The 72,089-nt window shown below is 35.6% G+C and overlaps 6 protein-coding genes and 1 long non-coding RNA gene across 9 annotated transcripts in view; 3 read left to right on the top strand and 4 right to left on the bottom strand.

Annotated features, from left to right (window-relative positions):
• LOC133781348 (ribosome-inactivating protein cucurmosin-like) overlaps positions 1-677 on the top strand; it is a 1,254-nt gene extending 577 nt beyond the window's left edge. For both annotated transcript variants that reach the window (XM_062220307.1, XM_062220306.1), the window contains exon 2: positions 1-677. This exon is cut by the window's left edge and continues 396 nt beyond it. In XM_062220307.1, coding sequence (XP_062076291.1) covers positions 1-502 — 502 coding nt within the window. In that variant the 3' untranslated portion in view covers positions 503-677.
• Positions 678-7,854: 7,177 nt separating this feature from the next.
• Positions 7,855-9,248, top strand: LOC133781344 (beta-galactoside-specific lectin 1-like). Of its 2 annotated transcripts, none has more exons than XM_062220301.1 (2): positions 7,855-7,966; positions 8,164-9,248. In XM_062220301.1, exon 2 carries the CDS (start codon positions 8,180-8,182, stop codon positions 9,068-9,070), a length of 891 nt encoding a protein of 296 aa, XP_062076285.1. In that variant the 5' UTR covers positions 7,855-7,966; positions 8,164-8,179; the 3' UTR covers positions 9,071-9,248. The 2 variants fall into 2 exon arrangements, with proteins under 2 accessions (XP_062076285.1, XP_062076284.1); XM_062220300.1 differs by having other exon boundaries at positions 7,893-8,036.
• Positions 9,249-13,883: 4,635 nt separating this feature from the next.
• On the bottom strand, positions 13,884-15,738 carry LOC133781346 (mannose/glucose-specific lectin-like). The gene is made up of 6 exons (XM_062220303.1): positions 15,678-15,738; positions 15,370-15,582; positions 15,030-15,272; positions 14,584-14,799; positions 14,259-14,492; positions 13,884-14,170 (listed from the first exon to the last, which is right to left on the bottom strand). Exons 1-6 carry the CDS (start codon positions 15,678-15,680, stop codon positions 14,156-14,158), a joined length of 924 nt encoding a protein of 307 aa, XP_062076287.1. The 5' UTR covers positions 15,681-15,738; the 3' UTR covers positions 13,884-14,155.
• A 21,495-nt stretch (positions 15,739-37,233) lies between these two features.
• LOC133783680 (uncharacterized) lies at positions 37,234-39,497 on the top strand. The gene is made up of 3 exons (XR_009870917.1): positions 37,234-38,371; positions 38,483-38,574; positions 39,276-39,497. It is a non-coding gene; the product is annotated as an uncharacterized LOC133783680 (long non-coding RNA).
• Positions 39,498-40,725: 1,228 nt separating this feature from the next.
• Positions 40,726-43,298, bottom strand: LOC133783593 (uncharacterized). Its single transcript, XM_062223245.1, has 4 exons — positions 42,938-43,298; positions 42,572-42,715; positions 42,386-42,456; positions 40,726-42,195 (listed from the first exon to the last, which is right to left on the bottom strand). The coding sequence occupies exons 1-4, from the start codon at positions 43,296-43,298 to the stop codon at positions 40,726-40,728; spliced, it is 2,046 nt and encodes a 681-aa protein (XP_062079229.1).
• Positions 43,299-44,968: 1,670 nt separating this feature from the next.
• LOC133781345 (jacalin-related lectin 34-like) lies at positions 44,969-58,903 on the bottom strand. The gene is made up of 14 exons (XM_062220302.1): positions 58,847-58,903; positions 58,544-58,756; positions 58,221-58,466; positions 58,013-58,141; positions 57,613-57,840; positions 57,242-57,532; positions 56,944-57,159; positions 56,613-56,849; positions 46,669-46,887; positions 46,385-46,597; positions 46,044-46,292; positions 45,698-45,913; positions 45,370-45,603; positions 44,969-45,281 (listed from the first exon to the last, which is right to left on the bottom strand). The coding sequence occupies exons 1-14, from the start codon at positions 58,847-58,849 to the stop codon at positions 45,267-45,269; spliced, it is 2,709 nt and encodes a 902-aa protein (XP_062076286.1). The 5' UTR covers positions 58,850-58,903; the 3' UTR covers positions 44,969-45,266.
• Positions 58,904-68,573: 9,670 nt separating this feature from the next.
• Positions 68,574-70,720, bottom strand: LOC133783592 (uncharacterized). Its single transcript, XM_062223244.1, has 4 exons — positions 70,045-70,720; positions 69,344-69,966; positions 69,101-69,193; positions 68,574-68,582 (listed from the first exon to the last, which is right to left on the bottom strand). The coding sequence occupies exons 1-4, from the start codon at positions 70,718-70,720 to the stop codon at positions 68,574-68,576; spliced, it is 1,401 nt and encodes a 466-aa protein (XP_062079228.1).
• Between the last annotated feature and the right edge of the window lie 1,369 nt (positions 70,721-72,089).

Below are 72,089 nucleotides of genomic sequence, written 5' to 3'. Positions count from 1 at the left end.
AGCTCCTGCCAATTCCAAGTCCTTGCTTTTCCGTTCTTGTACTAGTAAGGTCGATGTTAATCTTGCAACGAATTATGTCAACTTAGGAGACAGAGAGAAAACCAAGTTGGGATTCAAGCCATTGGACCAATCCCTAGAAGAGTTTCAAAGTTTTGATAGCAAGGATTCTACAACCTCGCTTCGTCAGAATCTTCTAGTTGTTATCCAAATGGTTGCAGAGGCTGCGAGGTTCAAATACATTCAGAAAAAAATAGAGTCGAACGGGTTCGAGTCAGGATTTCTCCCAAAAGGTGATGTTATCAGCTTTGAGAATAATTGGGAAGTTCTTTCCAAAGCAATCCAGAAATCTAAAGATGGAAAATTTGCTACACCAATTAAATTGCTGAATGAGAACTATACTCCACGCTCTGTGTCCACGGTTGCAGAAGTGGAAAACGACATGGGACTCTTGCTGAATGCAGCCACAACAAGCTTTGATGATGACCAAAGAGCTGCTATGTAGTTTAAAATCTAAGTGGGTGTTTCGTTTCCCTTTTAGTCATCGTACGGCTCAGGATGATGATGCTTTTAATAATGTTTCCCTTTTCATCATCTTCCTTCGTACTATATGGTGATGAAGTTTTGTATAATGATGTTTTGATATGATGAATAAAATCACCCTACTACGTACTAATTAAGGACCTGTTTTGAATCTGAAATTTACAAGGGAAAAAAAGAAAGAAAACAGTTGAGGGAATTCATTTTCCGCAGTTTGGAGTTTCAGAAAACATGTATAGGTAAATTTTTTACAAAGTAAAATGTTAGGGAAAAAGTTTAAAAGAACATTTTTTGCTAAGGATAACTGAGCAAGACAGGGAAAACTACAGACCTCTTGGCTAGCCCTAGCCTTCTTCTCTTCCTTTAGTTAATGTTACTCTTAATTTCTCTTCTGTATTATTCTTGAAGAAGAATTGATTTTGTTTGGATTTTATTGATTATTATTATCAAATATAGTGTTTCAGTTTTAGGTCATTGGTCATGTATTCAAGTGGGTTCACTGCATCAAATATAGTGTTACTATTTGGGATCTTAAAGTGCCTATTACCACATGAGGTGACACCCTATGATTGGTTAGCGATACCCCATTATACTTATTAAATTCAAATAAGTGAAATCCGATATTGAATTACACCAATAACAATATGCCATCTATTTGTGATGTAGTTGGACGGTGGTGCCTCTTAGCAATTCTCTGTATATAGAGTCATGTTTCTTAACAGGTTTTGCTCTCACTAGTATTATTCATGAATGTTCTTAAATTTTTGTATATTTTACTTTGTTAATGTGCTTCACTTGTACGGAAATTGACATTCTGGAAAGTTTGGAACATCAAGATGGATGATATCTTCATTTCCCTTTTACTGTAACATCGACTAATATATTCGTACAATAAAATAATTAAAAGAAAAATAACTCCAACAGGTAATCTATAATAAATAATTTCACATGAAAAAGAAAAAATAACGGAGCTCTTTTTTAGTACTGAGAAAATAATTCAAACATTGGAAGAGGGTATATTGGATCCAATGAACATATTATTTTTTAATTGAAAGAAGGATGTAATGGAAACAAAATTTTGAAATAAAATTACAATCCACCAACCTTTTACCATTGTTTATTTATATGTCTCAATTTTTGCCTCTTTTTTTTTGTAGTAATGAAATTTTTTGCCAAATAAGTTCATCGTCCACCCGAAGAGCATGTACGTTCAATTCTGCTAGAGATTACACGTAGATTTGTTTATTAGGTGTTATTACTAGTTTCAGTTACTTTTAGTTCTTGTCTTCTCAGGGGCTTTCTTGTCATTCTGTTTTAGTTCCTCTAGTATAAATATCAATTTACAGCTCTGATCATTTTTCATGATGTGATCAAGAGTATTCTCTAAAAACTTGTCTCAATTCTCCACACGTTTACATGGTATCAGGCCAGTCCTCTTGACTCATCTTCCAACTTTCTTCTCATCTTCTTCTTGAACTTTCTTTCTCTTCCATCTTTCTTGAACTTCAATGGCGAACGATCCACCGACTGGTGAACAAGCAAGACTCGATCAGAACAACCAGTCCGTTCCGACTGCTTCTGCAACTATCTCAGCCCTCACTCCTCACCAACAACAATTTCTTGCTCTGTCTCAAGCTTTGAATTCTCTTGTACCTCCTCGAACATACAAGAATGCTCTTCAATTTGCTCCCTAGCGTGATGCTATGGAAGCTGAGATTGCTGCCTTAAATAGAAATGGCACTTGGAATCTAGTTGCACCTCCTGCACATGCTAATATCATCGATTGTAAGTGGCTATTCAAGCTAAAATACAACCCTAATGGCTCTGTTGATAGACACAAAGCAAGGTTAGTAGCACGGGGATTTAGTCAAACTCAGGGTGTTGATTATTTTGACATTTTCTCTCCAGTTGTCAAGCCAGCTACTGTTAGAGTTCTTCTCACTTTGGCTCTTTTAAAAGGTTGGAAACTCAGACAAGTAGACATCCATAATGCCTTCCTAAATGGAGAATTAACTGAACATGTCTATATGTCTTAGCCTCCAAGCTTTATCAATCAAGAGACTCCCTCCTATGTGTGTAAACTACGGAAAGCCCTCTATGGCCTTTAGCAGGCACTGCGGGCCTGGTTCTCAAAGATTAGTTCCGCACTTCTCTCATGGGGATTCTCCAACTCCAAGTCAGATTCCTCTCTGTTTACTCTGCATACCTCGGCTGTTCACATGTTTCTCATTGTCTATGTTGACGATATTATCATAACAGGCAACTCCTCCCTCCATATTGATCAATTGGTTGCCAAGTTACACCAAGCATTTGCTATTCGTGACCTTGGACAACTGCACTACTTCCTCGGCATAGAAGTAACTCATACTCCAAATCAGATTCACTTGTGTCAGCAGAAGTACATAACTGATATCTTAAATTCAACTGAGATGCTGGATTCCAAACCTGCTCCTACACCTGGTTCAGTAGGCAAACCTCTCTCCAAAAATGATGGCAAACCTCTTAACGATCCCACTGAGTATAGACGCACCATTGACTCACTTCAGTATGTCACTATGACTTGGCCAGACGTAGCCTTTGCTGTCAACCGAGCCTATCAATTTATGCAGCACCCTACAAATTCTCACATGTTGGCTGTCAAAAGGATCCTTAGATATCTAAATGGCACCAAGTCTCATGGCATTACACTTACTGCTGCTTCTTTTCTTCCCCTTGCTGCGTTTAGTGATGCTGACTGGGCCTCCAATCCGGATTATAGGTGCATCACTAGTGGATATTGTGTTTTCTTAGGTGACAGTCTTGTCTCCTGGTCATCTTCTAAACAGAAAGTCGTCTCCTGGAGTAGCACAGAGTCAGAATACCGTGCTCTTGCAAATGCCGCAGCTGAACTCACCTGGTTCCAGCAGTTATTTTCTGAACTTCAGCTTACAGTACCTTCTACTCCAATACTATGGTGTGATAACATGTCTACTGCTCATCTAGCTTCAAACCCAGTATTTCATACCCGAATGAAGCACATCGAGATAGAATTCCATTTTATTAGGGACATGGTCACTCGCAAACTCCTCATCATTCACTATGTTTCTTCTTCAGATCAGATTGCAGATATACTAACAAAACATCTCCTTGTAACTCAATTTTCTATTCTTTGTACCAAGTTAACGGTTCTTCACAGACCCATTAACTTGAGGGGGGCTGTTAGAGATTACACGTAGATTCGTTTGTTAGGTGTTATTACTTGTTTCAGTTACTTTTAGTTCTTGTCTTCTCAGGGGCTTTCTTGTCATTCTGTTTCAGTTCCTCTACTATAAATATCAATTCACAGCCCTGATCATTTTCATGATGTGATCAAGAGTATTCTCTAAAAACTTGTCTCAATTCTCTACACGTTTACAAATTCAAGAGCAACCTTATTGGATATACGACGAATCATGGAAGCTCTCGGAAAACTAGACAACAAACTTACTATATTCTCTTAAAAAATTTGTTGTTGTGACTTGTTTTTTTTTTTAAGAGATTATCATTTTTCAATCACTTAAGCTCTTTAAAAATGTTCAAATTAACTAAACTTGTAATATAATTTAGTATGCTAAAATATTATGAATTTATAAAATAATGGTAGTCTCCAATATAGTATTGTCTTTCTCATATGTAAATTTTTCATGGTAAATTAGGCACAAGGTAATTTTCACTTTTGATTCTTATTGGTTATTGTCTAATGTAACTATTGCAACTTTTTAATTTTAATTTATTTAAATATTAAAAGTAGACTAAAATATGTCCCAAATGAAATGCTTCCACCTGGATTTACCTGCAACCAAAAACCAATAATAGTTATACTATGAGTGTTGTTATTTGACATTTTAAGGTGCCCAACACTACATGAGATGTCACATCATGATTGGTTAGCGATACCCCATAATACTTATTAAATTCAAATAAGTGGGACCCGATATTAGATTGCACCAATAACAGTATGCCACCTACTTGTGTTGTTAGGCAACTATATGTCTATGCATTTATGTCATTGTTTTAACGATCAAGTTGTTATCTCAATCCATAAAAATTTGAGCAGCAAAATTATTGATCAAAGTGGCTACGCTGGGTGACTTACTGGTTTGACATAAATACCAAGAGTATCAAGGTAAAAGCCAGAGCGTCCATGAAATCCAACTACGACACTGTCTGTCATGGGGATGGTGAAAGGCTTTGCAGAAGCAGTACTGGTTCCGAAAGGTCCATATGTGGTGATATTTGTGTGAAAAGACAGTGAAATGATAACATCAGATACACCATTGTAGTCACCATACGTTCCACTTATGGATGTCAGACACTCCAGCCAATTGATAGTGACCTTGTACACAACACAACACAACACATATATTGAGGTGAGAAAAAATGAGTAACCAATTAAGTAGTGCATATCATACAATTATAGAAGAAGAAGTTACCTTTTTCACTACACCCCTTTCCGAAGCATCAGGGCTCCCGCCACCGAATGTCGAGAAATGGACTTGATATTACCACCATCATGGATGATTATCTCATATATTCCAGAGCTGGTTTTGTAGCTCCAGGGCTCACCACCTGAACGACTCCCCCATGGTCCCAACGAAATGGCTCCTCCTGAGGAGGACGCCTGATCGATTAGCATAAATGATGAGATCATTGCTTTGTTTTACATGCATGTTGGGAGCCCTGTTGATTATTCGCATCAAAAGCTACCAAAAGGTAGATTTTCTAAAACCCTTGAAAAATAAGATTTCCTAATTTTTTCCAATTTTGATAGTGATTATTTTAGATTTTGGTATATGGTGCTGACGTGACACCATTAAATAATTTGGTGTAAGGTATTTTGGTAAATATTTTGGATTCTAGAAATATAAATGTAAAACACAAAAAAAAAAAAAAAAAGAACAGAAATGAAAAGAGAAAGTGACAAGGAAATGGAAATGTATATGATATAGAAAGGTGTGTGAGGAGTAACAGTCAATTATTGAAGGGTTAAAAAGAGTCAGAAAACTGAGATGAAAGAGGTGAAAAGAGTAATAAAGTTGGAATTGGATGTAATGTTTGGACAAAAGAAAGTAATGAAGAGAGGGCCAAATATAAAGTTGTATGTGTTCAGTAATGGAATAATGTTAGGTTTTCAGGAAAGCAATCAAACATAGAATATTATACAGCTGTTAACTCAACAATAAGACAACAGCAACAAATTCAACAATAATGCGTTCAATTTGCACCATTTGGCCTAGCATCCACCAATTCACAATAATGCGTTCAATTTTGCACAATAATGCGTTCAATTTGCACCACTAGCATCCACCAATTCACATTGATGGGAAAATATTAAGTTGATTTATTAAATTTGTTCATGATGTTGATACGAGTCATATATGAAGCTCTATATATCAAACTCCAACTGGCCTATATCTGATATTTTAAATAAGTTATTGTGAGGCTTTTGTTTTAACACTTCCATTAATCTATTCTAGGCCCTCAGATCTACAATAAATATGACAAATATTTAAAGTTTTTATGGGAAATTACATACGTTGTCACATAGAAGATAGTAATGAGGTTTTGTTTTAGAAGCATATATACTACTAATCTAATCAACATATATACAATAATGATACACAATTCAATTTATATTATTAATGCAAAATGAAAAAAAAAATTCTTATCATATTAATAATATTCTTTTAATAATCATACATTAATGATAATAATGACAATATTATTTATATATAAAAAATAGTCATTACGCACAAAACATACGGTGACGGTTGGTAATCAAAATACATTTGATAAAATCTAAAAAATTTAATTTTGGTAAATGTTAAATATAAACTACCATAAAACAAACTAACATTCTTATAATATTTGGTTTGTTAAATCAACATTTGTTGTAAGAGATTTCTTTCATTAGTAAAATATTTTAATTTAGGATTTATACTTTTTTGGACCCTGTGTTTTTTTCTATTATCTGTTTGGACCCTGTGTTTTGACAAATTACTTTTTGGACCCTATGTTTTGTAAAATGATTAAAATTGAATCCTAAACCTGATTTTGATCAATATTTTTTCAACTAAAATCACAAATAATTTACCAAACTAACAATTCAGAACAAAAATAAAATCATTCTGCTTAAAAACTGTATTGTTATATTCAATTTTTTCTTCATCAAAATTGAGTTTAGGGTTCTATTTTAACTATTTTATAAAGCACAGGATTCAAAAAGTAATTTGACAAAATACAGGATCCAAACAGATAATAAAAAAAACACAGGATCCAAAAAGATATAGACCCTTTAATTTAAAATTCATAGTAAGAGTAGGACCCACACACTGATAAATTTAATTTTAAAAATAAAATGTTTATTATTTATTAGATATAACTCAATCCTTAGCATTTTTCTTTATTTAATTAGTGATAGCTAGTGGCTGGCCCATATCTTCTATAAGTTTTTTTTTTACTTTAAATTCCTTACGTCCAATTCTCATCTATATCGTACATTTTGTTTTATTATTACGAGAGGAGTCTCTCCGTACAAATCATTTCACTATGCATTCCACTCTTTTATATATATATATAATAAATACAAATCTACTTTTGTATAATATATATCAATTATAATTATTAAATTTGTATTTTTGTGTATAAAATTGAAATAAATAAACTATATTATATATAAAATAATGACATACACATATTAAAAATTAAACCAAAATATTATTTATAATATTTTAAAAAATATATATAATATGATTATATATAAAAGGTTTTATTATTTTGAACATTGTGTTTTATTTTATTAAATGCTTCGACTATATATTTTAATAAATTATTTTTTGGATTCTATGTTTTGAAAAATAATTCAAATAGACTCTTGTACTCAATTTAGATCAAAATATTTTGAACTAAACTCACAAATAATTCACCAAACTAAGAACTCAGAACAAATGCACAATCATTTGGCCTCGCATTTGTGTTGTTATATCAAATTTTTTTGTTCATCAAAATTAAATTTAAATGTCTATTTGAACAATTTATGAAATATATGGTCCAAAAAGTAATTTATTAAAATAAATGATCCAAATAATAATAGGTAATATGAAAAAACATATGGTAAAATTTGGTATAATATTATCCCTTATTACAATGATATTTTATAATATTTAAATTTATATTAATATAAGTATTAAATATCTATTTTTAGTTAATTTTAAATATACATTCTGTTAAATATTTAGAATATTCCATTAAAGTTAACAAAACAAACCATTAAAATAAAACATTCAACAAAGCTCAAATATCGGACTTTCACCATAAATCCAGTTCTTTAACTGCCAGCCATGCATTCCATGAATGTTATAAAAGGAGCTTTGCTCCTCTTGGTTTGACACACCAACAAGCACACAAAAAGGTACTTCTTCTACTTCTCAAGTTGTTTTCTCTCTCTTTAGATGTCCATTTAATTTGGTGATAGTGTGAAGGTATTCTTCTATAATTCTTCTAACACTAACTCTCTCGAGATATATACATGTGCTGTGAGTTAATACTTCTAACACTACATATTTTGATTGATATTCATGAATTTGTAATAAAGCTAAGTTTTGACAGGAAGTGGATTTTCAAAATGAAAGGAGGATCAAAGATGACGATGATGGTGCAGATTGTGGTGGCCACATGGATATGGTGGTCGAGTATGAATGCATTTGGATGGGCAAGTGAGCTCCCTCTAACAGCAACCTACAGCACTGTGAGGTTCAACACTACATTCCAAGATGCGAGTGGGGGGTTTTACCGAATTTTCATGCAATCTCTACGAAGCTATTTGTCTAGTGGAACCGACAGCTATGACATTCCAGTGTTGCGATCGACAACCGCAGCGGTTGGAAACAACCAATTTGTGTATGTGCAGCTTTTCAATCCAAGTATCTCCATCACATTCGCAGTGTATGCTCTCAACTCATACGTGGTGGCCTATCAAGAAGATTCAGCAATGCGTTGCTACTTCTTTAAAGAAGTTCCTGCCAAGTCCCAATCCTTACTTTTCAATCAATGTAAAACAAGGGTTGATGTTAATCTCGAAACTAACTATGTCAAGTTAGGAGGCAGAGAGAAAACCAGGTTGGGATTCAAGGCATTAGACAATTCCCTAGACGTATTTAAAAAATTTAATAGCAAGCAACCTACAGACGAGCTTCGTCAAAATCTTCTAGTTGTTATCCAAATGGTTGCAGAGGCTGCAAGATTCAAAAATATTCAGCAATATATGGAGTGGAACGGCTTTGATTCCGGATTTCTCCCAGGAGGTTATATTATTAGCTATGAGAATAAATGGGAAGATCTTTCCAAAGCAATCCAGCAATCTAAAAATGGAAAATTTGCTACACCAATTCAATTGCTAAATGAAGACTACACTCCACGCAATGTGTCCACGGTTGCAGAAGTGCAAAAAGACATGGGACTCTTGCTGAATGTAGCCACAAAAAGCTTTGATGGTGACCAAAGAGCTGCTATGTAGTTTAAAAACTAAGTGGGTGTTTCCTTTCCCTTTCCCTTTTAATCATCATACGGCTGATGATGATGCTTTTAATAATGTTTCCCTTTTCATCATCTTCCTTCGTACTATATGATGATGGTATTTTGTATAATGATGTTTTGCTATGATGAATAAAAACACCCTACTACGTACTAATTAAGGACCTGTTTTGAATCCGAGATTTACAAGGGATAAAAAAGAAAGAAAACAGTTGAGGGAATTCATTTTCCGCAGTTTGGAGTTTCAGAAAACATAGGGAAATTTTTTACAAAGTAATAAAATGTTAGGGAAAAAGTTTAAATGAACATTTTTTGCTAAGGAAAACTGAGCAAGACAGGGAAAACTACAGACCTCTTGGCTAGCCCTAGCCTTCTTCTCTTCCTTTACTTAATGTTACTCCTAATTTCTCTTTTGTATCATTCATTGATTGAAGAAGAATTGATTTTCTATGGATTTTATTGATTAATATTATCAAATATAGTGTTTCAGTTGAAAAAAAAGGGGTGTGTTTTTTCCAGTTTGAGGTCATTGGTCATGTATTCAAGTGGGTTCACTGCATTATACGAAAAACCTTGTGGGTTTATTCTCACCATATATAGAGCATGTCTCTTTACAGGTTTTGCTCTCAGTAGCTAGTATTATTCATGAATGTTCTTAAATTTTTGTATATTTTTCTTTGTTATAGTGTGCTTCACTTGTACGGAAATTGACATGGGAAATTTGACTTTTAATGCATTAAGTGACACTACATTTAAAAAATACCCTATCACTATATGACTCTTATTTTTGTGCTACTAATGACCTTACTACCCAAAATAACCTTGGCATTTTTTCTCACAAACTCTCCGTATTCTTTCCCAAAGTCCCGAAGCAAGCAAACTTTGTAACACTTAAACCCGATTGAATCCATAAAACCCAACCATTGTCTTCCACGACCACGAACAAGGGATCCCAAAGGGTCGGAGTTGACGATCGGAGAAGGAGAAGGAGAAAATGTCGAGCAAGCCAAGCAAACTTTTAGGAAACAACCCAAAAGAAAGCGAATGTGAGGGATTTCATTTTTAATCTGCAATATGTGTATGTGCCTGTTTTTTTGTTGTTGATTTTTGTACATAGGATAGATCGGGGCTGGGGAATGAAGAAATCTGGGTTTTTTTCGATATATTTTATGCACCTCGATAGAAATCGATAAGACTCAATAGTATATGCTAGGGTCTGGATTTGACTGTGCCTCGATAGGCCTCGATGGGACTCGATGAAATTTTAGGCTTATAGAAATTTTAGCATATACCTCGATAGGCCTCCATGCTATTGGCCATATGGCTTATGTATCCTTTGCCTCAATAGGAATCGATAGGCCTCGATAAGACTCGATGATACAGGGCTTCGGGATTTTTAGCACCTACCTCGATAGGCCTCGATAGTAACCAGATGATATCTTGATTTGGGATTTTAGGACCTACCTCGATAGGCCTCGATAAGACTTGATAGTAACTCGATGATATGATTCTTTGGGATTTTAGAACCCACATCGATAGGCCTCGATAGGACTCGATAGTAACCCGATGATATCATGCTTTGGGATTTTAGCACCTACCCCGATAGACTTCGATAGGTTTCGATAGGCCTCGATAGTAGCTGCCTCGATGGGACTTGATAGGCCTCGATAGTGACCAGATTGTTTTACATTTTTAACATTTTTTTAACATTTTTTTTTGTTATTTTTTCTTCAGATGCCTGACCTTATTGTGCCGTTGGAGAAGTACTTTCCCGGCCGTGTCACTTATAGGGGTAGTGCCTATTTGGATACCCTTATAGAGCAGTTTCAGAGGCATGGTCTTATCGAAAGGGCACAGGCATGCCCGTTGGGACAGTTCTTTAAGGCGAAGCCGTTTAGTTTTTCTGGGGTTCTGCTGCATCAGCTAATGTTGCGTAAGGTAGAGAGCAAGAAGTGTGAAGAGGGTCGGTTCTACATGGGCAACACTTTGTGTAGATTTGGTATTGCAGAGTTTGCCCTAGTTACCGGGCTAAATTTTGGGAAATCACCGTCCCTAGATGAGTTGAAAGAGCATCTTTCAAGTGATTGGATCATACAGGAATATTTTAATGGTGATTTGAAGGTTAGTTTTGGTCAGTTGGAAGATGTTTTGAAGGCGTCCACAAACCCAAAAGATGCATTTAAGACGGGTTTGTGCTATTTGATAGAATGGGTACTGAATGCCCCAGAGAAGACAACGATGATATGGGGAGATTCCCTGAGGATGGCTGAGGATCTTGATTACTTTTTCAAGTTACCATGGGGGAAGTTGTCATTTAAGAAGGTTAGAAAAGGAGTTCAGAAGGATATGAAGAAGCAATTGAAACAATACGAGGAGAAGAAGAAAGAAGGGTCAAGCAAAAAAGAGAAGGAGACGAAGTATAGTTTCTATGGCTATTCACCCGCGCTTCTTTACTGGGATTTTGAGGCCATGCCATCTCTCGGGAGTAAGTTCGGTGAGAACAGTGGGAACCAGATACCGAGGATGCTTAGCTGGGTTACGAAGACTGATATCACTATTTCGACAGTTTAGTTGGTTCCTATATTTGCCAACTGTCGAGTAAGTTCCATTTTATCTTGTTAAATGTCACAAATTAATTGATTAACGATTTATTTTATTAAAGTTTTCCTGACACATGTTATTCAACCATGCAGTTAGTGGTATTTTCCGTGCTGAAGCCACGTCCCGGTGAGGTAGTCTACTACAATAGCCTCCCAGAAGTTGATTCTAGGTTATTCCCTGAGTTGGAATCAACAGTGGGGGAGGCTGGGACTGCAGCGGAGGAAGTAGTAGTACCTGAGAAGGAGGCAGAGAAGCTGGCAAAAGTTGCAAAGGAAGCCTCCATTTTTTACGAGGATGTCTCGAGGATTGAGGAGGGCACTTCATAGGCCTGTGTAGCTTCACCTAGTCAGGTGGCCCAGCCTGATTATGAGAAATTGATGCAGAGGCTCAAGAGGGTTGAGGAGGGTCCGGCAACCTTACTACAGAATCAGGCTACGATCATGGCTCAGTTGGCACTGCTGCTTTCAGTGGTCTCAGGTCGATCCACCGACATAAAATCAGATACAGAGTCTGATATCTGGCCTGCAGACTACGAGCGCGGTGATCAACCCTCCACTCCACAGGCCCAGACATCTGTAGTTGCCAGTGATGCTGACAGTCCCAGTGTACGAGTACTGCAGCCCGAGGAGGCAGCTGGCCTTGAAGTTGTCAGGAAGAAATGCAGGCCCAAGCATTTTGATGACTTCACCGACCCAACGAAGAAGATCAGACAAGATAAACAGGGTCTAGTTTCTCAACAATGATCATAATAATCATTCAAGACTTTCAGTCCAAAATAGAGGAGTGAAAATTGGAAAAGTCACTAAGGTGGATTTCGTTCCCATTAGCCATGTGACGATAGGGTCACCTGGGCTTTACAAATAAGTGATCCTTTCACTAGCTTATCAAGATAGGTGTTCGATGAACTAGTCACCAATATAACCTACCGCATGACCATAGAGTCACAACCATGGGATTCCGCTCCCTAGCCACGTGACAAACAATAACCTAGGCCTTAGGCCCTGACTCTAAGTAACTAGTCTTAGACTAGTCAAGCGCTTATAATTTTCATCGACCTTAGGGTCGGTCTAGCATTAATGCTCCTAGAGTCATTCAACGCTGATATCGATTAGATCTAATCTTTTATCGGCTCTGCGTTCATGACGCTTTTGCCGTTCCTAACTCCCAGGTCAGTAATACGCGACTAGTGCCGATTCTGAATAATCGGTGCCATACACAAGTAAGCAAGATTTGCTAAGCATTTAATATGAAATCAATGTCCACATTTAATAACCAACATACCTCAACAATAACCACGCATGTCATATACACATGGTGTAGTTTTCTTACCTCTGATTCGAGCGAGAATGAATAAAAGAACAACCCTTGAGAACGACCTGACTTTTAGTCCTTTAGCGGTCACCTAGTCATAACCAAATATGAGATTCCATCAATTATATGAACAACAAAGGTTCCCGAACCAAAACCTAGCCTCCGGGACATCGAATCCCACTAAACCGGGTAGTAGGAACGATCCTGAGGCCTAAAATTGAGTTCCCATGATCAAAACACCCATTTGGCCTCAAAAACCCTCATGAGCCGCGGCCCCCACCCAAAGCAGGAGCAAGCGCCGCAGCTCCCCTTACCTAGTGCCGCGGCCCCCAACACGCACAACTTCCACCGCCCTCAGCACCCAACTTAGTAATGAAATTTACTCATTGAAAAAAAATATCATAATTTCATACAACTTATAAATCTAAATGGCAAGATAAAAAACATGGAGTTTTTTTAGCCAAACAAGTTCATCGTCGACTCGAAGAGCAATTCAAGAGAAACCTTATCGGATATATGACGAATCATAGATGGTCTTGGAAAATTAGACAACAAATTTACTATATTCTCTTGAAAAATTGGTTGACGTAACTTAATTTTTCTAAGAGATCATCATTTTTCAATGACTTGGGCTATTAAAAAATGTTCAAATTAACTAAACTTGTAATATAATTTAGTTTGCTGAAATATTATGAATTTATAAAATGGTAGTCTCCAATATAGTATTGTCTTTCTCACATGTTTAATTTGACATATGATAAACTTCATGGTAAATTAGGCACAAGGTAAATTTCACTTTTCATTCTTATTGGTTATTGCCTCATGTAACTATTGCAACTTTTTAGTTTTAAATTATTTAAATATTAAAAGTAGACTTTTACAACTAGAGCACACAAGGTAATCTATTATTCAGACTAAACAAAACTTAATATATTACAACTGGTTGGCTGACCGAGTGAGCTAAAGCTCAGAGTCATCAACTTATTTGTTCATATAATTAAACTCAAAACACATAATAAAGGTAAAGACTTTTGACTTGGGATATAATCATATAAACCATATCCCATCTTATTACAAATATGTAAGTAAGGATCCAAATCCAACGAAGAATGCACATTAAAATGTGCAATTCTACTCTTTTCCTCAGCCAGGTCCATTATTCAGCCTTTCCCTATCATACAATAGCCAACAAATTTATTCAGATCGAAAACGTCCAAATCAAACAACATTGGCATAAATAAATTAATTAGAGAGTTTACCGGTTTGACATAGATGCCAATTGAGTCAATGTAGTAGCCTGATTTTCCATGGAATCCAACAACGACGCCATCTTGAATTGGGTTTGAGAAAGCAGTGCCTGTTGCTTTTCCGAATGGTCCATATGTATTAAGATTTGTTATAAACGATAATGATGTGATCACAGTTAATCCACGATAAATTCCATATGTCCCACTTATAGATGTCAAAAACTCCGAACGCCCATCAAACTCAATCTACAATAACACAAATTAAGTAATGAATAACTTCATTTCGTTGTTGTATCTGATCAGTATTCAACCCATAGATATTGCCATATATGCTTACTATTTTCTCTACGCCAACATTGTTAGGGCTCTTGCCACCAAATTTTCCATAGACGCGGCCATTCTCGTCCTTGAAGGAGAGAGACTTGATATTGGAATCATCATGGTGGACTGATATCTGTTTTATCCAACTGCTACTTCCCACTGTGAAATTAATGGGGTCATCTCCTCCCATACCTCCCCATTTCCCAAATGAAATGCTTCCATCTGGATTTACCTGCAACCAAAAACCAATAATAGATGTACTATGAGTGTTGTTATTTGCCATTTTAAGGTATCCAACACTACATGAGGTCTCACATCATAATTGTTAGCGATACCCCATAATACTTATTAAATTCAAATAAGTGGGACCCGATATTGGATTGCACCAAGTTGTTATCTCAATCCATTAAAATTTGAGCAGCAAAATTATTGATCAAAGTGGCTCTCCGCCGGGTGACTTACTGGTTTGACATAAATACCAAGAGCATCAAGGTAGTGGCCAGAGCGTCCATGAAATCCAACTACGACACTGTCTGTCATGGGGATGCTGAAAGCCTTAGCAGAAGCAGTAGTGGTTCCGAAAGGTCCATATGTCTTGAGATTTGTGTGAAAAGATAGTGAAATGATAACATCAGGTACATCATTGTAGACACCATACGTTCCACTTATGGATTTGAAATACTCCGAAGGGAAATTGATAGTGACCTTGTACACAGCACAACACAACACATATATTGAGGTGAGAAAAAAAAAAAAGAGTAACCAATTAAGTAGTGCATGCATATATATAAAAAGAAGTTACTTGTATTTTTTTTCCCCTGTCCGAAGCATCAGGGCTCCCGCCACCGAATGTGCCAGAGATAAAGCCATCTGCGTCTTTGAAGGAAATGGACTTGATATTACCACCTTCATGGAGGGTTATCTCAGTTATTCCAGAGCTGGGTTTGAATCTCCAAGGGTCGCCGCCTGAACTACTCCCCCATGCTCCCAACGAAATGGCTCCTCCTAAGGACCCCTGATGATCGATCAGAATAAACATATGATGAGACAGTACTAGTAGTCATTCGTATCATATAATAATAATGCGTAGCCAAAACTACAATGCCATACCATTTGCTTGGATAGATTTGTTGAATGTTGTTGATGACAGAAATCTCCGTTATACAATTGGCTGTGTGATTTGAAAATGGCAAAGGTACGTGTTAATTTATAGAGAATTGCTCGGGTGCTAACACCACAAGTATGTGACATATCGCTATTGGTGTAATCTAATATCGGGTACTACTTATTTGAATTTAATAAGTATTATGAGGTATAGATAACTAGAGTGACACTTCATGTGGTGTTGAGCTCCTTAAAGTACCAAATAACAATACTCTTATTTATAAAGAGAAGAATTTGAGGGTGAAAGAACATTAAATGTTCGGTGTAAAATTTCAATCATGAACATTCAAATATGATGTCATCATTGCTTTCTCATTCTTTATTTTTCATTAATTTTTTATTTCATATTATTTTATCTCATTATTTGTTACAAACTTTTAAAAGAATTTTCTATTTATAAATATTTTTATTAGTTTTTAATTTCAGATTTAAAATAAAAAACACTAAAAAAAATTGTTTTTAGAAAATATTAACCAAATAGCTCATTTTTTTAAGATTACAAAAACTGTCTTCTGTTCTCATTTATGAAAACAAAACTTTAAAAACAAAAAACAGAAAATAATACCAAACAAACCCTTAATTTGTTGTTTCTCATGTTAGAGAGACTTTGAGAGTAAAATCAAGATGTGAGAGTTCATTTTTATTTTCAAATGTTAGAGATAGAGCACTCCCAATGGATGCTCTACTCCATCATTTAAAATATCTCCCAAAAATATACATTTTTCTATTTTACTTCTAATTTTTATATTATACCATACATCAGCTTCTCTATATATTTCTCTACATCATTTAAATATTGTATCTTTGAACATATTTTATTAATTAAAGTAAAATAAAATAATTGAAAAAGAAAAAAAAAATATACTACATGGGAGAGAGAAAGCTTATAAAGAAAAATAATAATGTTAAAATATTATATAAATTATATGTAAATGTTATGTAAATGTAGATATTGATTAATTGAAGTTTGTGCATAACTATTATAAATATATGTATAAATGAGCTGATGGAAGATGTTTTTGTGAGTTTTAGTTAAATATTATAGGGAAATTGTATTACAAAATACATCACCAAAATATATTTTTTTATAATTTACCTCAAACTTTTACATAATACCATACATTAATTTCTTTATTTTTTCTCTACATCATTTAAATATTATATTTAAAAAAAATATTTTATTCATTTTAAGAAATAAAATAATTAAATATAATAGTACCATACTCATATATATACAAAAGTTTATAAAAAAATAATAAAATATTTATAACTTGATAAGTAGTATTTCACTACATATAGAGAAATACTATTTATTTACGTTAAAAAAAATATAAGTTTACATCACCCATTGGAAGACTATTTAACTATTTTTTCTCTATATTATAAAGAATAAGACATTTTATCTCCTCCACTAGGAGTGCTCTAATATTGTTATTTAAAAAAAATGTTTATTATTTTTTAATATGTTTTGAGTATTTTTTTTTTTTGTTAATGGCTCCTTATTAGTTTCTATTAGAGAATTACAGCAATACATTCTATAAGAATAAATAAATAAAATTCTTAAAACAAATCAAATCATTTATTAATAAGAGATAATATCAACTTTAACATTGTGCTAAGGACACCCTCTTATACACTCTCTTTTGCAATTTCCTATTAATTAAGTTACAAGGGTTACAATTATACCCTTATATCACTACACTACCTATTTTACTTTTACACATTTAAGTTGCAGTTTGAAAAATATAAATATATATAATAAATTTATCTCAATGTTTCATTATGATGTTGCATCTTATCACAAAACGTTAATTTAAATATACTCTTATTTTAAATATGTATATATATATATATTCATTTTACTCATTTTATAGATTAATATTATAATAATATACTTAAATGAAGATATTTTTTGGTATGTATCAACTGAGTTTTACTTTAATTTACGCATACTAAAAGTCATATATGTTACTAAGAGTTTATTAAAATTAATTACATTTATATGAAACTATTAATAATATTACTTTAATTAAAATTTAAATAAATTTGGCGTAACGAAAAAAATTCATTAACAATATATAGAAGAGATATTTTAAAATTAAAAATTCAAGACACTTCCCCAATTCCAATTCCAAACTCTTTAATATTTTTTACCTAGAATTAATATCATTTTATTTACTAAAATAAAATATATATTTTCTAAAGAAAAAGTAGTCATATTTTAAATATTAATTTGTATTTTTTTCTGAATAAAAACAAAGAAATATACTTTTTTTTTATACATTTGTATTATGGAGCACAACTTGATACATTCATACTGTGCCTATAGTAATAAAATAATGGAAAATTATTTGGTACATTTCCAAAAAAAAAAAGCACACCCGTACATTCCACGTATTTTTGTCCTCCAAATAATTTTTTGACATAATTATTTTTAATAATGACAGTATACATTATAATTATATAAAATATTTTAAAAATTTATAAAAATAATTCTGATTCAAATATTTATTTAAAAATAAAATAAATATCATAATAAAATTATCATTACCATTCTCGTCACTACTTATTCTATTACTATTCTCATTACTATTTCTATTAATTCTATCCCGCTAAAACGAACGCCACACTATATATGTACTATAGTATAATTATCCCACTATATATATATATATACTATAAAATAATTATCATTAACTATATACTTTTGCATTTTACACAAAAGGACTCACTTTTTGATGATTACAAATGGCTGTGTGATTTGAAAATGGCACATGAGCGTATTTATAAAGAGAATAATATATGATTATGAGGGTGAAAGAACATTAAATGTTACGTAGGAAAATTGCATAATGGACAAAAAGAAAGAGAAAAAACAAATTATATCACAGCATAAAAAGAAGAAAAAACAAAACAAAGCACGTGATTTTGGATATTTGCATATATATATATATATAAATATATAAGCAGCGAAAACAACGCATTTACATTTTTGTAATACTGGTACATTTTTTATTTTCGGTATCTAGGTTTATTTTCAAATTTTTTTTATATAATGGTGTACATTATAGCTATCTAGAATATTCTACAAATTTTCAAAAAATTCTGAATAAATTATAGTATCAAAAACTTAGTTTAAACTGTTTGTTGCACAAGTGTCTGTTTTTTTGTATGCACGTGTAAAATTTGACAGTTTGAACCATGTTTTGGGCTTCGCAAACTATTCAGAATTTCTTGAAAATTTGTGGGATGTTTTAAATAACTACAATGCATATTGTCATATAAAAAAATTGAGATTATATTTATTCAGGTGCCGAAAATAAAAAAGGACTGGACTGATGTTGTTAAAAAAATAGATGCGCTATAGTCGTTCTTTATATATATATATAGGATAATTCTATGGTGTGCATACATTTTGTGTTTCTCAGCTCGTTAACAGTTTTCGATTCATACCTATATATATACATATATATAGGATACTTCTATGGTAAGGTATGTACCGGTGCATATCTTTTGTGTTTTCGACTCGTGAATATTTTTCAACACGATTTTTTTATGACTGTGTTTATTGTAGTTCTTTAGAACATTTTGCAAATTTTTAGAAAATTTTGAATAATTTACAGTGTCAAAAATTAGGTTCAAACAGGTTGTTGCATGAGTGAATAATTTTTTTTATGCATATGAAAAACAGTTTGTTTGAAACTACTTTTCGGTACTGTAAATTGTTCAAATTTTTTTGAAAATTTACAGAATGCTCTAAATAACTATAATATACACTGTCATTAAAAAATTGCGCAAAAAACTATTCACAAGTTGGGAAATACAAAAAATATTTACCATAGAATTATATATATTTATATAAATTCAACCACTTGCACACTCCAACTCTATATGGCCCTGTTTTAAAAAAAATTAATTCATCTATGGTATTAAAAAATAATGATAAAGAAATTAATAGATGTACGTTAGTAGATAAAAGTATATCCTCTATATATATATATATATATATATGTATTTAGGGGTTTCATTTTAAGCCCTACCGATAGGACTTTCAGTGTTCACGACCTTTGAACAGTTTTTGACGCGATTTTTTTTATGACCGTGTACATTGTCGCTATTTAAAGTATTAACGCGATTTTCAGAAAATTCCAAATAGTTTACAGTACCGAAAACTTTGTTCAAACATGTTGTTGCACACGTGACTAATTTTTTTTATGCGCGTGGAAAGCAACATATTTGAACTTAGTTTTCGGTACTGTAAACTATTCGAAATTTTCTAAAAATTTGCAGGATGCTCTAAATAACTACAATATATAAGATCATAAAAAAAAATCATGCCAAAAATTATTTACAGGTCAAGAAATACTAAAAGTCCCACCAATAAAACTTAAGGCGAAACTATTGTAAAAATAAAAAATTATCCTATATTTTTATATAATTTCTCTTTTTGGTGCTGAAGATATACGTCGTCGATTTTTAAAGTTTTTTTAAAACTACAATGCACGTGTTTGTTTTTAATATAGTTTATTTTATCCGAATAATTAATGTTTCTTTTAGTTAAAGAAAAAGCCAAAGACATGTGGCCAACCTAGCAATTCTATTTTTTTTTTTAAAAAAAAAAGGGTTTTCAGCAGAAAAAGGGAAAGTATACTATAGATGATATTTATATATATATATATATATTTTTAGAATATCCATTAATTTTTTATCATTATTTTTTAATAGATGAATTTGTTTTTTTTTAAAAGGGCGATAGAGTTGAAGTGACCCATGTCTCTTCTATAATAAGTACAAAATCGAACTGTATTTGTTTTAGATTCCTTGTCTCCAACTCTCATCTATATTTGCTGCATATGTACCGTCCATTGATTTAAATATTATATTACTTTCTTTGTGTTTATTATTAGGTGTAATATTTATCAATAATTTATTAATATAGGTGAATTCTGTCGTGTACTGGTCAATTTCTTTAAACTAACCATGCAAAAAACGAAGTGCACAATAGAAACTCCTATTAATATATCTACGTATGTAATAGAAACGTAAATATGTGATGATTCTTAAAAATAAGGGTAAATCACAATTGAGATGTATTTGTTACTTAACGAGAAAAAGTAATAATTATAATAAAAAATTAGCGTTTTATAACGTTATAAAAATAAATTAGGTTTTTAAGTGCAACACATAAATAAAATTAAGGGTGTATATTTTTTTAGACCTTATGTTTTGTCTCATTACCTGTTTGGACCATGTGTTTTGATAAATTACTTTTTGGACTCTATGTTTTGTAAAATTGTTAAAATAGAACCATAAACCTGATTTTAGTCAATGTTTTCTCAACTAAAATCACAAAAAATTTACCAAACTAACAATCCAGAACAAAAATAAAATCATTCTGCTTAAAAACTGTGTTGTTATATTCAATTTTTTTCTTCATCAAAATTGAGTTTAATGTTCTATTTTAACCATTTTACAAAACACAGGGTCCAAAAAGTAATTTGACAAAACACAGGGTCCAAATATGTAATTAGACAAAGCACAGGGTCCAAAAAAGTATAAACCCTAAAATTAAATATTAATGTTACCAATATGTAATTATTGAGTCGATTTTCGTTCATCTTTTGTTTGTCATACTTATCATTAATTTATTAATATAGGAGAATTCTTTTTTCCCACTTTTATCCTTCTACTATTTTGCTACTTACTTTTGATGTTTTAACAGAAAATTATAATTTTAAATTTCATTAGGGTTAATTCAGTCATTTCAAGAACTTTATTTTTTTGTCAACTTTGTGCTCACATTTCACTCTCTTATTTTTAGGGTAAATGTATATGCATCATTAATATTATTACCGGCGGGAGGCTAATTCCGCCGGTAATAACGGCTTTTCCCGACCGGTTTTTACCGGCGGATTTTTGCCGGCGGAGACCGCCGGTAAAAGTATTACCGGCGGTTTTTCTGACTATTGCCGGCGGTTTTCTCCGCTGGTAATAGTTTGTTTTCCTGTAGTGCTTGATCAAATAATTTTGTTTAGCATAAAATACTATTTTATTCAATTGTACTCACATTAATTAGCCATTCTAATTTATGTGTACATTTTATTTTTATTTTGTTGTTAAAATTTTTGCCAACTAAGTGCTAATTAAATAATTAACATCTCTTCTATATAATAAGTGTGTAGATAAAGAATTTTTTTTATTTTAATAGTTTTTATTTTATTTTTCGTTAACTTTAACATAATATTCTTATATATATAACATAATATTTTTATATTTAACGATAAATTGGAAATATGATTTAAACTTAAATAAATAAATAATTAAACAAGTTAAAATAACATATTTTTTGAAATATTTTACAATAACAATATTTAAAAATAATAAAACGTACGTTTTATAACTTAAATAAAATTTAATTAAATTTAAACTTAAAATTCATGTATTAGAATAATATAATAACATATAACATAATATAATATACTATCAAATAGAAACAAATTTATTTAAAAAAAAAAAAAACTAGCAACACACTTAAATTTAAAATCCATCTATAATATTATATATTATATGTTTTATATGTAATCTCTTGTTCATACTCTTAAATTCAAAAACTATAACAAACATAAACTTTAACAAAAATAAATAAATAAATAAATTAAAATATGATATTTTAAAGATATTTTATAATAATTTAAATAATTAAATCATATTTATTTAAAACTAATAAAGCCATACATATCATTTTTTTATCTTATAAATTTGTGTGATAGTTTAATTTTTATCAAGTGATTAGAGCTCTTTATCTTCATCAAATTCACCAAAGGACATTGCGAGATACATTAGAAACTAAAAATAATTGATGCATGTATACTACTCTACACCAAGACTTTTTATATTCTTATTTTATTCTATTATTAATTTATTTTTAAATATTATTGTAATTTATATATATATATCATGTAAATATATATATCTATGTCAATGTTGTGTTTATATGTCATATATGTAGACATTATTGATATAAATATTTATATATAATATAAACTATAATTCATTCTATTAAATATTTTTAATACATTTATGTCATACATTATATTAAACATATTTTATTTATTTTTATGATATTGTTTATTTATTTAAAATTTATATGATAATTAAAAAATAATAAAAATAAATACATATTTGAATAAGCATGTTTATAAATTTAAAACTAAATAAACGTGTATTGTGTATTGTACGTTATTTTTACACAATAATAAATAATGTCTTTACTTCACATGATACACCATAAATTATTAAATACAAATTTATATGGTCCTACTTAATTTTTTTTTTTCGACCGTCAAATTTTTAAGTGGGTGGATTTCTTCTTCGCTAAAGGTTATGGAGACTTTGTTTATCTTTACATTTCTCCCACTTTCTCAGGTTCTAATTACTATATTTTTTTGTCTTATTTACAAAATAGAAGTCCACTCCGCGAGCTTGAGAAGGGTTACTCTTGAGACAGAAGAGATACAATATCTTTTGTGCTGAAGGCCCGTCCCATTTCATTTCATGGTAAAGCGACCTAAGGGCTGACAAGACCCTGAAAGAATTAGTCTGGAGTTGGAAGGGGGCAACACCGACGTAATCCAAAAAATTCTTGAAGTAACTCTTCAAGGGTAGCAGAGCCCCAACCCTCATGTGCTCGCGACTCCAGGCGGCGGGTTTGACTTTATGGTTAGGATTGCCATCTCCCGGGGCATAGGAACTCCTTTCATTTGAGGTCACAGAATGACACTGTAACGCCCTGGTTACCCCAGAACAGTTACGGTGAACAGTGAACCAGAAATTTGACTCGCTACCCGAGTTCTTTGGTTAAAAACGTGATCTAGGTACCATTAACAGGTTAATGTGAAAAACCAATAAAAAGGAAAGGGTACATTTCATTAAGTAAATAAACTGCTCATGAGCCTTTTAAAATGTTTACAAGTAGTTTGTAATACAAAAGAGTTGCTACAGTTCCAAATTTACAATCCCCGCCGGCCTAAGTGGCAAAAATAGGGTAAACCCCTAGTCCCTCTGAGAACTCCTTGACCGTGGCGGTCAAGCGGCCCTGTATGTACATCACCTCGCCCAAGCTCTCCACTCAAGGCTGGCCAAGCTTTTCCTTTCCTTTACCTGCACCACATAGCACCCATGAGCCAAGGCCCAGTAAGAAAACACAATAAAGCATGATATAATATCAACAACGATCATAATAACCATTCAGGACTATGAGTCCAACAAATAGGTGACAATAGCCAAAAGTCACAGTAATGAGCATCGCTCCCTCTAGCCATGTGACGATAGGGTCACCAGGGCTTAACTGATAGGTGATTCTTTCATAAGCTTGTTCAGGACAGGTGCATGGTGATTGGTCACCAACATAACCTTCCTCACGACTCTAGAGTCGAAACTATGGACAACGTCCCTTAGCCACGTGACAAACGGTCACCGGGGTCATATACCTTGGCTATAGTCATCTGGTCGTAGACCAGGCAAGCGCTTATAAGTTCTTCGACCTTAGGGTCGGTCCCGCATTAATGCCATAGGGCCATTCAATGCGTGATCATCGAATTTAGAGTCGGTCCCTGACTAGTCAGTGTCTCAAGCAGGTAATCATCATTCACTAGCATTTAACATGCAATCCATGTCCACATATATCAACCAACATGCCTCAAATATCCAACCATGCATGTCATATACCTGTACAGGGTGCAACTGCATTCATATACTGTTTTCTTACCTCTGGTTCGAGTGAGGATTATAATATGAACGACCCTTGAGAACGATCAACCTTTAAAATCCTTGACGGTCACCTGGTCATAACCAAATTATAGAATTTATCAATAAAAATGATAACCGAGGGTTCCCAGACCAAAACCCAGCCCCCGAGACCTCAAACATTACCCAAACGGGTACTAGATCCAACCCCAGGGCCTCTGGTTTGAATCCCCGAGCTAAAAACCACATTTTAGCAAAATTGGCCCTAAGGGTCGCGGCCCTCCCCTGATGCGCCGCGGCGCGCCCTTCAGACAGAAGGGCTCCCTCCTGACAGACACCAAGGGCCGCGGCGCACCCCTGTAAACAAACGTGGACTCACATGCATGCATCTAACATCATATCATAATATAATTCTCACAAACATGCATAAACACATTTAATGGCATAATTAAACAGTTATGGCCCTCCCGGCCTACTAATCCAGCCATTAACCATAATAGGGAATCCAGGGCATTACAGACACATCAGCGTACCATAAAGTTTTAGGCCATGATATACTAGCAACTCTGATATATGGCTGGTGAAAGTGACTTAACTCCAGTAGTGCTCAGCCTTGAAAAATTCCTATTTGGGAGGTGGATGGACGAGTTGAAGAGTCCTCCATTAGGGTAAATGACAGTGCACTGGGTGGAAAGGCGACGATGACTTTAAGCTCGGGATCTAAGGGAATAGGTCTGATCTCAGGGTCTGGGTCAGGATAAGCCGCCACTCACAGTCTCTTCCTCTTTCTTTCTTCAACCTCGTCTATTTGATGACAAAATCTTTCTCGTATGTCTTCTTGCTCACACCTCTCTTTGTGCTCGTGGATCAATCATTGATTTTGAGTGAATGGCAATTCAGGACGGGGAGTTGATGTGTGATAAGTGTAACACCCTACTTCCTTAGAGCTGTTACTAAGTGAGTTTACAACATGATAATCACTCGCTAATTGAGGTTTTAGGTTAAAAGTGTAGCTAAACTGAGATAAAACCCGTTACTAGTCATTAAATATAAAACATTTGGTTATTCATTGAAATCTCAGAAAGTTTTACAATTGGGATCCCAAAATACAGTTTAGAAAATATTAACAACTCAAAATACATTTTGGGGTGACTAAACGACAAATTTAAGGTTAATACATAACATTTCCCAAAAATACCCCTGGCCGTGGCAGCCAGGTAGGCCAAGCATGTACCATCGCTCCAGGCTCTCTGTACTCATGGTTGTTCGGCCTTTCCTTTGCCCTTACCTGCACCATAGAGCACCTGTAAGCCAAAGCCCAGCAAGAAAACTCAACACAAACAATGAACATATGCATATCTATCAATCAACATATAACAAAACAACCAACAGACTAAACACATATCGGCCATGCCGTCCCAGGCGCTTTACCAGGCCCTCGGTTTGCGGTCTTCCCCGTGAGGATGACTCTAGCATCCGAGAGGGGTCTCGCCCTAACGGTTCGTACTCCGTGTGCTCAACGTCGTTCCCGGCCCCTTGCCGTACTCGATTTCGTACTCCGCGTGCTAGTGCCATCCTCGACCCTTGTCGTACTCAGCTTTGCACTCCACGTGCTTAATACCATTCTCAGTCCCTTACCGTACTCAGCTTCCTGCCGTTCCCGGACTTCGCCATTCATTTACAAATATGCAATACATAGCATAATATCAACAAACATTTAAACATATACTAAACATAAACAATAGGGCTACGCCTTGCAATTCAATCACAAAGGGCCATGCCCTGCAATACAAACAATAGGGCCACGCCCTGCTCTACGGGTACAATAGTTTTCTTACCTGTGTCCCAAGTTTCCTGAGCATCGCAATCTCGCGCACGGTCCTCTAACCTAAGCCTCGCTGAAAACCTCAGTGATATCTTAAGCCCTGAGCTGACTTCCTGAATGTTCAAGCTTCTAGCCACCCAAATTCCAGCCTTGGATCCTTAGTCTCTAGTTAATTTTCACCAAAACCTCAAAGCTTCATGGGAGGAAAGAGTGAGCCGTGAGTGAGGAAGAAAGTTAAGAGTTATTGTTGTCCTTCCTTTTGTTCCAGTGGTATCTCAAGATTATTCTGAGCTATGTAATACCTTTGGTTAAGGTATTGTGCATGAACAGCAAGGTCGAGGAAGCGACCTGGGAGCTGGAGTCAGATATCCAGAGTCAGTATCTCGAGCTGTTCAGGTAAATTTCGAGGACGAAATTTCTGTAAGGAGGGGATAGTTGTAATGCCCCAAATCCCTAATGCGGTTTAATGGCTGGATTAGTAGGCCGGGAGGGCCATAACTGTTTAATTATGCCATTAAATGAATATATGCATGTTTATGTGAATTATAATATAATAAGATGTTATATGCATGCATGTGGGTCCACATTTAATTAATAAGTTGTTTTGATAATTTGGCCCGTTTAAGGCATATTAGTGTATTTGGGTGCATATTGTGATTTATGAATGTGATTCCATTATTATGGAGATATATTCGAGCTATTCGGCATGAGACGGTCCTATATAATGGATTAGCAATTTTGTCATAACAAGGTCAATTGTTGGGTAATAAGAATGTTTATTTGAGGATAAATTGGGAGTATTTGAGATAAGGAGGAAATTCTGGAAGTTTTGACTATAATATCCTCGGGGGTGTTTTCGGGACCCCAAGCACTAGGTTTTATTTGAGGTTACTTAAGCTTTAAGTAGCTTGTTAGATAGAACGTACGTTAGAAATTACTTTCTCTCTCCTTCGTTAGTTCATTTTACCGTTCGAAGCTTTTTCAAAGAAATCTTGAGTTCTAGGAGTCGGAATCAAGTGAGGATCGAGGCATATCGATCCTAGGAAAGATTAGAAGCTTCTTGACCGAAGGATTTAACGGAAAACAACCCAATCGAAGGTAATCTAAGTTTTAAGTTTTTAGAGTTTCTAAGCTTCGAATTGAATTTTGTGAATCATCGAGTTTTTGGTTCGTTTGAGCCTCGAGTTTTGGTGGTTTTGGACCATTGGGAAGCTTGGGAACTTTGATTTTTGGAATTGGAAATGTTTAGGCATGTTTTTGGAGGGTTTGGAATGTTGAAAACCGAGTTTGGGCATGTTCTGGGTTGGGGGCCGCGACCCTGTTCTTGGAGTGCCGCGGCCCTAGCTCGAAGAAGCAGGTGGCAGATTTTGTATTGGCTGGGCGCTGTGGCCCTTGCTTCAGAAATGGCTGGGGGCCGCGGCACAAGGTGCCAGGGCTGCGGCTCTTGACCAGTTTTGAGCCCGTTTGTCTGTTTTGACCCTGGGAACATAGTTTTAAGCCTCAGGATTGTTCCTACTACTTGGATTAGTTTGGATTGATGTCCGGAGGCTAGATTTTGGTTTGGGAACCTGTGTTGCTCATTTTTATTGATGATGTCCCGTATTTTTTTATGACTAGGTGACCGCTAAAGGACTAAAAGTTGATCGTTCTCAAGGGCCATTCTCTTATTCATTTTAGCTCGAATCTGAGGTAAGAAAACTGCACCCTGTGTATAGATGACATGCATGATTGTTGTTGAGGCATGTTGGTTGATAAATGTGGACATTGATTGCATATTAAATGCTAGCGGAGTTTATTTACTTGTATATGGCACTGATTAGTTAGGGACGGCACTGGCCGCATATTATTGATCTGAGAGTCAGAAACGGCATAAGCATCCTGAATGCAGGGCCGATTAAAGATTAGATCTAATCGATATCAGTATTGAATGACTCTAAAGCATTAATGCTGGACCGACCCTAAGGTCGATGAAACTTATAAGCGCTTGACTAGTCTATGCTAGTTACTCAGAGCCAGGGCCTAAGGCCTAGGTGACTGCTTGTCACATGGCTAGGGAGCGGAATTCCCATGGTTATGACTCTATGTTCATGAGGTAGGTTATGTTGGTGACTAGTCATCATGCACTTATCCTGTTTAAGCTAGTGACATGATCACTTAATTGTAAAGCCCTGGTGACCCTATCGTCACATGGCTAGAGGGAACGGATCCCACCTTAGTGACTTTTGTAACTGTCACTCATCTGTTTTGAACTGAAAGTCCTGAATGATTATTATGATCATTGTTGATGTTATATTCAAGCTATATTATGTTTTCTTGCTGGGCTTTGGCTCATGGGTGCTATGTGGTGCAGGTAAAGGGAAAGAAAAGCTCACCCAGCCTTGAGTGGAGAGCTTAGGTGGTGCTGTGTACATATGCGGCCGCTTGACCACCACGGCCAAGGAGTTCTTAGAGGAACTAGGGGGTTTACCCTAATTTTTGTCGCTTAGGTTGGCGAATTGTAAATTTCAGACAGTAATGACCATTTTGAGTTGTAAATAACTTGTAAACGTTCTAGTGGGCCCATGAACAGTTTTTAATAAAATATATCCTTCCTTTTTGATTGATTTTCACCTTAACCTGTTAATGACATTTAGAAGCACGTTTTTAACCAAAGAACTTGGGTAACGAGTTAAATTTTCGGTTCACTGTTGACCGTCGCTGTCCCGGGGTAACCGGGGTGTGACACCCTACTTCCTTAGAGCCATTACTAATTGAGTTTAAAATGTGCTAATCACTCGCTAATTGAGGTTTTAGGTTAAAAGTGTAGCTAAACTGAGCTAAAACCCGTTACTAGTCATTAAATATAAAACATTTGGTTATTCAATGAAATCTCATAAAGTTTTACAGTTGGGATCCCAAAATACAGTTTAGAAAATATTAACAACTTAAAAAACATTTAGGGTTGACTAAGCGAAAAAATTCAGGCTAATACATAACATTTCCCAAAAATACCTCTGGTCGTGGCAGCCTGGTAGGCCGAAAATGTACCATCGCTCCAGGCTCTCTGTCCTTTGCCCTTACCTGCATCATAGATCACCTGTGAGCCGAAGCCCAGCAAAAAAACTCAACAAAAACAATCAACATATGCATATCTATCAATCAACATATAACAAAACAACCAATAGGATAAACACATAGCTGCCATATCGTTCCAGGCGCTTTACTAGGCCCTGGGTTTGTGGTCTTCCCCGTGAGGATGACTTTAGCATCCGAGAGGGGTCTCGCCCTAACGGCTCGCACTTCGCGTGGTCAAAGCTGCTCCCGGCCCCTTGCCGTACTCGACTTCTTACTTCGCGTGCTAGCGCCATTCCTGGTGTTGCAAAATTTTTGCTACACAAGTATACACAATCAAACAAACAAGTAATAATAGTGGAAGTACAATATTGTTCCGTCAGAGAATTGGTCTACTAATTACCAAAAGAAAACTTTTATTTCTATTTGACTAATGAAAGTTTAGTGACAAATTAACAACTAACAATAAGCTATAAAGGCAAAGTTTAATTAACAAAATTTAATAGAAAAGAAATGTTAGAGCATTTTAATTTCATCAACCTTCAATTCTATTCAAACAATAATACCACTAATATGATTCTTATATCTATGATCATAGCAGGTTTACTATTGACAATTCTATTATTTCTCAAGATATAAAATATTCAGTTTATGTGTGAATTCTCTACATGTCTGTGATAAATTCTACATATAAACTGCATTAAGAACAAAAACCTAATTGCTACACAAACCAATTTGCTACTTTCGTTCTAAATTAAAATCTATGTCTATTGCCTAAAGCTATTCTGATTCTTACTTTTTAGATATTGAATTAAAACCAATAATCATGCAAAAGATGGTCAATCAATTACAAGCATTAAATATAAGAACAATAGATAAATATAAATTAAAAAAATCATAGAAATTGCATTAAAGATGAAAAGAATATCTAGTGAGTACATTAAAATACTATAAATAAGAATTTAATTCATCATATTAAACATCATTGCATAATCTAAAATTCAAAAACATAAATTTTATAGGGTCCTATTGAATATATTTCAGTTAACAGTTAAAAGAGCAGAGAAAATGATGTCCTGGTGGATATGAAAATTGAGAATCCATACAAATTTCTTTACTTGGCTGTGGGATTCATCAATATTTCTTTACATTATAGTCCAATCCCTACATATTCAAACCCAGCCAGGTTGTCTGCAATTTCAATTATTAAATAATAATAATAACTCAATTATTAATATTATTATAGTTGAAAAAAAAACACACTATTACATGAGTATAATCTAAGTTAAGGTGTTGTTATCTTATTATCAAGTGTTGTCATGCTCTCAAAATGAATTAGAAGGAAACAAAAGTAGCAACTCATACTTTTCCCAGAGTGTTCGATTAAAACCTTCCATTTAATTTTACAGATCTAGAGCTACAACAACAATAATAGGAATGATAGTAAATAAGCTTAGGATTTAAGTATATATGTTATAGTGAAAATGCAACTTGCCAGCTAATATGACCAACTAAGAAGAATTCCTACCACTCCACAAGAGTAACAAAATATACCATGCAGAAGTAAACCAGTAATATGTCCACTATCCATTTCAAAAGACCACCAATCCTTCTAGCTTATTCTTTAAGAAATTGTCATTATATAATAGCTTATTCTAGTTATTTTCATGGGTTTTGTTGGCTACAACAGTACTAGAAGACCCTTCATGGAAGAAACAAGTGTCCTCAACCATGTATTTAAACATCATTTTTTAACAAAAATAAGTGTCGTATATCTCACAATTTAATGCCAAATTAAGAAGCATACAAAGTCAAATTAAGAAAGGATTCAAGGCCAAGAATCCCATTTACTCATTTACAAGCAATTACTCATATATTTCATTGAAGCTTTCTGTCAAACACCTTTAATGCATTATTTAAAGTTTAGTAATATATACTTCAAAACAACAAGCAAGACCATATATGTAGAAACTCAGAAAAAGAAAAAAAAATGTATTATTTAAATTATTTTTTTTTGTTGGTGGGACCCACCTGAGTAAATGAGTCAGTACTCATTTTTTTTCTTCTTCTTTTCCCTTCTCTCTCCGTGAAACCCCTTCTTCTTCTCCCTTTTTCTTTTCTTTTCTTTCCTTCGTTTTCTCTCCAAACCAGTCACGGCCACAACCAGTTGGACCACCGCCGGAGCGCCATTTCTGACATGTGCTAGAGCTGCAGCTTCCCTGACCGGAGATGACGGAAACCCCAAAGTTTGGTGGCCATCGGAGGAAGGACGCGCCTATACCGCCACTCCGAAGTTTCGCCGTCAAAAATTTGAGGTGACTTTCCGGCGAACTCCGACCACCGTTCGGCGAGTGGGTGGTACCGTTTGAATCAGCGTCGTGAGAGGATCGTCGTCCACTAAGTCATTCCGGTCAACTCACCATTTTTCTTCGGCGAGATTTTGGGTATCTTCGCCCCTTTGGAAGCATTTTCCGGCGACACCGGAGGTCATTTGGGCGAAGGAGCTGTACTTTCGTGAGGTACTCATCGGGATGATCATTTTGATATAGTGGACTAAATCGGACTAAATCATTCTAAGATCATCGATAAGCTTATGAGCGTCGCTTTGGGCTCGGATTAAATTCTAAAGAGGTAGGGATTCAACTAGACTATTGGACTTATTTTACTCGTATCAAATTGCATTCAACATATTCCAATTTTGATATTTATAAAATTTTTGAAAAATTGAAAACTCAACCTGCATGTTTTCTGATCTGTTCTGAGGGCACCGAGTGCCAAATATATATTTTGTTCACTTATTTATGCAGGTTATGATTTTTGGGTTTATTCAAATGTAGTTGTTATGCTCCCCAATTTTCTAAAATATAAAGGGAGTATGTTTATTTCTTTTTATGTTTACCTGCATTTGGTTATACTGATGAGAGCCATAGTGATCATGATTGGTGCACGTTGTTGTTTCACGACCTAGTCTCTGTGTCATCATAGGTAGATCAGGTGTCCACTCACCTGTAGGTGTAAAGACCTAGCATCTGTATACAGGAAGTGTTCTGAACCTCCCCCTTGTGGTGGTTATCAGGTTCGGCTACCCGGTTTAGGATGTCGGATTTTCTATGGTGGGTAACGGGAACTAGGGATCTAGTGGACGGTGTGATGTGCACTTGTAGCTATACTCTTATGATTATTTGTGGTTTCTCTATTTTGGTTTATACATGATGATATATGTTTTGCTTTCAAAGCTAACTATGCAGGGGTTTTATTAAACTTTTGGGTCCATGATATTAGTTGTTTTCCTACTGGGCTTTATAAGCTCACCCCTATGTCTCCCATTCCAGGAGCCTAGTGACGCGAACGTGGAAATGATGAATTATCGATGGAGCCAATGTGTTTAGCCTATTTCTATTTCGGGTCATTGTCTTATTTTTTGAGCATTATATATGTATTCGACTTCGAATCTAACGATCGGTATATCTGAATGAGCTATGAAATAGTTAGAGATGAGGAATGGTGGATGCTAAGTATTATTTTGAGTGTTTATGACTTATTAAATTTAACTATTTGGTGATTATATAACTGTGGGAATATTATTGTTTTATGTATAATGATGAATGATCATACTTTTATTACTCATATTTTTCTATCTAATTATAGTAGTTATTTCATTATTTTAACTTATAATTATAGTACGATTTAATATAAATTAAATGATCATATATAAATACTATTTTTCAACGAGGGTCAAAGTTTGACTTTTGACCACCCAAGTTATGGATATTACAAATCCACCACGGCCTAGGGCTCGGGTCGTGACAGAAAAATGGTATTAGAGCACCGGGTTCAAATCCCTCGGAGTGTGTCACCAAATAGATTAAATTTATTTTAAAATAAAGTATTTTGATCTATAAAAGGCGTATGTATATAGATAGCATCCATTCCTCACTAACTGTTTAGCTTTTGATTTACTGACCTAAGAAAATGCCTCTGAAAGGAAGGACAACAAGGAGAAGGTCTGCAGATGATGTCCTTGAGGCTGAGGTTCCTTCTTCACCAGTTGCATTCCTTGTCAACGCCATTCTTGAGGCTTCAAGAGGCATTCCTGCCAAATAGATGGATCCAGTTGCCCGACAGAGCAATCACTTCCAGATTTTCCATCGGATTCAAATGCGTAAGTCTAAAGGTGGAAAGGATTCCATGGTTGCTGAAAGATGGTCGAGGCATATAAAGAAGAGTTTAAACATTATGGGAACACCTAAGGAGTATCATGTTAATATTAATGTGCCCAAGTTGGAAAGGAGCGCATCAGATTGGTAGGAAGCCTTAAGTAGGATGAGTGGAGCTGATGGGATGACTTGAGGAAATTTTGAGATGGGTTCTCGAAGAACAACATTTTAACCCATCTCATAGGAGGACTTGATTGGATCATTTGGTTGCTTAAGATCAATGACAGGTCGATGAGATCACAGAATGACTAGATAACGATGGATGTGAGTGAATGAATTCTACATGAAGTTTGTAGAGTTATCTTCCTATGTTTAAGCCTGTACGGTCGATTAACCTCTTTTAATTGAGCAGTTCCTCCGTCCCTTACTCCCTTCAATGCTGGGTCCACTTGCCCTATGACCTTTGGAAATTTGAATGAGTGTGTGACAGCAGCCTTACGGATTGAGGCTCATCAAGAAGGAATCGAAAGAAAGATTTCCCACATGACAACAGAGGTTCCAGCCATCACGTGGAGGACCCATAGGGAGTTATGCAAGGTCTACTCCTTTCACAGGACAAACTAAGAGTAACCAGTCTCAGACTTCATCATATGGTTTCACACCCACACTAGGGCAACAATCCCAATATCAACATTAGTTCTAGCCCCAAAGTTCAGGATTCAACCAGGGGTACTCGCAGAGTTTTCAAACTCTTATTTCTGCTGGAAGTTAGAGAGAGTTCAATCCCGGAGGAGACTCTAGTGCAAGCACAAGCCATATGATCAAGGAAAAGGGAAAGCAAAGGAAAAAGCCTATGGTCAAGCCTATGCTCTTAGTAGTGATGATGTGCAAGGAGGAGCATGACAAGGAGTTATGGATGGTGTGGTTCTTATCTCACACTCTTGGGCTCATGTATTATTTGATACTGGTGCATCTCATTCTTGTATATCATCAATGTTTGCTAGCATATTGGGTTTGAGTTGAGAAACTTTTAGTCCTACATTGCAGTTGAGTGTACCCATGGGAGGGTATGGTGAAGTATCAACCATATGCAAATTGGTTGTATTATGTTTGAATGACATAATTTATTAGGAAACCTGATGGTGTTACCTATAGGACAATTTGATGTGATTCTTGGCATGGATTGGTTGTTTAAGTACCAAGCCATTGTTGATTGCTCATGCAAAAGGGTGGCTCTTTTAACTCAAAGTGGAGATTTCATTGTATATCGAGCCAACATGAGTGCAGTAAGGTCGGATCCTATCCTTAAGGCATGTTTAGGTGGGAAAAGAAACTTAGAGTGTTATGGGAGTCTGTTTGCAATTGAGGATAAGTCTAGGCCTCTAGACAAGTTTCCTTGGATATCAGTGGTTAGTGGCTTTCCAGATGTGTTTCCTGAGGATTCGCCAGGATTACCACCTGATAGAGAGATCAAATTTTTCATTGATTTGATTCCCGGGACTCAACAAGTTTCTACTACCCCTTATCGCATGGCACCTGCAGAGTTGGATGAATTGAAAAAGCAATTGGGTGAGCTAATGGATAAGGTACATCAGGAACAGTACTTCCCCATGGGGAGCTCCAGTTTTGTTTGCCAAGAAATCTGATGGATCCTTGTGATTGTGCGTCGATTATAAGAAATTAATTTAGATGACAATTAAGAACAAGTATCCATTTCCAATGATATATGAGTTGTTTGATCAGCTCATATGTTCAAAGTGTTTTTCCAAGATTGACTTAAGCTCAGGCTATCATCAATTGAGGATTTCGGAAGAGGATATTCCTAAAACTATTTTCAGAACGCGTTATGGGCACTTTGAGTTTTTGGTGATGCAATTTGGATTGACGAATGCACCTGCAATATTTATGGACCTTATGAATAGAATCTTTAGACCCTATTTGGAGAAGTTTGTGGTTGTTTTTAGTGATGAAATTTTGGTGTATTCCAAGACATCTGAGGACCATACAGAACATTAAACAGTTGTGTTGCAAACTTTGAGGGACCATCAATTATATGCTAAGACAGAAAAATGTGACTTATGGAGGACGGAGGTCAAATTCTTAGGGCATGTAAAATATCAAGAGGACATTACTGTGAATTCATGCGAAGATAGATTCTGTCTTAAAGTGGGAAAAATTAAAGAACGTTACTAAGATTCGAAGTTTCTTGGGTTAGTAGGTTACTATCGTCGCTTTATGGAGAATTTTTCTCGAATTTCTATGCCTTTGAAAAAGCTAACAAGAAAGGATTTAAAGTTCGTGTGGGATGACAGTTGTGAATAAGCTTTCAGAGAACTTAAGCCAAGATTGACTATGGCGACTATTCTCGCTGTGCCTAATAGTGATGAACCGTTTATGGTATTTACTGATGCGGAGTTCTCATGCCAAATGGCAAGGTTGTTGCCTATATTTCACGCCAATTGAAGACACATGAGAAGAACTACCCCACACATGACTTGGAACTTGCAGCAGTGATTTTTTCCTTGAAAATGTGGAGATGTTACTTATATGGGGAAAAGTTTGAATTAGAATCTGATCATAAGAGTTTAAAGTATCTCTTTACTCAAAGAGACTTGAATATGAGGCAAAGAAGAATGGTCGAGAACAGGGAAAATTATGATTTCACTTTGAAATATCCTCATGGAAAAGCAAATGCGGTTGCTACACCGTGCTCCTTCAACAAGTTAAGCAATGTCAGTGGAAAGATGAGAAATTGAGACTTATCTAGAATCGAATCCAAAACGGTGAGCAGCTAGATGGATGGACAGTAAATGCTGAAGGATTCTTATACCATAAGGAAAGATTAGTCGTTGCAAATATCCCTGATCTTAGAGAGTCTTTTATGATTGAGGTCCATAGGTCTAAGTTTATTGTACATCCTGGAAGCACAAAGATGCACCAAGATTTGGAAAGACAATATTGGTGGGAAGGTATGAAGAGAGACACGACTAACTTTGTAGCTAAGTGTATGGTTTGCCAACAAGTTAAAGCTAAGCACCAGAGACCTTCAGGGTTGCTTCAACCTTTACCTATACCGGAATGGAAGTGGGACGAGATCACGATGGACTTTGTGATGAGATTACCATTAACACCATTAAAGCATGACACTGTCCGGTTGATTGTCGATCGTTTGACCAAATATGCTCATTTCATTCCAATTAGGAAGGATTGTAAGGTTTCTAAACTAGCTCGACTTTATGTGGGTAATATACTTCGACTGCATGGGTTGCCTTCCAGCATTGTTTCTGAGAGAGATCCTCGATTTACATCAAAGTTTTGGCGAGCATTGCAAGAAACTTGAGGAACTGAACTCAACTTGAGCACCGCTCACCACCCTCAGACAGATGGACAGTCTGAGAGGACTATCCAAACTTTGGAGGACATGCTTCGTTCTTGTATTTTGGATTTTGGGGGTAGTTGGGGAGAGCACTTGTCATTGGTGAAATTCACTTATAATAATAGCTACCAGGCCAGTATAGGCATGGCTCCTTATGATGCCTTATATAGGAGACCATGCAGATCACCTTGTGTTGGGCAGAACCAGATTAGCATGTCACAATTGGATCTCAAATTGCTAGTACTACTGGGAAGATCAAAGTATTTTTTTTTTCCAAGAAAGACTTAAGGTTGTTCAAAGTTGTTAGGAGAGTTATGCCGATCTCCTCCGATGAGAAGTTGGGTTTGAGGTTGGTGACTATGTCTTCTTGAAAGTTACTCCTATGCGTGGTGTGACGAGATTTGGAGTGAAGGGTAAGCTAGCCCCGAGGTATATTGGACCTTTCGAGGTTATCGAGAGGGATGGGGAGGTCGCTTATCGATTGAACTTACCGGCGCGGTTGGGGCATGTTCACAATGTGTTCCATGTGTCGATGCTGAGAAAATATACTCCAGACCCATCACACATCATTGGGTATGAGGCTATCCCTCTTCAAGATGACATGGCATGTGAAGAACAACCTATCAGAATTCTAGCGAGAGAGTTAAAGGTGCTAAGGAATAGAGAGATTCCCGTAGTCAAGGTCTTGTGGCGAAACCATAGAGAAGACGAGGCTACTTGGGAGTTAGAGTTGGAGTTGTATGAGAAGTATCCTCATTTGTTTAATTTTCAGCTTGGGGTTGTACTTTGAAAATTTCGGGACGAAATTTCTTTAAGGAAGGAAGAATGTAGAGACTCAGAAAAAGAAAAAAAAAAGTATTATTCAAATTTTTTTTTTTGTGGGTGGGACCCACCTGAGTAAATGAGTCAGTACTCATTTTTTTTCTTCTTTTCTTTTCTTCTTCTTCTCCCTTCTCTCTCCCTGAAACCCCTTCTTCTTCTCCCTTTTTCTTTTCTTTTCTTTCCTTCATTTTCTCTCCAAACCAGTCACGGCCACAACCAGTTGGACCACCGCCGGAGCGCCATTTCCGACACGCGCCGGAGCTGCAGCTTCCCTGACCGGAGATGACGGAAACCCCAAAGTTTGGTGGCCATCGGAGGAAGGACGCGCCTATACCGCCACTCCGAAGTTTCACCGTCGAAACTTTGAGGTGACTTTCCGGCGAACTCCGACCACCGTTCGGCGAGTGGGTGGTACCGTTGGAATCAGCGTCGTGAGAGGATCGTCGCCCACTAAGTCATTCCGGTCAACTCACCATTTTTCTTCAGCGAGATTTTGGGTATCTTCGCCCCTTTGGAAGCATTTTCCGACGACACCGGAGGTCATTTGGGCGAAGGAGTTGTACTTTCGTGAGGTACTCATTGGGATGATCGTTTTGATATATGCCATGCATATATTCATTGACGTTTCCGGTATCGCCACCAACCGCTATTGTGCACCGCTTGGGTGAGGTTCCAAAACTTGAAATTTTAAATATGGTCATATTATATGTCATTGGACACGATTTTGAATAAGGAATGCTATGATGATAATCGTTTGCTCATTTGGTGCACGTAGGAAAAACGTGATATTAAAATCGGACTAAATCATTCTAAGATCATCGATAAGCTTATGAGCGTCGCTTTGGGCTCGGATTAAATTCTAAAGAGGTAGGGATTCAACTAGACTATTGGACTTATTTTACTCGTATCAAATTGCATTCAACATATTCCAATTTTGATATTTATAAAATTTTTGAAAAATTGAAAACTCAACCTGCATGTTTTCTGATCTGTTCTGAGGGCACCGAGTGCCAAATATATATTTTGTTCACTTATTTATGCAGGTTATGATTTTTGGGTTTATTCAAATGTAGTTGTTATGCTCCCCAATTTTCTAAAATATAAAGGGAGTATGTTTCTTTCTTTTTATGTTTACCTGCATTTGGTTATACTGATGAGAGCCATAGTGATCATGATTGGTGCACGTTGTTGTTTCATGACCTAGTCTCTGTGTCATCATAGGTAGATTAGGTGTCCACTCATCTGTAGGTGTAAAGACCTAGCATCTGTATACAGGAAGTGTTCTGAACCTCCCCCTTGTGGTGGTTATCAGGTTCGGCTACCCGGTTTAGGATGTCGGATTTTCTATGGTGGGTAACGGGAACTAGGGATCTAGTGGACGGTGTGATGTGCACTTGTAGCTATGCTCTTATGATTATTTGTGGTTTCTCTATTTTGGTTTATACATGATGATATATGTTTTTCTTTCAAAGCTAACTATGCAGGGGTTTTATTAAACTTTTGGGTCCATGATATTAGTTGTTTTCCTACTGGGCTTTATAAGCTCACCCCTATGTCTCCCATTCCAGGAGCCTAGTGACGCGAACGTGGAAATGATGAATTATCGATGGAGCCAATGTGTTTAGCCTATTTCTATTTTGGGTCATTGTCTTATCTTTTGAGCATTATATATGTATTCGACTTCGAATCTAACGATCGGTATATCTGAATGAGCTATGAAATAGTTAGGGATGAGGAATGGTGGATGCTAAGTATTATTTTGAGTATTTATGACTTATTAAATTTAACTATTTGGTGATTATATAACTGTGAGAATATTATTGTTTTATGTATAATGATGAATGATCATACTTTTATTACTCATATTTTTCTATCTAATTATAGGAGTTATTTCATTATTTTAACTTATAATTATAGTACGATTTAATATAAATTAAATGATCATATATAAATACTATTTTTCAACGAGGGTCAAAGTTTGACCTTTGACCACCCAAGTTATGGATATTACAAATCTGCCACGGCCTAGGGCTCAGGTCGTGACAATATACGTCCTATATTCACTCTTTCTCTCTCTTTCTATATATATATATATATGAGTTTATACACATTTTTTCTTATTCAAAAACACACTAAAAAATGAATATATATATATGTAGGGGAATTCTCCTGTAGGGGCTTCACTTTAAGCCCTACCGATAGGGCTCTCAGTGTTCTAAACCCGTGAACAGTTTTCGGCGCGATTTTTTTTATGACCGTGTATATTGTAGCTATTTAGAGCATCCTGCAAATTTTCAGAAAATTCTGAATAGTTTACAGAAAACTTGGTTCAAACATGTTGTTGCACGCGTGACTAATTGTTGTTATGCGCGTGGAACGCATCATGTTTGAACCTAGTTTTCGGTACTGTAAACTATTCGGAATTTTCTGAAAATTTTCAGGATGCTCTAAATAGTTGCAATATAAACGGTCATAAAAAAAAATCGCACCGAAAACTGTTCAGGGGTCGAGAAATAGTGAGAGTCCTACCGGTTGGGCTTAAAGTGAAGCCCCTATAGAAGAATTGTCCTAGATATATATAACAAAGAGAAAATATGATTGATGAATAATTAAATCATTGATGAAAAAACCAAAAACGAAATTACAGTAAAAACTTAGAGTGAGGATTAGGTTTATAATTGGGGGAAAAGATGGATGAAGAGGGAAAAAATGAAGTTGTAGAAGTATCTATCCATGCCGATGTTGATGAGAGCTTGAGATCACAAGAATGACTGCTAGAAATCCATGAGAGAGATTGGAGAAATGGAAGAGATAATCGGGTGAGGAGAAATGGGAGAGAGAGAGTGAAGCGTATTTTTTCAAATTTTGTTTTTTTAGGGTAAATCAGATCTGTGTATTGCTCAACTATCAAACATTTTACAACCTATAGAGCACCAATAAAATTAGGCATGTAATATTCTATTACAAATTTTCAAACCATTCTCTATCTATCAATTTCACTTTCTTAGGCATTACACCTTATATTCTATTTTTCACATCACTTTGTATTCTTTTTGTGAGCACCAAAACCGTACAAACCCGCTGGTTCCATATTGCATCATTCCGGCAATGCCATATCTGGTATACTGTAGCTGCAAGTGCCGCTGCCAGATCCTGTTTCCTGAAAGGTGAGAACTTTGCCCGAGCAATCCATCTTAACAGTTTTGGAACTGTTGTTGTAGACACCTTCCAATCTAGCCATTCTTTTATGCTAAGAAAACTGAGATTACTTAAATGACAATCAAAGAATAAATGATCTCTAGTTTCCTTATTACTCATTCCACACATTACACATTGGTCATCTTGGGCTATCTTGAACCTGTGAAGCCTCTCTTTCACCTGTAATCTATCAAGGGCCGAGAGCCATAGAATAAATCTATGCTTTGGTATGGCAAGTCTATTCCACACCTCCTTTCTCCAATGGACTTTCGAATGAGATGAGCAAAGGAGAGTATACCCTTCTTTAATTTTGTATTTACCCAATGAGATCAATTGGACCAAGTTGAGTTGCTTGTATGCTTCTTTCACCCAAACGATCTGACGCCAGTACCAACTACTGGTACTTGGGGTCGTATAGGACCACCAATCCCCATCACCTATGTAGACCGCATGTACCCATTGTACCCATAGTGTATCTTGTTTCGAAGCCACTGCCCAAACGTACTTGCCAATAGCTGCCTCATTCCACTTGGTAATCCGCCTGAATCCCAAGCCCCCTTCACTCTTAGGACGACACATTTCTTCCCATGCAACCTGACCCAAACTAGTTGAGTCAACCATACCTTTCCATAAGTAGTTCCTACATATTGTATTAACTCTATGTAAGTCCTTCTTAGGAATGGTCATGATTTGCGCCCAATATGAATGGATAGCCATAAGAACTGAGTTCACCAATGTAGCTCTTCCCGCATAAGAAAGGTTCCTTGAGCTCCAAACTCTAATTCGTTGAACCATCCTTTCAAGAATCACCTCACATTCCGCAGTTGGTATTTTATTTGCACAGACAGGAATCCCCAAATAAGTAAAGGGAAGGGAGCTTCTCTGAAAGCCTGATACTTGGATCACTCGCTGTACTTCATATTCATTCATGTTAGCACAATAGATGGATGTTTTTTCCACACTTGGCTGCAAGCCTGAAGATTGAGAAAAGAGCTTCAAACCTTGTAGCAGGCGGTATATGGACTTGAAATCACCATGACAAAAAAGCAGAACATCATCCGCGAAGTATAAATGATTCAGCTTGAGTTCCTCACATCTATCATGGAACTTAAACTCCTCCTTCTTGTCTATTTTCATTAGAATTCGGGATAAATATTCCATCCCAAGCACAAATAACAGGGGTGACATCGGGTCTCCTTGTCTCAAGCCTCTTTTAGCTTCTAAAAAGCCATGTAAAGAACCATTAAACATGAGGCTGAACCTTGGAGTTCTCACACATATCATAACCAGCTGAATAAAATCACACGGAAAGCCAAGTACTTTTAACATCTCTTCAATAAAATCCCATTCTATAGTGTCATAAGCCTTCCTCAAATCTAATTTAATCATGCATTTTGGTTTGCCTTTCCCTCTCCCATAATGCCGAACCAAATCTTGACAAATCATGAAGTTGTATGCAATATATCGACCTTGGACAAACCCACTTTGATTCTGAGCAATTATGTGTAGCAGCACCTTCCTCAGCCGAGAACAGATCAACTTTGTGGTAATCTTATAAATGACATTACAAAATGTTATGGGTCTAAACTCCATAACTAATACCGAGGGCATTTGTTCTTGGGAATTAAGGTCAAAGTAGTGGAGTTTATTTCTTTGAGAAGCTTACCTGAGTGTAGAAGAGACTGCACAGCTTTGCACACATCTTCCCCTACCATTTCCCAATTGTCTTGGAAAAAGAAGCTGTTGTATCCATCCAGGCGTGGTGACTTGTTTCCCGGAATTGCAAAAGTGGCATTTTTAACATCTTCATCTGCATACGGGTATTGTAGCATTCTTTTTTGAGTTTCATTAATCAATGGGCCTTGTTTAATCACCCCTAAAATCACACTTTTCCTGTGAGCCATGACCGTTCCCAAGAGATCTTCATAAAAACTCAAGAAAGCTGCTATGACTTGTTGAGGCTCGTGCACCTGGCAACCATCTTTATCCTCTATAGCATAAACTCGGATAGATGTTCTTCGGGCTCAGATACTCGCATGAAATATAGATGTATTCTCATCCCCATCCTTAAGCCAATGCAATTTAGCTTTTTGCCGAAGGAAGGAAATGAGATTTGAATGAGCTTCTTCATACCTCTCCCGAGCCTCCTTTTCTTTGATGATAAGCTCCTTATCCCTCAGATTATTTTGAAGTTCCGACTGATGGGAAAGGAGCTCCTGTAACTTTAATGAGGTAGCCACATTGATATCTCCTACTTCCACCCTATTTAAATCTTTCAACTTTCCTTTAAACTTCCTCAATTTCTGTACTAGTTGAAACATTGGAGCTCCATAAACTTGCTCCTGCCATACCTCTCTAAGTTTCTCTAAGAATCCAGGAGCCTTTTGCCACATTTGGAAATACCGAAATGGTTTCCTTCCTGACCGCACATCCGGGTAGACTTATAAAAGGGCTGGACAGTGATCAAAACTGCCTTCATTCATGAAAGTCACCTCTGCATTCTGGTATCTATCCAACCATGCTTGATTCCCCATTACTCTATCTATCTTGGAGTACACTCTCGTTTCAGGACCTTGTTTATTATTCCAAGTAAAGTACGCTCCCGAAAACTTGACATCTTCCATTTGACAATAATCCATACACTCTTTGAAAGCCCCTAAGTAATGATGAGTCTTGCCGCCCCCTATTCTTTCCTCTACACTCAATATATCATTAAAATCCCCTAGCAAAAGCCACGGGTTCCTCACTGTTGTTGCAACTTCTTTCAAATCATCCCATAACATATTTCTACCAATTTCCTCATTGAAAGCATACACAAATGTAACAAGAAATCTTTCCTTGTTAATCACCGTGATAACTTCCAAATGCACCATTTGACTAGTACATTGCATTATATTAACCGAGAATATACTCGGATTCCAACTAACAATTATTCTCCCACCTTTATGCCACGCATTATTTGATGTAAAACACCACCCTGAAAACATGTTTAGATATACAGACCCTAAATTCTTGGTCTGCACTCTAGTTTCAAGGAGACCAACTAAACCCACATTCATGGTGTAAATTAATCTATTCACCTCCTCTTGCTTGTGGCGTTTATTGATCCCCCTAACATTCCAACTTAGAATTCTATCCATTCCCAATGGGAGGTCCCCCCCTCCCACTGTATGTTCTTGTTTCTGCATAGCCTTAGAACTTTCCCCAATTTCCCCTAACACCTGAAAGTTGTTCGAAACCGTGGTCTGCTCAACTACAGAAGGAATCACTTTCCCTTTCTTCTTAACCGGAACAAAGACGTCATCATCAATTCCTTTTTCCTTCTCTGGTGCCTTCTCTTTCGCATCATCCTTCTTGACCGCCCACATTTGTTTCCCTTCCTCTCTTTTCTCTTCCTTTTTCTCAACTTTCTTCCTTTTTCAATTTTTTTTAATATCAAGCAATAGTACTAAATAATTAATAAAATGTTTATCTATTAATATAATTCAGTAACATTTTTTAAAATGTGTTATCATCTAATGTAATTAAATAATAAAATTGTTGTAGTGAGTAGTCTCACGATGAGTGACCTTGTGGGAAGTTTTTAGAGGAAGCGTGCGAGTGATGACAAAACATGCTGGAAAGACTCATGTTGATTTGCAGGGCTAGTCGTCATTCCAAGAAGCAGCCATAGTGACGTGGGGCGTTACACATATACGTCGAATCATGATGCTTTTGAAAAATTGGACAACAAACTTGCTATATTCTCTTAAAAAATTGGTTGCCGTAATGACTTTTTCTAAGAGATCATAATTTTTCAATAACTTAGTCTCTTAAAAAAATGTTCAAATCAATTAAACTTGTAATATAATTTAGTATGCTAAAATATTATGAATTTATAAACTCGTACTCTCCAATATAGAATTCTCTTTCTCATATGTTAAATTTAACATATGATAAACTTCATGGTAAATTTGGCACAAGGTAAATTTCACTTTTGATTCTTATTGGTTATTGCCTCATGTAACTAATGCAACTTTTTTATTTTAAAATTATTTAAATATTAAAAGTAGACTTTTACAACTAGAACACACAAGGTAATATATTATTCACAGCCAAAACAAAACTTAATATATTACAACTGGTTGGCTGACCGAGTGAGCTAAAGCTCAGAGTCATCAACTTATTATTAGTTCAGATACACTCAAAACACATAATAAAGGTAAAGACTTTTGACTTAGGATATGATCATATAAACCATATCCTATCTTATTACAAAGATGTAAATAAGGATCCAAATCCAACGAAAACATATGATAAACGTATCCCAACGAAGAATGCACATCAAAATGTGCAATTCTACTTTTCCTCAGCCAGGTCCATTATGCAGCCTTTACCTATTAAACAACAGCCAAAAAATTTATTCAGATAAAAAACGTTCAAATCAAAGAACATTGGCATAAATAGATTAACTAGAGAGTTTACCGGTTTGACATAGATGCCAATTGAATCAATGTAGTGGCCTGATTTTCCATGGAACCCAACAACGACGCCACCTTGAATTGGGTTTGAGAAAATAGTGCCTGTTTCTTTTCCGAATGGTCCATATGTATCAACATTTGTTATAAATGATAATGATGTGATCACAGTTAATCCACGATAAATTCCATATGTCCCACTTATGGATGTCAAAAACTTCGAACGCCCATCAAACTCAATCTACAATAAAACAAAACACATAATGAATGATTTCATTTCGTTGTTGTATCTCATCAATATTGATCAACCCATAAATATTGCCATATATGCTTACTATTTTTTCCACACCAATATCGTTAGGATTCTTGCCACCAAATTTTCCATAGACGCGGCCATTGCCGTCCAAGAAAGTGAGAGACGTGATATTGGAATCATCATGGCCGACAGATATCTGTTTTATCCAACTCCCACTTCCCACCTTGAAACTAATTGGGCTATCTCCACCCAAACCTCCCCATATCCCAAATGAAATGATTCCATCTGGATTTACCTGCAGCCAAAAACCAACAGCCAGTTAGTTATTACTGTTTTTACGTTTTGTGAAGTTCTTGTTTCTTTCATTCTTGAGTAATATAGATATAAAACATATCAATAATCTTGTTTTACGTATGGTGACTTACTGGTTTTACAAAAATACCAATAGCATCAAGGTAGTTGCTAGAGCGTCCATGAAATCCAACTACGGCACTGTCTGCAATGGGGATGGTGAAAGGCTTACCAGAAGTAGTACTACTGGTTCCAAAAGGTCCATGTGTGGTCAGATTTGTGTTGAAAAATAGTGAAATGATAACATGAGATACACCTTTGTAGTCACCATACGTTCCACTTATGGATTTCAAATACTCCGAAGGCCAGTTGATAGTAAGCTTCTACACCACACAACACAACACAACACAATTATAAAATGAGTAATCAAGTAGTTGTTTCACTGTGCAGATCATACAATTATAAAACAAGTTACCTTTTTCTCTACACCTTTTTCCGAAGCATCAAGGTTTCCGCCGCCGAATGTCCTAGAGATATAGCCACGTGCATCTTTGAAGGAAATGGACTTGATATTACCACCTTCATGGATTGTTATCTCAGTTATTCCAGAGGTGGGTTTGTAGTTCCAAGGCTCACCACCCGAACGACTCCCCCATGGTCCAACCGAAATGACTCCTGTTGAGGAGCCCTGATAGATCAGCATGAACATGTGAGACAATTCATTGTGCAGATCATACAATTATAAAACAAGTTACGTACCTTTTTGTCTTCACCCGTTTCCGAAACGACATCAAGGTTTCCGCCACCGAATGTCTTAGAGACAGAGCCAGCTGCATCTTTGAAGGAAATGGAGTTGATATTACCAGCTTCATGGATGGTTATCTCGCTTATTCCAGAGCTGGGTTTGTAGCTCCAAGGCTCGCCGCCTGAGCTACTCCCCCATGGTCCCAATGAAATGGCTCCTCCTGAGGAGGACGCCTGATCGATCAGCATAAACAAGAATAAACATGTGAGACAACATTCGTATCGTATTTAACTTGAATGACATGGACTTTGTATTTCACTCAAAAACTCAAAACGAACAGCTCTTTTTTCTTTTTTTCTTATGGAGTGGAAATCGCCAGTCAGTCCATTTTGTTTCTCTAATGTTAGAGAGACCTAAGCCCTTAATTAAAATCAAGATGTGAGAGTTAATTTTTGTTTTCTAATGCTAGAGATATCCATTACAAAAAAAAAGGGGGTTAGAGAATCCAATTACAGTAGTGTTATTTTAAAAATAAAATAATAATAAATTATTAAGAAACGCTAAGGGATATGCTCTGCTAGGGTTCGGGGACTAAGTTTTCACTGACGCCATGGCAGGTCGCGGAAGACCTCGCAAGGGGATATCTCGAAGCTCCGGTGATACAGTTGCTCGATTGGCAATGAAAGGGAAGCGCAAGACGATTTTTCGCAAGAAGAAAGGACCAATGGCATCAGATGCAGTTGTCAAAACTAAGTCTATGGCAGAGGTCGTAGGGGTGGATGCTCTCTCTGTTTCAGAGGAAGGAGAAGAGGACGATGAGTTGCCTTTACCTGGTGATTTGGATGTGCGAATTGAGGATACTGCTGAGGATCATTCTCTGCATTCATCACGTCTGAGAGATGGTGATACGGGCACACGAGCGGACTTCAGGACCTTCTTGGAGGCATCCAAAAGCTGTGCAACTCACGTGAAGGCTGGTAAGGACCCTGTTCCTCCAATTTTACACCCATCGCCATCTTTAATTCAAAATTTGAATGGGCAATTCAAAGATTCAGTCAAGGGGTCGGTGGTCAAATTAGAAATGGAGGATATAGAAGAAGAGGTGTTGTATTGGAAGGCAGCGATGGTGTGCTATGTCCTTGGAGCAAACCCACCTTTGGGTATTTTTGAAGACTTTGCTCGTAGGTTGTGGAAGGATAAGGGGATTGATAAGGTAGGAGTGCTGAAACCAGGTGTCTTCATTGTGAGATTTCAAGCAATCAACACCAGAGACGAAATACTAGGTGGAGGGTACCTGTTTTTTGACAAAAAACCCGTAATAATGAAGCCTTGGGATCCATATACTGATTTCCAAAAGGAAGATGTTTGCTCGGTACCGACATGGATACAGTTACATGGTTTGGAATTGAAATTCTGGGGAGAACGATCTCTTTTCAAAATAGTTGGGCAACTAGGTACTCCATTACAGGTGGATGCTATTACGAAGAACAAAGAGAGGCTAAATTTTCCAAGAATTTTAGTGGAAGGGCATATGTCACAAGAATTTCCAGGAACTATTTCTTTCACTGATGAGATTGATCATGTTCATAGTTTAGAAGTGAAATATGAATGGTTGCCGTTAGTTTTATGTAATTGCAAAGGGATGGGGCATACTACAGCTGATTGTAAAAAAAGTGAAACAAGGAAAGTTTGGGTTCCTAAATCTAAGGAGAAGAATCAGATAGAAGAGAAGCAAGAGAAGAGTAAAGGAAAATCTATGGACCTTGATCATGAAGGTTTTCAGAAGGTGTCCAAAGGGGGTAGAGTGGCTAAAACAGTAGCTTCATCGATGTCTGTGATTACCTTTAATAGTTTTCATATTTTGGATGGACCAGGGGACAGTTTGGAAAGTTTGACAGAAGATGTAGTTGAACAGCAAGATATTAACAGTGGAGGGGGAGGTCCTCCAATGCCCCATGGATAGAATTTTAAGCTGGAATGTTAGGGGCCTAAATAACCGAAGCAAACAAGTAGAGATCAAACAGTTGATTTCTAAATTCAAGGTCGGGTTAGTTGGGCTCCTTGAGACAAGAGTGAAGGCGAAAAATATGGGGGAGGTCTATGTCCATATGTTTAGTGGCTGGTGTTTTTCAAATAACATACCTTGGCATAAAGGTGGAAGAATTTTAATAAGCTGGAATCCGGAAATGTTTACGATTAGTATATTACAATGCTCAAGCCAATTCATGCATCTACAAGTTTGGCCATCGGGGCACAGTGCTTCTTTTATGGTCACATTTGTTTATGCGTTCAATGATGAGGAAGGAAGGAAAATGCTTTGGCAGGAGTTAACAGATCTTGCTAAAGGAATTAGTGACCCCTGGCTGTTACTAGGTGACTTTAATGATATTCTAAAGCTGGAAGAAAGAGTAGGGAAATCGGTGAAAGTCAGGAACTCCACAGCTTTTCAAGAATGTGTAGAAGCTTGTCAAGTAGAGGATGTGAAGTTTTTTGGATCTTTTTACACATGGAACAATAAACAAGGGCCGAAGACTAGAATCCATTCCAAGATTGATAGAGTATTAGCAAACCAGAAATGGATTGAGAAATTTGAGCAAGCAGAAGTAGTGTTTCTCCCTGAAGGTCAATTTGATCATTGTCCAGCCATCTTGACTGTATATCCGGATTTCAAGGCAGGGAAGAGGCCGTTTAAATATTTCCGAATGTGGCAACAATTTGAAGGATACAGTGACATAGTTCAGAAAGGATGGCGGAGGCAATTTACAGGGACACCGATGTATAGGTTGGTCTTGAAGTTAAAGGCGTTAAAGGAAGATTTTCGAAGCCTGAACAAAGACAAAGTGGGGGATATAAGAGCAGCTGAAATGCAAGCTTATAATGCAATGCTAGCATGTCAAGCTGACTTGCAACAAAGACCACTGGATGTAGACAGATGCTAAAGGGAACAGGAGGCTCGGAAAACATATTCAGATATCCATAAAGCTTATCTCTCTTTTTAACACCAAAAAGCTAAGATTTCTTGGTTAAAAGAGGGAGATGAGAATACTTCTTTGTTCCATGCTAGTATTCGCCAAAGGAGAGCAAACAATAGAATTTATTCTATTAAAGATGAGGATGGAATCTGGGTAGATGATCCGAATAAAGTCAGAAATGTCTTCATTAAATATTATTCTGGTTTGTTGGGTTCGAAATTACCACATAGGAAGTCAGTTAATAACAAAATAATGAATCTTGGGTCGATTTTATCTGAGTCTAAGAGGGAGCTGTTATTGCAAGCTTACACTGAGGCGGAAGTGAAAGAGGCTCTTTTTGATATCTCAGGTAGTAAATCCCCTGGGCCGGACGGATACAGCAGCTACTTCTTTCAGGATAATTGGGAGTTGGTCAAAGCAGATGTTTGTACAACAGTGCTATCTTTTTTACATTAAGGTAACTTACTCAAGGAACTTAACTCAACTATACTTACTCTTATTCCCAAGAATAAGTGTCCTAATGGTGTGAGTGATTTTAGGCCTATTGCATGTTGCAATGTGATTTATAAGGTTGCAACTAAAATGATTTTCTCTAGGCTTAGACAGATTTTACCTGATTTGGTAGAACAAAACCAAAGTGGCTTTATTCAAGGTAGGTTCATTGCCTATAATATTATGGTAGTACAAGACTTGGTGAGACATTATGGACGGAAAGGAACAAGACCAAATTGTATGATCAAGTTAGATCTTTGGAAAGCATATGACACATTAGAATGGGACTTCATTGAAGAAATGCTTTCGGCACTGAATTTTCCAGCAAGTTTTATCCGCCTAGTAATGGTATGTATCAAAACTCCTCGCTTTAGTCTATCTCTTAATGGATCCATTCATGGTTTCTTTGAAGCAAAAAGGGGTTTGCGTCAAGGAGATCCTATGTCTCCTCTGATTTTTGTGCTCTGTATGGATTATCTTTCTAGAATTCTCTCTAAGGTGGGACAAAAGGAGGACTTTAAATACCATGATCGATGTTTGGGTTTGAAACTGAACCATCTCTGCTTTGCAGATGATGTTTTATTATTTTGTCATGGGGACTTTAAGTCCATTTATTATTTGCTTCAAGGGCTGAAACTATTTTCGATGACTTCTGGCTTGCAACCAAATGATTATAAAACAGGGTTTTACTGTTGCGGTATGGCTGATACTGAGATTAAGAGAGTCCTGGAAGCCTCGGGGTTTTCTCGAAGTGAGCTGCCATTTAAATATTTGGAACTCCCAATATGTGCTAGAAGACTTTCAGCATCAGAATGTGAAGTGTTGGTGGATAAAATGATCCAAAGAATTCGAATTTGGAGATCTCGGCATATCTCTTTTGCTGGTCGGGTTACCTTAATTAATTCTGTGCTCATATCCATTCACTCTTACTGGGCACAAATTATGGTACTACCAAAGAGAGTGCTCAACAAGATTAATGCCATCTGCAGGTCTTTTTTATGGCGAGGTAGTGCTGAATCCTACACTCCAGGGTATGTAGCTTGGGAGCAATTATGTAGATCCAAATCTGAAGGGGGTTTGGGGATTCGAAACTCACTGCTTTGGAACACTGCTACAATTGCTAAATAAGTTTGGGCTATAGCCTCAAAGCAAGACAATTTATGGGTGAGATGGATACATAGTGTTTATCTGAAGGATGAGACTTGGTGGGACTATATTTCTCCTATTAATGGCAGTTGGTACTGGAAACACATAGTAAGAGTCAAAGAAAAATTCAAACTTCTCCCTAATTGCCAGGCTATGATGATAGGGAAGTATAGTGTCAACATGGGTTACAAGATGCTTTGTGAGGAGCAAGAGAAGGTGACTTGGCATCGAGAGGTATGGAATCGATATAATGTTCCTAAACACAGCTTTATTACTTGGCTAGCAATTCAGAATCGTTTACAGACCAAAGACAGGTTGTTTTCTTTCCATATCAGCCAAGATTCAACTTGTCTTTTCTGTGGTGAAAATGCTGAGAGAGTGACACATCTGTTCTTTGAGTGTGAATTCAGTGCTAGATGTTTTGTAGAGCTCAAGAAGTGGTTAGATTGGAAAGTGAGGAATAGGCCTCTGTTAGAACTGTTGCGCTGTATCTCAAGGGCGAAATTTCATTGCTTCAAGAAGAAGGTGATATGGGCAGCGATTGCTAGTATGGTTTATCAAATTTGGATAAACAGGAATGACTGTTTATGGAACCAGAAAATGCAAACAGTTACAGCTTGTGTACAGGTGATTAAGTATAATGTAAAGCATAGAATTACTAGCATTAGAACAAAAAAATTTACACAGGAAGAGAAAGGTTGGTTTGATACATTATAAGCTCTAAATGTTGTATATAGTATATGCACAGGCCATTTATGGTGCTGAATAGGTGTAATGAATGTTTGAAGCAATATAATTGATTTGATTCATCAAAAAAAATAAAAAAATAATAATATACAAATATGTTTATTATTTTTTAATGTCTTGAGGTTTTTTTTTTATTAATAGCTCTTTATTAGTTTGTATTAGAGCACATTGCAACAATATAGGAGAATTACTGTAAACAATGAATAATATAAAGAAAAAAAATCCAAAATAATAAAGAAAAGATATAAGTTGGACAATATGAATATGAATATAAAGATAAAGTGATAATTCTGCATCAAAAAATAAAATCCAAAATAATAAAGAAAGATATAATTAGAATATTACAAAAATAAGTCACTTACAACTGATTTGTTATTTTATGAGGAAATTACATTTTATATGAGATTTTTAATAGAGTGTGCAAAAATATAGCTTTTTTTTCAAAAAAAAGTTAATCTATGGCTTTTTTTTAAGAATTTTCACTTTTATGGGTTTATGTTCCCATATTTTTGTATAAAAGTTGGTGTATGCCATAGTTTTACTCTTAATCAAAATTGGAAGGGTATGTTTGTAATTTGATTATTTTTTTAGGTTATTTTTTTTTATTGTTTTTATATTACTAATTTTATATTAAATTTATCTTTGGTTGTTTTGCAAATTTTTTTATTATAATATGAATTATTTTTAAAATTATTATTTATTTATTATAAACATGTTTTTTTTTTAAAGATTGTACTTTTTTTTTTCAAATCCTGGGTAGGGTAACGAGTTACTTAATTGATCTTAAAAATTTTTTTAGAGCTAGGTTAAATAACATGCACCAGGAAGGGTCACCAATTATCCTGAGATGAGTAACTGTAGAGTCCAAGAACATTACTTAGCTAGTTAGATAATAGTAGTAATAGTAATAGCTAGTAGTAGTTATAATATATTTATTACTGTGGATTTTGGTTCAAGCCGGGATTTAGTTGGAAACTCCTAGCAATAGTTATGGATTTTATAAGTTTAACCTATAGTTTAAGAATATTAATTATAACATAAGGTTTGATTAATATTGCTGGTTATTAATATGATGATTATTATAACCTAAGGTTTAGATAGAGCCAATAGGATTATGACACTTGTCATATGCATGATTATTAAGGAGTCATTATTTTAATAAGGGAAATATAAGACTTAGTCTTCACCAGAATCTGTTAGGAGCATGATATTTATTTAGATATTTAGACTCACAATTTTATTTATTTGTGATTTAGATATTTTATTAGATTTTTGTGATTTAGATAATTAAATGGATTTTTCGTAACTTTAGAGTACTGTAACTTCTGACCTAGTTTTGACCTAGTTATGTTATGAATTTCGAAAAATAGTATTTCTAAAAAGTTGTACATAATTTAAATAGTTTTCTAACGGTATAAAGATATTCTAAATCGAAGTCCTACAACTCCACATATGTTGATTTTACTGTAGGTTAGTTTAGAGTTACGAGATTTAGAAAGTTAGAAGATTTTTATTCCTTAGGATTCTACTTTAAATTTGAATTTAAATTTGGATTATAATTAGAAGATTTTTATTCCTTAGGATTCTATTTTAAATTTGAATTTAAATTTGGATTATAATTAGAAGATTTTTATTGCTTAGGATTCTATTTTAAATTTAAATTTAAATTTGGATTATAATTAGAAGATTTTTATTCCTAGAACTCTATAAATAGGACCTAGTACCAAGCATTTTTCATTCATTCATCAAGCTAAGTTCAGAGGCTGCAAGTTGCTAGGTTATTGTGAGAGTGTAAACACTTGGGTTGAGGATTATAAGCTTAATCATTTTTAAGCTTACCAAACACTTGGGAAGTAAGATTTATAACACATTTCGGTTCAAGGTTTATATTGGTCATAAAGCATTCAAGGTATTCCAAAACTCTAGTTCATTTGGTATTATTTTCTTCAAGTTCTTATAGTTTTCTACTCAGCCCCTAGCTTTATTCTTTATTCTTGGATAGGAAATCTAAGTTCTTGAACATAAGGTTTTTGGTAAGTATATTCTTAATGGTATAGTTCTTCCATTCTTTTCATCTCATTCTCTTTAGTATACTCACCCTTCCATTTATGATTTTTAGGAGTATTCCAAAGTCCCAAAACTGTTCTCATATCCCCGTATTTTTGGTAAGGAAAATAGGCTAGATCTTGTATGTTTGTATGATATGTTATGTTATGTTTAATATGTTATGATAAGTTTATGTTTTTATAAGTTATGTTATGATTTACCCTACCTCAAATATTAGACAGGGGACGTAGATGGGTTATCATACACTACATGTGATTTAACCTACCTTAAATATTAGACAGGGGACGTAGATGGTTTATCACATGTCATAATGGCCATTATTAGTATAGTCTTATATAGTATATGTTATGATATGTTTTTATGTGTATGTTTATGTGGTTAGTAGTTTTTCCTTATTGGGCATTAGGCTCATTCCTTTATGTTTATATGTGCAGGAAATAGTTGTGGCGGCGGAAAGATTCTTGGCAGTTTGAGGATGTGTATTGAGGCAGGATAGAATCGGTGGATTGTGCGTTCGATTCGAGGATGAAGTTTTTAAGTCTTTTAGTTATGATTTCTATGTATTATTTTTCCGCACTTAATTTTGTAACCAATTTATTTAAGTTATGTTTTATTTTCAAAACAATGGGATCCCATATCCTAAATAAATTTTTATGTATTTAACCTTTACTTTACAGTTTTTAAATAAAGTTATGGTTATTTCATATGTACGTTTTCTTAAGATTAGTATAGTAGTCATTAATGGTCCAAAGTCTAGAAAGTTGGGTCGTTACAGTAACTTTCTGCCATAAGAGGGGTAACCAATTACCTAAGAGGGGTGGCGAGTTAATCATATTAAATATGAAAAGAAATATCAAATTTGAAGGAATAAAATGGAAGAACACTTCAATAAAAAAGGAAGAAGAAGTAACTATGATTTTAGTAACATAAGTAACTAATTACCATAAAGAAACCATAAATATACACACACCAGAACGTGAAAGTAACCAGTTACCTTCAGAAATATACATACAAAGAATGTGAAGGCAACCAGTTACCCATTCACGCTTTAATATTTTTATTAGTTTTCTTTCCAAATTTTGGTATTCCTATAAGTGTTACACTAAAAATAAAATGGTAAAAAAATTGATTTGATTTTTTTTTATTTATAGTGGAAAAAACTATAAAAAAATTACAATAATAAAAGATAATAAATAAAAAAAAAATAGTAGAATAGTTGTGTAATGTTAAAATATATGTGTGAAAAAAAAAAGAAATAGAATGAGAAAAGAATAAGTACAAAAATGAAAAAAAAACAAAAGAAATGATGAATGAAAAAAAATAGATGAATAAATAAGAATGAAAAGAAGAAGAAAAAGAAAAATAATGGAAAAATGAAAAGAAAAAAAATATGAATGAAAAAAATGGTAGAAAAAAATGAAAAAAAAATGGAAGAGGAAAAAAAAAGAAAAAAAAGCTCATATGTGTGAAAAAAGAAAAAAAATGGAAGGAGAAAATAATAAATACAAAAATGAAGAAAAAATAGAATGAAAAAATATGAAAAAAAAAACAATACAATACAAATGAAAGAAAAAAAATAGATCAATGAATAGAAATGAAAAAAAGAAGAAGAAGAAAGAAAAAATGGAAAGAAAAAAAGATGTAGGAAAAAATTAGTAGAAAAAAAAAAGAAAAAGGAAAAAATAGAAGAAAAAACAAGTAAGGAAAAAAAAATTAAAAAAATGATGGAAAAAAATAAAATAAAATTATCTTCAAAATTAAAGAAAACATAACTATGATAAAAAAAATATGACATTTCCATATTTTAGTTAGCTACTAATTGTGTTTCCCATACTTTAACTTTTTCTTTAATAAATTTTCCATACAAATTAAGAAAAGTATAACTCTCATATTTTTGCACATTAATGGTATAAAAGCCATATTTTTGAAAAAATCCCTTATTTTATTGAGGGAATTTACTCATTTGGTTCATTTGTTTTTACAAATTATCATTCTGGTATCATCTCTTTTCAATAATGCTTATATGGTACCTCGTATTTTGAAAACATAAATATTTGGTATCCAAATTAATAAAATTTTGTCAATATCACTAAACTGTCAGAAGTTATATATAATTTGTAGCTCGTATGATTAAGAATAATTTGATTAAATTGGTAAAATTTTATTAATTAAATTTGAGTTTAGGGCACCAAATATGTACACTTTTAAAATACAGGTACCAAATATGTACGATTTTAAAATGCAGGGTACTAAATATGTACAATTCAAAATGCAGAATTCCAAATGAACATTATTTGTAAACAGGGGTACCAAGATGATACTTTGCAAAATTACAGCGTACCGAATAGTTACCTACCCTTTTATTAATTATTTTCCGCTCAATCAATAAATAGTAGGTCATTTTCTATATATTCCAAAGTAGAGGTATTAAAGTGAAAAATCTCATAAATATATATAATAATAACACATCTACTGAATTTATTTCTGACTACCAAAGTAAAAGTAAATAAATTAATTAGAGAGAGTTTAATTACCGGTTTGACATAGATGCCAATTGAATCAATATAGTGGCCTGATTTTCCATGGAATCCAACAACGACGCCACCTTGAATTGGGTTTGAGAAAGCATGGCCTGTTTCTTTCCCGAATGGTCCATATGATGTATTAAGATTTGTTGTAAACGATAATGATGTGATCACAGTTATTCCACGATAACTTCCATATGTCCCACTTATGGATGTCAAAAACTTCGAACGCCCATCAAACTCAATCTACAATAAAACAAAACACATAATGAATGATTTCATTTGGTTGTTGTATCTCATCAATATTTTTCAACCCATAAATATTGCCATATATGCTTACTATTTTTTCTACACCCATGTCGTTAGTATTCTTGCCACCAAATTTTCCATAGACGCGGCCATTGCCGTCCAAGAAAGTGAGAGACTTGATATTGGAATCATCATGGTTGACAGATATCTGTTTTATGCAACTACCACTTCCCACCTTGAAACTAATTGGGCTATCTCCTCCCAAACCTCCCCATATCCCAAATGAAATGATTCCTTCTGTATTTAACTGCAACCAAAAACCAATATATAGTTAATCTTATAGGTACTATGTCCAGTTAGTTGTTATCTGAATCCCTTACACTACTTACTGGTTTGACATAAATACCAAGAGCATCAAGGTAGCGGCCAGAGCGTCCATGAAATCCAACTACGGCACTGTCTGTGATGGGGGAGCTGAAAGGCTTACCAGAAGTAGTACTACTTGTTCCGAATGGTCCATGTGTGGTCAGATTTGTGTGAAAAGATAGTGAAGTGATAACATCAGATACACCATTGTAGTCACCATACGTTCCACTTATGGATTTCAAGTGCTCTGAAGGCCAATTGACAGTAACCTTTTTCTCTTCACCCCTTTCCGAAGTGATTTCTTTTGAGGACCCCTGATCGATCGATCAGCATGAACATGTGAGACAATCATATATATCATACAATTATTATTATTATAAAAGAAGTTACGTACCTTTATCTCTTGACCGGTTTCCGAAGCATCAGCTGGTCTGCCGCCACCGAATGTGCCAGAGATAAAGCCACCTGCGCCTTTGAAGGAAATGTAGTTGACATTACCACCTTCATGGATGGTTATATCACTTTGTCCAGAGCTGCGTTTGTAGCTCCAAGGCACGCCGCCTGAACCACTCCCCGATTCTCCGATCGAAATGACTCCTCCTGAGGACCCCTGATGATCGATCTGCATAAACGAGAATACACATGTGATCACACAATCATTCCTATCATATAATAATGTGTACGTAGCCAAAACTACAATACTTGAAACACTATATTACTAAACAAAAATTAAAAAACACAACCAAAGTAATTAATAATTTCATTTCGTAGTTGAATCTGATCAAAATGCTTACTATATTTTGTCCATTGGCGCGGTCGTTGTGGACAGTTATCCAGCTACTATTTCCCACCGTGAAACTCATTGGGTTATCTCCACCCAAACCTCCCGATTTCCCAAATGAAATGCTTCCATCTGGATTTACCTGCAACCAAAAACCAATATAAATATATATATATATATGAATAATACAAGCACTTTCATTTAACGTTCAAGTGACTTACTGGTTTTACATAAACACCAATAGCATCAAGGTAGTAGCAAGCGCGTCCATGAAATCCAACTACGACACTGTCTGTTATGGGGACGCTGAAAGGCTTACCAGAACTAGTACTTCTGGTTCCGAAAGGTCCATGTGTAGTGAGATTTGTGTTGAAAGATAGTGAAATGATAACATCAGATACACCTTTGTAGTCACCATACGTTCCACTTATGGATTTCAAGTACTCCAAAGGGAAATTGATAGTAACCTTGTACACAACACAACACAGCACAACACATATATTTAGGTGAGAAAAAATGAGTAACCAATTATAAAACAAGTTACCTTTTTCTCTACACCCCTCTCGGAAGCATCAGGGCTCCCGCCACCGAATGTCCCAGAGAAAAGGCCAGCTGCGTCTTTGAAGGAAATGGACTTGATAATACCAGCTTCATGGATGGTTATCTCAGTTATTCCAGAGCTGGGTTTGTAGCTCCAAGGCACGCCGCCTGAGCGACTCCCCCATGCTCCCAACGAAATGACTCCTTCTGAGGACCCCTGATGATCGATCAGCATAAACGAGAATAAACACATGAGACAGTCATTCGTATCATGTAATAATGCGTAGCCAAAACTACAATGTCATACCATTTGCTTCGATAGATTTGTTGAATGGCAGAAATCTCCGTTATACAATTGGCTGTGTGATTTGAAAATGGCAAAGGTACGTGTTAATTTATAAAGAGAAGAATATGAGGTGAAAGAACATTGAATGTTAGGTGTAATAATTCAAACATGAAAATTCGAATATGATGTGATCATTGCTTTGTTTTACATGCATGTTGGAGTCCTGTGAAGTTAATGAAAACCAATAAAATTAGAACAAGTAATCGTTCAAAAATGTCAGTTGTGAAAAAAAACATATAACAAGAGATTTTCGTGAGAGGTTAACATGGAGGGTATTTGGCACCTTACCTAATCTTTTTTTCTTTTGGTTTTAAAATAAAAATTGTTTTTTGAAAAACAACTTGGAGTGGTTGGTATTGTTTTCGTAAAATAGTTTTAAAAATAAAGTTACAAAAAATAAAAAGTTTTGAGATCAACAAAAAATTATTGTTGTTTCCTGTTGTTCTCAAATTTTTTTTGTCTATTTTTTTGTTCTCCTATTAACATAATTTATTATCACATCATTTTCTCTCTCATTAGTTTCTCTATCTTCACTTTCTCTCTCGTCACTTTCTATGTCCTTATTTTCTCTCTCATCACTTTCTCTCTCCTTACATTTTCTCTCTTCGCTTTCTCGCTATTTTCTCTCTTCTCACTTTTATCTTTTCATTTTATCTTTCATCATTTTCTATCACTTTTTTTTCTCTTGCATCACTTATTATGTCATAATTTTATCTTTCATCACTTACTATATCATCATTTTTTCTCTCATCACTTAATATATCATCATTTTCTCTCTCATCATTTTTTCTCTCTCACCATTTACTCTTTCATCATTTTTTCTCTACACACTTCTCTCTCTTCACTTTCTTTCTCATCACCTTCTCTCTCATTTTTTCTTGGATCAATTTATCTCTTCTCAAATTCTTCAAATTTTCTCTCCTTACTTTCCCACTCCTTATTTTTCATCATTTTTTCTTTCAAACTATTTTATCTCATTGTTTATTACAAACTTTTAAAAGATTTTCCTCATTGTAAATATATTTGTTAATTTTTTATTTAATATTTAAAAAAAATAAAACTAAAAAATGGTTTTTAGAAAACATTAACTAAACACATCTTATTTTTTGAAAACTACAAAAACTGTTTTCTATTCTCATTTCCGAGAACACAATTTTGAAAACAAAAAACAATGTCAAAATCTACAAGTTAACAGCTTAGAATTATCAAAGTTGACGAGGTCAATTTTGGATAGTTTCACAAAGTTGTGTAATTTTGGATAAATTAGTATCTAAATTAATAAATAAGTTTAAATCAATGTTCAAATTATAAATAATTAATTTGATGAAGGATTTAAATAATTATTTAATTAATTAAATCAATAGAAAATAATACAGGCCTTGATTTTAAGTCCAATAGACTTATAATCAAATGGGAAATTTCACGGGCCTATAGCCCATGATAATTTCGATCTAGGGCTTCAAAATGACTATTATTTTATTGATTTTTTAATTAAATTAAATGACCTAATTAAGTCTATAAAAGGAGTGCTTAGAGAGAAGTCAAAACATAAGTCACAAGTCAGATTTTCTCATAGTTTTAGATTCTCTCTAAACACAAGTCATTTTCTAAGCCTCTTTGTTATTTTCTCTTCTTCTCTCTATATCTATCTCATGTGTTGAGAATTGCCCACACTAGTCTAGGTGGTTCTAAGGATACATTGGAAGATTGTGAAGAAAATAGAAGATCGGTTCAGTTTTTTCATAATACTCTGCGACAGAGAGGATACAAGAGTTAGAGAAACTGAATGATGGACTCTTTAATTCCGCTGCGTATACTGTAAGTATTATATTCTTTGTTTCTCTTTGAATTCAATTTTAGAAACATGTTTTAGGCTATCTTGTATTAATTTGTTTAATATTAGATATACATGAAAATAAATAAAGATCCTGTATAAGCTAATCCAACACCTCAGGACCCAAGTATCTCCTCTGACCCGTCTCATCCCAATGGATATGTGATCTGCACTTCCTCCCATATAACATCTCATACGGAGCCACTCCGATAGTCACCTAATAATTTTTGTTGTACGAAAACTTAATCAAAGGGAGATACTTACTCCATGATCCCCCAAAATCCAGCACATAGGCTCATAGCATATCTTCCAATATTTGAATCGTCCTCTCAGACTGTCCATCCGTCTGAGGATGATAAGCGGTACTAAACCGCAACTGCGTGCCCATAGCCTTTTGCAGGTTCTCCCAAAACTTGGAGGTGAAGGTGGGGTCCCTGCCAGATACTATCGACCTCGGAGCCCCATGAAGTCGTACAATTTCCTTCACATACACTCTGCATACTGCTCCATAGTATAAGTCGTCCTCACATGCAAAAAGTGGGCGGACTTGGTATACCTATCCACAATCACCCACACAGAATCATATTGTCCCACGGTCTTTGGTAAACCGACCACGAAGTCCATGGTGATATCCTCCCATTTCCACTAGAATCCCTAGAGGCTGCAACAACCCTGCAGGCCTCTGATGTTCAACCTTTACCTGATGACAAGTTAAACACTTGGCCACATAATCCACTACATCCCTCTTCATCCCCGGCCACCAATACAAAGTTCTCAAATCTTGGTACATCTTCGTCGTACTTGGATGTAAAGAATAGGGAGTGGTATGAGATTCATCCAAGATCTCTCGCCGGATATCAGAATTCATCAAAACGCAAATCCACCCCTTGTACTTCAGTAGTCCCATCTCCGAAATAGAGAAGTGTAATGCCCCAAAATCCCTAATAAGGTTTAGGACTTCGATTAGGAGGCCGGGAGAGCCATAATTGATTTATTATATCATCAAATGATTATATGCATGTTTATGTAAATTATATTATTATATGATGATAAACGCATGCATACGGGTTCATATTTCATTAGAAGGGCATTTTGGTAATTTGGCATGTTGAGGGTGTAATTGTGCATTTTTGTGCATGTGGGTGAGTTATGAATGGTACCACATTATATGTGGATTTGTTCGAGCCATTCGGCATGAGACGATTTTGAGTGCAAAGTAGCGGTTTAGTCATAACGGGATTAAGTTTGGGGCTCGGGGTGAGTCTCGGGGTGATTTTAATGATTAGAGCGTTTCCGAGAGTTAAAGGGTAATGAGATATGATTTATTAGTATTTGAGAATATTGATAATAATGAGAATTGGAGGGTGTTAATTATGATTAACGAGATAGGTGCGAAAGGACGATTGTGCCCTTGGTAGCTGTTAAGGTTTATTTTAGACTTGAGGGAATTCAGGTCTTTTCACCCTAAAGGATATATATTAACCATTAAGGTTGTAGAAAGTTGTAGAAAACATAGTCTCCTTCCCTTCTCTCCCGATGGTCATTTCTCCCCCATTTCTATTTGGATTTTTCAAGCTCTTTTTGAGGAACCAAGCCAAGGAACCAAGCTGTGATAAGCTAGGGTTATGCTCTACCATTGAAGAGGGTGTGTTTCTGAGATTGAGGTGAGTTTTTAGCCATTAAAACTCTTGGTCTTGCTCTGTTTTCATTTGAGTTTCAGTTGTGTTTGTGAGTTGGAAAGTTGAGTTTCAATGGATGTTTTTGGCTAGGGTTCTTGGGGTTGTGGTGCCTAGGACATGTGGGGATGGTTTTTGGGTTCATTTGGGACTCAATTTGATGTTTGGAAGCATTGGAATCAGGTTGGGAATGAAGGAGTCAAAGGAGAAAGGTTCAGGGGCACTTCAGGCTGGAGGTAGCACTACAGCGCCCACAAGGGGGCGCTACAGCGCTACCTAGGGATGCTTGTGGGTCGATTTTGGTTTTGTGAAGAGTGCCAGTGAGTAGTGCCTCAGTGTTACTCTGTTCCTTCAGAAACCCGTTTTAAGTGTTTTTAAGGGTTTTTGGCTTGGGATTTCAATACTTAAGGCCCGGGATCGAATCTACTCACCATGTGGGTACATTTCGGGGTTCCTAGAGTGGGGTTTAGATCAAGACCCTATTTTTGATGATTTTCATTAATCGGAGATTGTATTTGGTTATGACTAGGTGACCGTTAAAGGATTAAAAGGGGTTGATCCTTCTCAAGGGTCGTTCAATTATTGTTTCTTGCTCGAACCAGAGGTTAGAAAACTGCACCCGGTGTATATATGACATGCATGGTTATTCTTGATGCATGTTGGATGTTTAAATGTGATGCATGAGAAACATGTGATTAGGACATGCCATGAATATTGAATATGAGATTATTCAGAGCTTGAGCCTCTGTGTTTATGCATGATCCTAATTATGCTTGCAATTATTAAGTAAGCATTTTGAATGCCCTGTATTTGGATATTTGACATAAGATATATGATTGGTAGCATTGCTTGCTTGTGTATGGCACTGACTAGTTAGGGTCGGCGCTGGTCGCATATTACTGACCTAAGAGCCGGAAATGGCATAAGCATCATGAACGCAGGGCCGGTAAAATATTAGATTTAATCAATATCAGCGTTGAATGACTCTAGGAGCATTAATGTTGGACCGACCCTAAGGTCGATGAAAATTATAAGCGCTTGACTAGTCTAGGACTAGTTTCTCAGAGCTAGGGCCAAAGGCCTAGGTGACGGTTTGTCACGTGGCTAGGGAGTGGAATCCCATGGTTGTGACTCTATGGTGTGATAGGTTATATTGGTGACTAGTTCATCTGTAACACCCTCACTTATTTTAGTTAAAAACCATATTTGAGGTGTTACGTTTTAAAACTATATCATAATTTATTTCTGCGGAAGTCTGGACATTTTTTTTTTTTTAAAACTTGAAAACTTATTTCACATTATTTACATTAAACATAAAGTGTGTCTCAAACATATTATACATAAGTATTAAATAACCCAATTTATTTTCAAAACATAACTTCATACTTTATTACAAACATCTCACTGATAACTGAAATAACCCACAAAAAGGTCGATGTGTTCATATGTACAAATCAGGGTCAGGACCATGCTTCAGTTCTCCTCATATCATTCACATATTTCTTTCTCTACCTGCAACACAAGACAAATGTGAGCCTAAAGCTCAGTAAGCAAAGTAATGCATGCAATGCTAATGATTACCCAATATCAATGGACATATACAACTTCTTTTTAAATTTTGGGCCCCTTAATATTGTGCACACTGTTTGAATTGGTCAATGCCTGCAGGGCTTGTTACACATACAATATAAAATCCCATGGGTTCTCCTCCGGCTAGCCATCACCAAGTAGGGCACATTAAAAACCTTATTCCATCGTTGCCCCGTCAGGCTCAAGAGTTAAGGCGGCCACACACTGTGGTGTCAATACATATAACAATAACTCATATGGAGGAGAAATAAAAACGGAAATATGGCAAACAATATAATTGGTTCACTAAAACCTAGCCCAAATTATTGGGCAGCCACTATAAGCCTATTATAGGCCTCCGTTTACACTTATTAACACTTTCATTTGCCTTTTCAAAACAGTGGCACTGAACTTAAACTTCTTATTACAACTTTCTTTTATGTTGCACAAAACTTGCAAAGACACCATATAATTAATCATCATAATATCATGCATGGTCTTATATCATATAATAATTTACCATATCACTATTATGCCATGCGTACAAATTTATGATGAAGTGTCACTGTATGTTAATACCACTTACTCACAAAATATTCATATAATGCATACTTTCACATAACACATAATTCTTGTGTTGCAGTTGAGTACTTTACTTACCTTTTGTCCACAATATATTTCACCGTGTAACAAGTGATGTCTTAGGTATTGATGTGCTTATCCTGACAATAGCATGGATTTCTCATCATAATGATGGCAGTAATACATTGAACTCTCATTTAAAAAATACCCATAAGACTTCATATCAAATTTCATACCCAAAACATGCCTAAAATGCCTTAAACCACCTAGATCGAGCATTAGATTTATCTTAGACATTTGGGGAAATTTTGACAGAGTTTCCCCTTAATTTTAGCTATCCTCAAATATCAAAATACACCAATAATCAACATCAATTAACCTGCCATAACCATATATCCCAAATACCAACATGATTCATCATAAAGTTATCATATACCGATTTTGATAAAATTCTTATCTCCTAGATCATTACCCAAATTAAATGAGTCTCCACATATATTCAAACATTTATAAACATATATACTCTCTTATAAACTCAATCAAATAACCAAAAATCATCTTGTACTCCAAGAACCCCAAAAACCTCATAAAACACAAAATTTCACTTACCGAGCAACTTTTCGGCGAAAACAATCTCTTCAAGCTTTTCTAAACCTCAAACCACTTGGAAACCCCAAGAAATATCTTAAAAAGGATAAAACACCATATATAAGTTCTCAGAAAATTCAAAAACATAGTTTAACTTCCAAGTACAAGAACTTACCATAAAAAGGCTAGAACTAAGCTTAATCTACTTCTTTGGCTTGCTTTCACTTGGATCTCCTTAGAATTTCTTCAAACCAGCCAAGAAATGGTTTTTGGTTTTCTTTTCTCTCTGTTTTTCAGAATAATGGTCGTGCAAAGTGATAAGGTTTGATGAAAATTCCTTATTTTCAATGATTTAGCCTTATTGTCAAAAGTTGACACCTTTCATCTCATCATTTCACCTTTTGACTTATGAAAACCTTATCACTTCAATAATTTCGACTTAATCATCTGCTAGGCCTATTATCCTTATGTGTAAAACACTCACACCAAACCTTAGGTCCATATGACTTCATACCCAATAGTTATGCTTACCCGATCGAGCGTAGCGCACTTATGCTAAGCTCGTTTTGACTTTGCATCCATACCACTGATTATGTATACCTCCCATCAAGAATTGATCTAATGGTTCTAAAACCATTTTTACATCATCAATGAGACCTTAATCCTACCTCGATTACATTTGGTAAATCCATAAATACTCAATTTTACACCGAAATACTAGTAATCGACATTGTACTATTTTCCACTACTTAACCTATTTTGCCTTCTATATCTCACTTTCAACACTTAATTCCATGCCTTGTCCATATTTTTCATACTTTCTTATATCTTGAGCACATCAAACACCCATAAAAGACAACTCAAATGCCACAAGGTTAATAATATTGAGCATACATATAGACATCACATACACAACTTTTATACTTATACATGAAAACACTTATAAGAATATGCATATGCTCAAATTATACATATTGTATGATATGTAATGCAATGCAATCATGTGATTATTGGCTATATATATCAAAATAATGTGGGTGCTACAATCCTCTACACCTTATAAAAATTTCGTCCTCGAAATTTCTCTTACCCAAATAGCTCTGGGTATTTAGATCTCATTTCATCTTCCCGTTCCCATGTCATTTCCTCAATGTTTGAACTTCTCCACAAGACCTTAACCAGTGAAATCTTCTTATTTCTCAACTCTTTCTCTTTTCTGTCAAGAATTTTCACTGGTTTTTCTTCATATGTTAGGTCTTGTTCAACTTCTATTGGCTCGTAGTTTAGCACATGTGAAGGATCTGGCACGTATTTTCTCAATAATGAGACATGAAAAACATCGTGGACATTTGACAGTGATGGCGGTAATGCCAGTCTATAGGCTACCTTTCCCACCTTTTCCAATACTTCAAAAGGTCCAATAAATCTTGGGCTTAACTTCCCTTTCTTTCCAAACCTCATTGCTCCTTTCATAGGGGCAATTTTCAGAAATACCTTGTCCCCAATGTTGAACTCCACATCTCTTCGCTTTCGATCAGCGTAACTCTTTTGCCTACTCTGAGCAGTTAACATTCTTTTTCTTATCTTCTCCACTGCTTCAGTTGTCCTTCTGACCAGATCTGGACCAAGATACTTTCTTTCTCCCATTTCATCCCAATGAATTGGTGATCTGCATTTTCTGCCATATAACATTTCATACGGTGCGACACCAATCGTTGCATGAAAGCTATTGTTATAAGAAAACTCTATCAGACACAAATACTTCTCCCATGATCCTTGAAAATCTAGGACACAAGCTCGAAGCATATCTTCAAGAGTTTGAATGGTCCTTTCAGATTGTCCATCAGATTGGGGGTGATATGCCGTAGTAAACTTCAATTTTGTGCCCAATGCTCTCTGCAAACTTTCCCAAAACAATGAAGTAAATCGAGCATCCCGGTCTGAAATTATAGATACTGGCACTCCATGAAATCTAACAATCTCTTGAACATATAATTCAGCCCACTGATCCATAGTATAAGTCATGCGTACCGAAAGAAAGTGTGCTGATTTTGTATATCGGTCTACTATAACCCAGATAGCATCATGTTGTTTAGAAGTCTTTGGCAATCCAACAACAAAATCCATAGTAATCTCTTCCCATTTCCACTCTGGTATCCGTATTGGTTGTAGTAAACCAGCAGGTTTCTGATGTTCAGCTTTCACTTGTTGACAGGTTAAACACTTGGCTACAAACTCGACCACATCCTTTCTCATGTTGGGCCACCAGTAGTGTCTTTTCAAGTCATTAAACATCTTGGTCGTCCCCGGATGCACTGAATACAAGGTATTGTGAGCTTCGGTAAGGATTTCTCTCTTCAACTCCTCATTATTAGGGACACAAACTCTTTCCTTGAACTTTAGCATCCCATTACATGACACACTAAACTCATTGACCTTCCCACTTTCCAATTCACCTTTTTGTTCCACCAAGTAAGGATCCTCACATTGACCTTGTTTGATTCTCTCTAACAAGGTAGACTGAATAGTCATCACTGATAATCTTCCTGTGATCACCTCAATCTCCGCTCTGCACATGTCCTCCTGAAGTGGTCTTGTCAGTTTCCTCAAAAATGACACATTACCATGAGACTTTCTACTCAGTGCGTCTGCAACTACATTTGCTTTTCCAGGATGATAAAGTATTTGACAGTCATAATCCTTCACTAGCTCCAACCATCTCCTTTGTCTCATATTTAATTCCTTCTGAGTGAAGAAATACTTGAGACTTTTATGATCGGTATATATTTCGCACTTCTCACCATACAGATAATGTCTCCAAATATTTAGTGTAAAAACAACTGCTGCCAACTCCAGATCATGTGTTGGATACTTCTGTTCATAGTCCTTCAATTGTCTAGAAGCATAAGCTATGACTTTGCCATTCTGCATCAACACACACCCTAAACCTTGCTTTGAAGCGTCACTATAAATCACAAGTCCTCCTGATCCAGATGGAATAGTAAGTACTGGAGCAGAAACCAATCTTTGCTTCAAATCTTGAAAACTTTTCTCACAAGCTTCAGTCCATTCAAACTTATGATTCTTCCTCGTGAGTTGTGTCAATGGCATTGCTATCTTGGAAAATCCTTCAACAAATCTTCGGTAATAGCCTGCTAATCCCAGAAAACTCCTTACTTCTGAAACATTTGTTGGTCTATTCCACTTACTAACAGCTTCAATCTTTGATGGATCCACCGCAATACCATCTTTTGAGACTATATGGCCCAAAAATGCCACCTTCTCTAGCCAAAATTCACATTTCTTAAATTTGGCATAGAGTTGTTTTTCTTTTAATTTCTCCAACGGCAACCTCAAATGTTCCTCATGTTCTTCTTGGGATCGAGAATACACCAAGATATCATCAATAAACACTATTACAAACTTATCAAGGTAGTCCTTAAACACCCTGTTCATCAAGTCCATGAATGCAGCTGGAGCATTAGTTAATCCAAATGGCATCACAAGGAACTCATAATGGCCATACCGAGTTCGAAATGCGGTCTTTGGTACATCCTCTTCTCTAATCTTTAATTGATGATACCCAGATCTCAAATCAATCTTTGAAAACACTCCTCTTCCTTGTAATTGATCAAAAAGATCATCAATTCTAGGAAGTGGATACTTATTCTTGATTGTCAACTTGTTCAATTCTCTATAATCAATACACATTCGCATCGTCCCATCCTTTTTCTTCACAAATAGCACCGGAGCTCCCCATGGTGAAAAACTAGGCCTGATAAACTTTTTATCCAGGAGTTCTTGCAACTGTATCTTTAATTCCTTTAGTTCTGCTGGTGCCATTCTATAAGGTGCCTTGGACACAGGGGCTGTACCAGGAAGTAGCTCAATCACAAATTCAATTTCTCTGTCTGGAGGCAATCCCGGTAAATCTTCTGGAAATACTTCTAAGAAATCTCTAACTACCGGTACATCTTCCGGTTTTAACTTTTGCTCCTTATACGTGTCAACCACACTGGCGAGATAACCCACACATCCACTTTCCAACAGTCGCCTGGCCTTCATAGCAGAAATTAATGGAATGCAACTTTTTGATGTCGCTCCAGTAAACATAAACTCATCTTCCTCTGAAGGCTTAAATATCACTGTTTTCCTTCTACAATCAATAGTGGCATTATACTTTGAAAGCCAATCCATACCCAAAATCACCTCATAATCGGCCATCTCTAACATTATTAGATCAGCATATAATTCCCTACCATCAATGCAAATAGGAACCCCCCTCAACCAATGAGTAGAATACAGAATCTCTCCAGATGGTAACATTGTACTAAAAACTTCTGACAATTTTTCACACGATCTACCCAACCTTTTTACATATGTCAATGATGCAAATGAATGCGTGGCACCTGAATCTATTAATGCATGAGTGAGAATACCAGATGCAAAAATATCACCTGACACAACAGAGTTGTTGGTATCAGCATCAGCCTGAGTAATCGTGAACACCCTAGCATTTGTCCTCTGAGGTTCATCCTTCATTTGTTGGTTCTTCATCAATGGACAATCTTTGATAAAATTATCCCCCTTGCCACATTTGAAGCAGCTCTTAGTTAGAAGCCTGCACTCCCCGAAATGATTCTTTCCACAAGTTTGACATCGTGGCATTTGTTGGAATCCAGGTTGCCTATTTTGCTGACCTCCTTTAAATTTCTTATTCTGTCCTTGTCTAAATTGGAAATTCTGGGCCCCTCTTTTGTTGTCATTGTGAAAGCGGCTTTGTTCTTTGTTGAATGGAGTGTCTCTACGAGGCATGCTAGTAGCAGCTTTAGCTTTTGTTATTTTTTCTTCTCTGTGTTCAGCTCTCAAAGCTTTCTCCACAGCCTGAGCATAAGAAAGAGGCCCTGTACGTCCCATATCTACATCTCTAGCCAATTCTGGTTGTAGACCCTCCAGGAAGCGATTCACTCTACTAGTTTCAGTGTTAACCAAGTCTGGTGCAAACTTGGCTAACCGGTCAAATGTCCTGGCGTACTCAGCCACTGATAGATTCCCCTGTTGCAATCTAGTGAACTCACTTACTTTGGCAGTCAACACAGCTTCATTATAAAACTTCTCATTGAAGACCAGTTCAAATTCTGCCCAAGTCATCTGATTCACTTCTCTAGTCTGCTTAACCACTTCCCACCAGATCTTAGCATCCTTTTTAAGTGTATGTGCAGCACAAGAAACTTTTTCCCTGTCACTTAGTTGCATGAACTCAAAGATGTCTTCTAAAGAACTCTTCCAGTCTTGTGCGTCAAGTGGGTCAGTGCTACCTTCAAATACTGGTGGGCGTTGTTTTCGGAACCGTTCATATAATGGTTCCATGGGGTGCACTGCAGGTGGAGCTAGTGGAGGTGGAGCTTGTGGAGGTGTTGGAGTTTCAGTAGGTGGTGTTGGTGCTTGCCTTTGTCGTTGTTTTGCTAACAACTTCTCAATTTGTTCAGCCTGTCTATTCACCACCGCTCGAAGTTGAGCCATTTCTTGTTCATATTTATTGCTGCAAGAGCCTTCAGTAGCCCCCATTCCATGTTCATGATCCATCTGTGTTATTATATATCTTTTAAGACAAAATGTCCATAACTTATGTCATTTAGCCAATAAAGCACATGATGCATGCAACCAGCACATAATAAATGCACACATAAAACTTACAGATGAACTGAGCATTATCCTTTCCTCAATGTGTACATATGAACGGTCTACAAGAACATTTTAACCATGGCGCTCTGATACCAACTTGTAACACCCTCACTTATTTTAGTTAAAAACCATATTTGAGGTGTTACGTTTTAAAACTATATCATAATTTATTTCTGCGGAAGTCTGGACATTTTTTTTTTTTTTTTTTTTTTAAAACTTGAAAACTTATTTCACATTATTTACATTAAACATAAAGTGTGTCTCAAACATATTATACATAAGTATTAAATAACCCAATTTATTTTCAAAACATAACTTCATACTTTATTACAAACATCTCACTGATAACTGAAATAACCCACAAAAAGGTCGATGTGTTCATATGTACAAATCAGGGTCAGGACCATGCTTCAGTTCTCCTCATATCATTCACATATTTCTTTCTCTACCTGCAACACAAGACAACTGTGAGCCTAAAGCTCAGTAAGCAAAGTAATGCATGCAATGCTAATGATTACCCAATATCAATGGACATATACAACTTCTTTTTAAATTTTGGGCCCCTTAATATTGTGCACACTGTTTGAATTGGTCAATGCCTGCAGGGCTTGTTACACATACAATATAAAATCCCATGGGTTCTCCTCCGGCTAGCCATCACCAAGTAGGGCACATTAAAAACCTTATTCCATCGTTGCCCCGTCAGGCTCAAGAGTTAAGGCGGCCACACACTGTGGTGTCAATACATATAACAATAACTCATATGGAGGAGAAATAAAAACGGAAATATGGCAAACAATATAATTGGTTCACTAAAACCTAGCCCAAATTATTGGGCAGCCACTATAAGCCTATTATAGGCCTCCGTTTACACTTATTAACACTTTCATTTGCCTTTTCAAAACAGTGGCACTGAACTTAAACTTCTTATTACAACTTTCTTTTATGTTGCACAAAACTTGCAAAGACATCATATAATTAATCATCATAATATCATGCATGGTCTTATATCATATAATAATTTACCATATCACTATTATGCCATGCGTACAAATTTATGATGAAGTGTCACTGTATGTTAATACCACTTACTCACAAAATATTCATATAATGCATACTTTCACATAACACATAATTCTTGTGTTGCAGTTGAGTACTTTACTTACCTTTTGTCCACAATATATTTCACCGTGTAACAAGTGATGTCTTAGGTATTGATGTGCTTATCCTGACAATAGCATGGATTTCTCATCATAATGATGGCAGTAAT

Source organism: Humulus lupulus, chromosome 6, assembly GCF_963169125.1.
Source record: "Humulus lupulus chromosome 6, drHumLupu1.1, whole genome shotgun sequence".
Lineage (NCBI taxonomy): Eukaryota > Viridiplantae > Streptophyta > Magnoliopsida > Rosales > Cannabaceae > Humulus > Humulus lupulus.
Note: the sequence above shows the minus strand (reverse complement) of the source record. Positions and strands in the feature narration are given on the sequence as shown.

Bases quoted from the DNA above. Each gene is read 5' to 3' on its own strand.
- LOC133783592 (XM_062223244.1), bottom strand. From the start codon at position 70,720: ATGGATCATGAACATGGAATGGGGGCTACTGAAGGCTCTTGCAGCAAT. The intron at 69,967-70,044 runs GTACAGGGCCTC...AAATAACAAAAG, and splicing joins TAGAGATGTAGATATGGGAC to CTAAAGCTGCTACTAGCATG. The intron at 69,194-69,343 runs GTGATTTTGGGT...TCTGCTATGAAG, and splicing joins TAGAGATGGCCGATTATGAG to GCCAGGCGACTGTTGGAAAG.
- LOC133783593 (XM_062223245.1), bottom strand. From the start codon at position 43,298: ATGTGGCAAAAGGCTCCTGGATTCTTAGAGAAACTTAGAGAGGTATGG. The intron at 42,716-42,937 runs GTATCTGAGCCC...ACCCGTATGCAG, and splicing joins TACATCTATATTTCATGCGA to ATGAAGATGTTAAAAATGCC. The intron at 42,457-42,571 runs GTAAGCTTCTCA...GTCATTTATAAG, and splicing joins GCAGTCTCTTCTACACTCAG to ATTACCACAAAGTTGATCTG.
- LOC133781344 (XM_062220301.1), top strand. From the start codon at position 8,180: ATGAAAGGAGGATCAAAGATGACGATGATGGTGCAGATTGTGGTGGCC.
- LOC133781346 (XM_062220303.1), bottom strand. The intron at 14,800-15,029 runs GTAAGTCACCCG...TTTTGGTTGCAG, and splicing joins TTGGTATTTATGTCAAACCA to GTAAATCCAGATGGAAGCAT. The intron at 14,493-14,583 runs GTAAGCATATAT...GTGTTATTGTAG, and splicing joins ATGTTGGCGTAGAGAAAATA to ATTGAGTTTGATGGGCGTTC.
- LOC133781345 (XM_062220302.1), bottom strand. The intron at 58,467-58,543 runs GTAACTTGTTTT...GTTGTGTACAAG, and splicing joins AGAGGGGTGTAGAGAAAAAG to GTTACTATCAATTTCCCTTT. The intron at 46,598-46,668 runs GTACGTAACTTG...CTGATCTATCAG, and splicing joins AAACGGGTGAAGACAAAAAG to GGCTCCTCAACAGGAGTCAT.